Raw genomic sequence first — 72,089 nt, 5'->3', positions numbered from 1 at the left:
GGTCTGGCGGTTGTTTTCAATCAAAGGATCAATTTTGGCAAACTACTTTTTCCCATTCTCTTGAGACGTCTAACTTCTGCTTTACGTGATCATTCTACAAATCGTAGAGTATCATGTTACTATGCTCGTTTTCTCATGCTTATAGCAGATCATCTACTCACACCTGAACACAAAGCCCTTTTTGCTAACTCTGCAGTAACCGAACCCCCTCCAGTTAGCAAAAAGATTTACACTCGCCAAGACACAACCTTCAAATTCATGCAAGTTCCAGTACTTGTATCTGCTTTCATGGCCACTTATATTCCTTTACCTATTTTCAATCTTCCCGGCCATGAACAGCAACCTCAACCTCCAGTGGTTCAAGCCACCCAGGCTCTTCCATTACAGGTAGTAATTCCTCACTCTCACTCCCTTCCTACTTCTGTTGAAAGACCCCCAGTGGTTGATAGGGCTGACCATGAAGTTGTAGAACCACAGCTTCTATCCCAGGTCATAGAGCCAAACACAGAGTCACATTCTATCTCAACCTCTCCCCCACTGTCTAAAATGTTACCCAGGAGATTACTAGGAAGTAGTACATTGTTAAATATGAGTGAACCCTCAGCTCTGCCTCCTCTTAAGAAAAGAAAAACATATTCTGAGGCATCTGAAAGCCCATCCTTGTCCTCCCAACAGGACATGGACTTTGAAATGGTCAATGAACAGTTACTAGAGGCATTCTCTCAACAGGATGCATCTATTGAAATTCGCCATAGGGCCATGGCATCTTGTACTGAGTCAAGCACAATTCCATTACTCACAATGGAACCATACACTTCCCCAGATCATACTCAGGACACACAGCGAGGAGTGCACGTAGAGTCGGTTACAGTGCCTGCCATAGTTACGGCAGAAGAGCAGTCACATGCTTCAGAGGGAAAATCTGACTCTCCGCCATCTTTAATAGAGTCATTTTCTCCCCTCCCAGATCCAACACCTCTGGCTCCCTTATGGGATTCTCCACTCGCAGATTTATCTGGAGAAAGTGGAGGGCAACTCGGTCAATCTATCCCTGAAGCAATTCAGACATCTATTCCAAAAGATTTGATAGGTTTGACTGAGGATCGGGACTCGCGAATTCCCATTGCACCACCACTGACCTCTCTTGAAGAGGCTAGGGTGATTTTTAATGCAGGTACAGAAGAATAGCAACAGGAAGACTCCTCACGAGCAATTATATTGAGAGAAACACATGCACGTGAGGTGAGTGAGCCAAACACGAGTGAAATTCAGGTGAGAGCACACACAGACACTGATACTGTAAACCTGTTAGCTCAGATTGCTGCCCTAAAAGAAGAACTTGCTAAAAGCCAAGCTGAAGCTCAAGCATTCAAAGCACAAGTGGTTGAACGGTCTTCTTCTTCCACCTCTGTCAACAATCAGCTTGCAATCATAAGAAATGACATCTCAGATCTAAAGACCACTGTAATACCAAAGCTTAATTCTATTCAGGACACTCCAACTCTATCAGCTGATGACATATCCAACTTCTGCTCTCTACACACAAGAATGACTTCTCTTGAAGACCTCGTTGAGATGAATCATTCACTGGACTCCTCAAGATTTCTAAAGATAGAGACGGGCATGGAACATCTCAATGAAGGGATGAAGCACCTATATTACATGATCAAGAATTCTCATTGCCCTAATGAAGAACAAAGAGCTTATTTTGAAGGACCGTCTGGTGGAGGATCAGGCTCTGGAGGTGATGGAGGTTCCAAAGGCAGGTCAGTAGAGGATCCCTCAACTAAGGGGGAGAAGAAAGGGAGTAGTGCCAAAGGGAAGGAAAAAGATACCTCTGCTGGAGATAAAGGAAAGGCTGATGCTGTCTACTACAGTGGAGAACAGGATGACTTTGATATTTTTGACATTCCCACTGAACCAGTTCAGGAAGATAAAGATGGGTTATTTGAAGCTGAAGAGGAAAGTGATTTTGAAGATTGGGAAGAGGAAGATACAGTGGATCCTATGTTTGAGAAATAATTTCAGAAGGAGCAGTCAGAGATGAAAAGAAAAGAAGCTGAACTCAAGAAGGTCTCTCAGATCATTGACAGGAGGAAAGACATACAAAGAACAGAAACTCTTCAAAAGCAACGTCTTCATGACATTAAGGCTCAAGAAAGGAGAAGAGATGTCAGACTAAAGATTGGTGAAAAATGGGATGAAGCTAGGAGAGTACTCGATATGCCTCAGCTGAGCACTAACAATGATAGGCAGTTCTTACATCTTCTTGACAAGCTGGAAATCTCAAATCCTAACAATGACATGTACATGAATGCTATCAAGACTGAAGTCTCAAGGATCACAACTGCTTTTGATAGATCCCTAAATGAGATGAGCATTTTTGTATATTGTCAGAGTGAAGGATCATTCAAGGTGTCACTTCATCTATTTGAGAATCGTTCTTTGTCAGAGATTTGGGTTCTTTTAAACAAAGTCAAAAGAAGCTCAGAATTGAATGAAGTTCTTCGAGAAAGGCTTAAAGAGTTTGCCAGCAGAGCTAGTCCTCAAGTGGTCAACAATCCTCATCAGGTGAGATTCTTTAAGTCTGATTGTCTTCAAATCTGTCAGCTAGATGTACAATCTCTTAAAGACTACTCAGCTAAGCATCTGGTCTGGATGGAACATCATTTGAGAACTGCTGGATATTCATCCATGTTGAAGACTCAAGCTGCTGACTTGATTCAAGCTTATTGTGAAAAGAATGTTAAAAGGTACACTCAACTCAAGAATAAGCTGAAGTCAGTTGGAGTTCAACCAGTCAGACCAGCAAGCTTCACTTCAGAAAAGGATCGTGTCTTTGACAAGGAATTGCTTCAAGATTTAGAAGAAGGTGAAGTCAGAAGAGAAGACAACTGAAGTCAATTAGCTCAAAACTCAATGTAATATGATTAGAGCTTTATGAATCAAGATAGTCTAATGTAGTTATATGTTCAGGCTAGAGGAACATCTATCTTGTATTCACTTGTAAATTTCATTTGGAATCTGGAAAATGTTAAATATAATCCAGAACTTTTCTGCTATTTACTTTACATTACTGTTTATATCTTTTTCTTATTTGTTAGTTGAGTTATCATCTAGGTATTTGTTGTTATTATCTAACAAGCAAATAGGGGGAGATTGAAAGGCATATGTCATAGCCTACTCGTTTATTCGAGTATTTAACTCAACTCAAATAAGAATGTAATAAGTAAATAGTGGATCAATCATCAGAGAGATCTCACAATGTAACATCTGTCAAAGAATAAAGAAACATTGTTCATCTGCAGACTTGAAGATTCACTGGAAGAAGTTCAAGAATTTGATCATGCCTCAGTGATATAAATCAAGATCGTGGATTTAATCAAGTGACAGAGATCTCGTCAGGGTATCATTTTATTACAAGGATTCAATCAGAATATCAAAGTCAAGACATGAAGAAACGTCACCAAAGTTAGTCACTCATGAACCAGACAGTACATCGAGTGTCAGCATTGAAGTGGCGGAATTGATTCATAAGTCTCAGTGACTTTCAGAAGATTGTCAGAAGAATGGATGCTGCTAAGGGTTAGTATTAATTCTCTATTAATTAATTAAGTCATATAATTTAATTAAGAAAATAAATTATATCTGCAAAGATTAATTTATTGATTAATTGAATTAAATTGATTAATTAATTTAGAATTAATACTAAGGATTTACAAGATTTTAATTGGTTTAAAATCTGCTTAAATTCAGCAAGACAATTCATTTGAACTAGTATGACAATCGGTATGACAATTGATAGTCATACCGAAAGTCATGCCAATACATTTAATTGTCTTATTAGAATTTCTGTTTAGATTAAAATCTGTTATTAATTCAGCAAGACAATTTATTTGAACTAATATGACAATCGGTATGACAATCTATAGTCATACCGAAAGTCTTGCTAGCTCATTTTTAATTGTCTTGCTAGTTGTAAACATTGTCCTACCGAAAGTCTCACAAGCTTAAAGGATTGTCATTCCAATTCAATCTACTCGGCTGTGTTGTTTAAAAGAAGCAGAAGACCTTTTCATAAAAAAAGTGAAGGCAATAAAACAGAACACATACTCAAGAACAAAAAGAAAAAGGAGCAGAAAAATATTACATCTCATCTGCAACTTCAAGATCAATTTCTAGATTGTAAAGTTAAATCCAATCAACTAGAAATACTTATCTTGTTCTTGTGTATCAATCTAGCAGATTAAAATCCCTAGAACTTAATCTCAAATCGCATTTAGCATTTGATCTTTTAATTACAAAAATAGAAAAAGTTCATGTCGAATTTATTCTAGATTTGTAATAATTGATTTGAGATTAATCCCTTGTAACCGATACCGTAGTTGTAACACCTTTCAAGTTTAATAAAAGTTTTATTTAACTTGAATTTTGTTTCACAATTTTATTCCGCATTTTATTCGACTAAACGGTATTGTTTGCATTCAACCCCCCCTTCTACAAACAAATTGGGACCTAACAAGTTCACTGGACATGACTCACACAGCTGAACAACTGATGGAGTTCACTCACGTGTCAGCAGTTGTTCACATAGTGATAGTTGTACAAGTATCCTTAGACTTGAGGTCATCATAGTCATCTTGTGTACACTGAACTATGCTTTGGTTTAGTTCTTAGTCTCAAGGGACAATTATAAGGGCTATACTGGGTATAGGAATTTATACACGAAGATAGTGTATGATCAATAAAGGATCTACCCCTTCCAGTGTAGGAAGAGAATGTTCAATGCTGATCCACTTATGTTAGTTCAGGAATCTCTGGCCAGAGTGAATGAAATTAGAAAGGAGTTTCTAATTTACATTAAATAGAACTAAGCATAGTGAATGGGAAAGCAAGTGATTAAAATAAGATAGGCTTGACACAAGTTCCATGCCTTGTATTTAATCATGACATTGCAGGGTAGAAGGAATTAATTGTACAGTAACTACTCACTGAATAGGTTCTTGGTATTTTAAGCAGTGAATTCGTATTATCTGGATAGTCGCGATATGCTGAGAAGTATCCCTCATGATGTAGAATAAATATGATTAATTAATTAATCATATTTAATGAATTAGAGAATTTATATAAATAATGATAAAATAGTTTTATTATTATTTATTTCTACTACCGGCTTAATATTGAACCTACAGGGTCACACCATAAAAGAGAATAATTTAATGGTGGAGGAATTAATTAATAATGGCTGATAATTATTTATTTATGAAATAAATAATTAATTGGCAAATTTAATAATTGATTAAATTAGATTTAATTGATTATAAATTAATTAAGAAAATGTTCTTAATATTATTAATTAAGAATTTAATTTTTGGAAATTAAATCAAGTGAGAGAATTATTTCTAAAGAGTTTAGAAAAAGGATTAATAATTAAAAGGTGTTTTAATTATTAGTGAGAATAATAAAAGGTTAATAATAATAATATTTTATGGGAAAATTTTCAGATGAAAATTTTTCCTATAAATATACTATTATAGACCCTATTTTTGCCTCAACCAAAAAGATTTATAAAACCCTAATTCTCTCCATCTCCTCCTCCTTCATTACATCGTTTTCTTGGTGGATACTAGTGGAGTGCTTCACACTTGAAGAGCAGCTGCTAAGGATCTTCGTTCAACGTTTTATCGCCATTAAAGACCTCTATCTTTCCATTAACGTAAAGCTTCTTAAGGTAAACATACTGAACTACGAATTAAATATTATTTTTTGCATGGATCCTGCGGAGGGTTTCGGTTTTTTTTTAAGATTTAAATTTACGTTTTCGCTGCGTTTATGTGCTAAAAACCCTCCAGTATGTACATATGTTGGACATACCTCAAGTATGACAATTAATCTTATTGGTAAGGTTTTATCTATTTAAGAAATAAAAATAAATGAGCTGCATCACCGGGTCTTATTTTGTTTCTCTTCTCTCTTTTTTTTTGTAAAATTATCTTTGTTAATAGTTTATCTTTTGCATTTGTTTCTATGATAATAAATAAAGAAATATACGGTGTAAATGGCTTAGCAAAACCATGAGTTGGATCCTTATGATCTTGGCTCAAATTTCAGGATATTATTAAACATCTGCATATTTGATTAAAGGATGTAAATAATTAACTAATTCTTGCGGGTGAGATTATGCAGATAAAAGGACTCCCCAAGCTAACATAATTGTTAAGATGTCTAGTGGCCCGCCCTACTATTCTCTTTCTGTTTATGTGATCTGTGATTACAATGAAGTTCAGGTCGTACTGCAATCTCTAAGAAATTATATGATATATAATATGGAATTATTCTTGACTGTGATAAGTATATGATTATGCAGGGGCCTTACATGTTAAACAGAACTGGGAAATGTGATTTTACTACACGCTTTTTACAAACGCATGGGCCTTACATCTTCTGTTCAAATTTGAGTGGATCAGGGAAGGCTTTTTCTTTTGGTTGCTGTTGGGCCATATGGGTCAGGGATGTCTTTGGGCTCTCTTTTTTGGAGATGGTGGGATGGTGTTTGTTTTTAGATTGCTAGTGGGCTTTTTGGTTAAGTCTTATAGATTTGGCTTTCTTATTTTAAGTTAGGTTTGATTTTTGATGTAATTTATTTTTTTGTTTGTTCTTTTTTCTCTTTGTTTTTCTTAGAGCCTGTTCTAAGAGAAATTTTGAGAAGTAACTTGTGTAAATTCTTTCTTTTTTATATATTTTTCGAGGCTTAGACCTCATTTACCGAAAAAAATACCAGAGTGTTAAAAAAGAATGTTACAATAAGATATAAAAATATTACCAAAAGATTGAATTGAGTGTTACAATAGCAAATATGGTGTTACAAAAGAGTCTATTCCAGCATATTTTTGGTGTTACTAAAGGGTAAGATGTGTTGCAACACAACTGTGGTTACACCTTCAAATTGTTACCATAGAAATAGAAAATTTAACTATAGGTACTCTATTGTAACACATTGAGAGGTGTTACCAAAATTTCAAAAAGTGTAACCGTAGACACCTATTGTAGCAGGGGCAAATCCAACACCCCCATATTTTTTAAAAAATGTAACCATAGCCCGTTTTTTTGCTTTAGGTAACACTTTTTGGCCATTTTAACATTTTTTTGGTGTTGCTATAGGTCAAATATGGTGTAGTGTTGTATTTGATCATTTCCCTATATATATATTAGAATACAAACTACAAATTAAATAACAGCCACATGTTTAATCCCTTTCTCTCTCCTCCATGTGCATGTATATATTTTTTCCTTCATTTTTAATTTGACTTTTCCCGTTAGTCGGTTAGCTATTTTTTAAAAATAATTGCACCGTATTTTTCTCCATCTCCCACTCATCAATTTGCATAGCATATTTGCTATATTCTGACGACAAATCAGTATTTAATCTTACCCGAATCAGTAAGCCGAAATCAGTACTATTCTAGTAACTAGCATATATTAGTGATTCTCGTAGACATAATTAGTGATTTATCGTCGAAATATATCAAATATGGTATTCATACCGATTGTTGGAGGATGCAGAAAAATACAGTGAAGTTATATTTTAAAAAAAGTTCACCACTTGACGGGAAAAATTAAATTAAAAATGGAGGGAATTAGGTAGAGTTGTGTGTGGGAGAGTATATTTAAATTGGGTGGGGTAGAGTTTGTAGTTTGTATTTTAATTTAGTTTGTATTGGAGTAAGTCTTTATATATGTGTGTAATATAATATCATCATCTTCAACCGTCCTAAACCTTCGATCACCATTACCAACACCTTCCACGACTAATCACCGTTTATCACAGCAACTAAGCACCGCCGCTTACCACCATAACTTGCCGCTTATAAAGACTATTTGTCACCATAAAACCACATATAAAAGATTATTTGTCACCACAAAACACCCTCTCTCGTCACTTACTTCCATGAAAGACCTCGTATTACCAACAATCAAGCATCAATATATCAATATATATCTATATGAGTAAAATTCTATGAAGACTACTATTTCATAGGAGACCTTGTATTCCACCTATGTTCTACAATTAAAATACTATAAAATATATTATTTTTTGAAGTATGTTCTAAGAATATCACTAATTCATTAAAATTGTTGAAGATCCTTTAAGTTTAATACATAAAATGTGTATGCTCTGCAAACTGAATAAATGTTCTGTAAATTAAACATATTTCGTAAAATAAAATATTTTGTAATGTTATACATGCAGTACATATATGATATTCAAGATTTTGAATAAAATAATGATATTTGCAGAACATAATTCTCAAAATAATACGTATTAGAGGAATGGAGGGAAGCCAATAGTCATTTGGTAGATTTTGTTTGATATTAGAGAGACTAAAAGAAGGCGACAACCCTTGAACAATGGCAATTAACAAGTTGGATATTTAGGTTCAGTTACATAATATGAATGTTGGTTTCATGTCACAACGGGTGGTCACATATGTGGGTAATTATATCGGAAAATTCATTGAGAGTGACAACAAACAATTTTACAGGGGTTTGGAGAGAATATTCAAGAATACGAGCTCATTGCTTTTGGATGTTCCAGTTAAACCGAAGCTTAAGAAATAGGAAGAAAATTAGTGTTCGGTCAACTTTAAATATGAGGCCTGATAGGGTATGAGAGACCCGGGTAGGCGTCAACCTGGACTAAAGGGAGGCAGGCTCAACTGACCTGCTAAGACCCCCCTCTCCCAGGCTAATCAAGCATAAGAGCCCAGGCCCGGGTCTATCCTATTTCCCAGATCCAAATCCGCCTGCATACCGGATCCGGATCGGGGCCAAAACCGCAGTGAGGGATGTCCCAACAAACACATGCACATCCCACAACCCGCCAAGCGAAGGTACGTGGGCGCGTGACTATGACAGCTATCAACAACCAGCACACCAGACAAGTACGGCGCGTGTCAGAGGTCGTTAGGACACTCTGGAGGTGGTCCTCCCCTGGACACGTGTAAGCAATCCACCCAAGCCTTGCGCCCTCTGGTCCCAAGATCCAACGGCCCAGATTTAGAGGTAACTACCCCTAAACCCTACCTTGGGGCTATATATACCCCCAAGACTGAAGGGTTTAGGGGTTGGAAAATATTCACTCTTGCACACTAACACTCTCTCATACACTCAAAAACACACAGCAGCCATCACATATACACATCCATACACACACACACAACAGCCTTTACATTACTTACATAAACCTTCTTCTCCAAAGCCTGCTCTCATTCTCACACCGGAGGCGCCGTGGGAGCCGAACCCCCCTTCCGGTGTTGTTTTGCAGGCGCCCAACCAGCAGCTACACCTCACCCCCGCACAGAAGGTCCAGGGACGTCGTCGGATGGAGCCTCCCGCTCACCGGAGTTATCATTTGGCGCTAGAAGGAGGGGCGCTCCATCCTTGGGTCTCGGTGCCCCTGGATTCATCTTCATCAGCAAACTCTTGAGAGAGTCCACTTTCAAAACTGTAAGAACATAAACAACCAAACCATTTCTTGAATATGAATGTTCATTTTAGCCACATTTGTGTGAGCTTGTTGCTTTAGGCCACGTTTGTGTGAGCCCGCTCTTGTTTGTTAAGTTTTAGCTGTTTAGGGTTTGATAATCTTGATAATCTTGAAGCCTGGGGTTTGATAGTTTTGGTGATTTTAAAACCCAGAACTGTTTTAGCTTGCATATTTTCTTTTTGTTCAAGAGCCCGCTGTTCTTATTTGGTATTATTTTTAGCAAAACCCAAAGAGTTTGCTTGCTGTTATTCTGGAAATTTTTTGTAACATTCAAAAAAGCAACCTCAGATCCACATTTGTAGCCTCAAATCTTGGTTAGTTGTTTGTACAATTGTGGTAATGGCAAGAGCAGGAAAAAGTATAGCTGGTAGGCCCTCCGCCAGTACCCACATTCAGGATCAAGACCCCTCTCAAGCCCAAGAACCTGGAGGAGATAGAGAGATCTTCCAGGAGCAACCACTGACGCAGCATACCCCGGTAAGGGATGCCAGAAATGTCATAGAGCTCAATCAGTACAAGTATACCAATGTTCCAGTTGCAGAGGAGCATATGGCCAACTTAACAAGCCACAAACTTGCTGAAGCAATCAGGCTCTACAGAGATGAACAAGCCCGGGCTCAGATGGAATTTGAACAAGATGATGAGCAAGAAGAGTCCGGGGACTCTCAGCAATCCAGGAGATCTGTCTTCGACCGAATTGGGGCCAAGTCAAAGAAAAATCAAAAGGAGCCTAGCAAGAAGGAGACAGAAGCAACCAGAAAGAAAAAGTTAGAAGAAGTCAGAGAAAAGATAAGAAATGAAGAGGAAGAAAAGTTGGAGCAAAAAATTCAGAAAAGAATGCAACTGGAGGAGGAGAGGCTCCTAGCTAAAGCAAGAGGCAAAAGAACTCGGAGGGACCCTACCCCCGAACTTATTTCTGATGACGAAGAGGAGGGTCAGAAAGATCTCAAGGACATGATTTACGAGCTCCAGAGAAAAATGGAGAAAGAATCCGGGGTGGAAGTTGGGGAGACCCTCACGCCCTTCAGCCACTCCCTAGAAGCCATCCCTCGACAGAAAAATCTCAAACACTACAACTTCGACTCTTTCGATGGACTGGGGGATCCGGAAGAGCACCTCAACTACTTCGAACAGATAGCTCAGATATACTATTACAATGACTTGACGAAATCCAGATTCTTTGCCTCGACTCTCAAAGGGGGGCTCAAAGATGGTTCAGCAGAATCCCATCAAGAAGCATCCACTCCTGGAAAGAATTCAAAGGAGCCTTCTTTAGAAAATTCAGAGCCAATAAAACACATGAAATGCACATGTGCCGCCTGGAGACAATCCGCCAGTATGATAATGAAGCACTCTCAGCCTATATGCGGAGGTTCCAGGAAGCCATCAACAAAGTTTCGAATCTCGATGAAAGGGAAGCTCTAAGCATATTTCGAAGAAACCTGGATCCAGAACACAATGAGAGGTATATTGTGGAGTTGATAAACAAAGAGCCCCAAAGCTTGGCCGCAGCTTATTCTATGGCAGCTCGGTTCATAAAAGAAACAGATGTTCTTCAGGCAATGAGAATGACTCGGAATGGAGGAAACAGGAACAAATCTTCCGATGACCGACCGAAAGGGGGTTACCATCAGGAGAAAAAGTTCAAACAAAACAACCAAACCCAGCAAACAAATGTTGTACAAAACACCCCAATATTCCAAAGATTGGGTCCTAAAACAGAATCCAAAAGTGATCCCGGTCCCCCTAGGCAGCAAAGGGAGCCTAGGCAAGAGCCAGAATGGACACAACTAAACAGGACCCGGGAAGAGATACTGAAGGAATTCAAGGGAAAGCCATTCTACTATCCTCCAAAGCCAATGCAGACTCCCCCAGAGAGCAGGCCTTACAACAGGCAGTGCGACTATCATGAAACCCATGGGCACAAGACTGAAAATTGTCTCTCTTTAAAATACTTCATTGAAGATCAAGTCAAGAAAGGCAACCTGAATCAATACATCTCAAGGGAGAGAAATCAGAGAGAAGAAAGGCAAAGGAAAGGTAAGAATGTGGTGAATGTGATCCTAGGAGATTCGTACTCCCCCCCTAGGAGCCCGGGCTTAGGAGATGAAGTGTTCTCCATTCAATCCTACCCGGAGATGATGATCTCATTCAGCAGCAAGGATTATGAAGGAGTCAAACCGAATCACAATAAAGCCTTGGTTGTAACACTTGATATCTTTGACAACGAAGTAAGAAGGATGTTGATCGATAATGGATCCTCAGTAAACATACTCTTCAAGCATACTGTGGACAGGATGAAGCTTGGGAGCGTACGCTCCAATGAATGCCAAGAGGACCCTCTGTATGGGTTCGGGAATAACTTGGCCCCGATCCAGGGAACTTTATACTTGCCAGTCGTATTCGGATCGGGCTCAAACCAAGTTACCCATGTGATAAAGTTCTACGTGATCAATACTCCTTCATCCTACAATGGCATAATCGGGCGCTCGGCCTTGACCAGGATCCAAGCAATCACATCCATATCACATTTGAAAATCAAATTCCCAACTCCAACCGGGGTAGGAGAAATCAAGGGAGACTATGAGGTAACTGAAAGATGTTATAGCCAGGCTCTGGTAATGGCTGAAACCCACCAAGACAACAAGAGAAAGGCCGTGGTACTCTGGAAACAACAAAGTATTAAGAAACATCGCCCCCACTCAAGGGACGATGCGAGGAAAGAAGTTCAGGTCATAGAGTCCCTCTCAAATCCAAAAGCAACCAAACCAAGCTCAGAAGAGCAAAAAAGCAACCAAGTCACAGAAGGGATTGAATTGAGCCTAGGCCTTGGCCAAACCAACCCTACTGTGCAAGCAACCAACCCAGAAAAAATTGGAGAAAGAAACAATAAATAGATGACAGCCCAGGCTCAGATTTATATGAAAAAGAACACAGAGGCTCGGATCCAGAAGATGGTATCAAATACGGATCAATCCAAGATAGAGGTCGTTGTTGAAACAAAAACAATTCTGATCAGTACAAGCGATCCTTCCAAAAAGATAAAGATAGGATTCGGGCTCGAGGCTAATTTCAGAAAAGACCTAGTATCGCTACTCCAAGGGTACTCTGATATATTCGCTTGGACCCCGAAAGAAATGCCAGGGTTGGATGAATCCATAGCGATGCATAGTTTGGACGTCAACCCAGAGAGGAAGCCAGTCAAGCAAAAGAGAAGAAATTTTGCCCCAGAAAGGCAGAAAGCAATCGACGAAGAAATTGAGAAACTACTGAAAGCTGGAATAATATGCAAAGTCAAGTACCCGAAATGGCTGGCAAATGTAGTGATGGTGAAAAAAGCAAACGGAAAATGGAGAATGTGTATCGATTACACAGACCTGAACAGCGCATGCCCCAAAGACCCCTACCCCTTGCCAAACATTGATCAATTGATCGATGCCACTTCTGGGCACGTGATGCTAAGTTTCATGGACGCCTACTCAGGGTACAACCAGATCAAGATGAATCCCAGAGACATTCTAAAGACAGCCTTCATCACCCATAGGGCGGTCTATGCCTATGTAATGCTGTCGTTCGGATTGACTAATGCGGGAACAACATATCAAAGGACAATGAATAAAATCTTCAAGGACCAGATTGGAAGGAACCTGGAATCCTATGTGGACGATATGATTGCAAAATCCACAAGCGTCCCCGGGCACATAGGAGACCTGAGAGAATGCTTCGACAACTTGAGAAAATACTCACTCAGGCTCAATCCAGAAAAATGCACATTTGGAGTAGGGGCAGGAAAATTCCTTGGATTCATGATAAGCAACCGAGGAATTGAAGCCAACCCAGAAAAGATAAAGGCAATCCAAGAGATGAAGGCTCCCAGAACACAAAAAGATGTGCAGAAGCTAGCAGGATCACTAGCAGCACTCAGAAGATTCATCTCCAAGCTAGCTGAGAGATGCCTACCCTTCTTTGACCTGTTAAAAGGAGCAACCAACAAGAGAGAAGTTAATTGGAGCCCGGAATGCCAAAGCACATTTGAAGAAATCAAAAGGTACCTTTCTCAACCCCCTGTGTTAACAAAAGCTCAACCCGGGGAACCCCTATCCCTTTACCTGTCAGCAGGGGCCCTGGCTGTTGGAGCAGCCTTGATCAGGGAAGAGAATGGCAAACAGCAACCAGTTTATTATGTGAGCCAAGTGCTAAAAGATGCAGAGACCCGGTATCCGAGGCTAGAAAAGTTTGCTTTTGCCTTAGTCACAGCATCCAGGAAGCTCAGACACTACTTCCAGGGAAGGGAGATACGATTGTAACAAATCAACCATTAAAGAAGATAATACACAAGCCAGATGTCTCAGGGAGGTTGGTAAATTGGGCAGTTGAGCTAAGTCAGTTCAATCTAAGTTTCATTCCTAGAACAGCAATCAAAGCCCAGGTTCTAGCTGATTTCATCATAGAATGCAATTTCCCATAAGAAGAGCCTGTGCCCATGTGCATTGACCCTGAGAGAAACACAGATCAAGAAAAAGAAGCCTGGGCTCTCAAAGTTTATGGTTCTTCAACCAATGAAAGATCGGGAGCTGGGCTCATCCTAAAGAGCCCAGAAGGGTTCACAATCCAAACAGCAATCTCCTTTGCATTCTCAGCAACAAACAACCAAGCAGAGTACGAGGCCTTGATTGCAGGATTGAAGCTAGCAAGAACACTCAGGATCCAGAATCTCAAAATCTACAGCGACTCCCAGATCGTCGTAAAGCAAAAAAATGGCGAGTACATAGCCAAGGATCCAGTTCTAGCCAAGTACCAGGCTCTGGTCCAAAGCTACCTCGCCTTGATACCAAAAATACAAGTCATCCAAATGTAATAACCCCAAAAATTTGAATTTTTTTGTAACCCTTATGAATAGTGTTTTTGCTGATTATGCTGAATGAGAAAACTTTTCATGCCACACTATGTAGGGGTTCTTTTATTGATCTTCTGAGATTTTATTAGTACTTTATATGGGATATAAGTGTATGTAAAGATCGTCAGAATCCAAATCCGAACACTTTGATTTTTCCCGGAAATCCACTAGATACGGAAAGAATTGAGTATAAGGTAACAGGATAAAAAGGATTTAAAATAAAGGATTATAAGAGAGGATCTTAAAAGGATTATAATGTATTGAGAAAGGTTAAGGAAACCAAGGTAATAAGATCCCGGGTATGACCCCTCAAACGAGAAACGAGAACGAAAGTTAAGCGAACCGTATAACAGATCAGCGGTCATTAGGCAAATAATTAGGAAGTTAATCAAGGAGGTTAGGGATGATGAGGTCATCTAACCAATAAAAAGAGGGCAAGTAAGGGATGATGACATCACAAGCATGACATAAGCATGACATAAGGGGAAGGAGATGTGGTTGATTTAAAACCACACAAAGTTCAAGGTTAGAAAGGTAATTAACCAAAAACAAAACAAAAACAACCAAGCTAAGCTAAACAAATCAAAAACACAAAATCATTTCATTTCTCCCACATTTGCTCTCGACTTTTCTCCATTTCAAGAAGAAAAATTTTCAAAATTCAAGTTCCAAGCTTCCTTAATTGGTAAGTTAATTATCTAGTACTCCTTATGCATAGATATAGCTATCCTATGAGTTTAAGCCTCCAAATCATTCACAATCTTCTCCAAGAAATCAATGAAGAAGATAATGAATAGTGATTTCAAGGTTTTTAACTTGATTTTTCTTGTTTTTCCTTTAAGATCCAAGCATCCCTAAGACATCTCAAGGCTTCTTAAGGCTTCCTAGCTACTCCAATCACTTCAAGGAGGGTATAACATCTCCAAACCCTAGCTTTACTTGTATATTAGGATGATTTTGATTGTTATGGTAAAAGAGTAGCTTGATGCTTGTTGGTTTAGAGTTTGGGTTGGAATGGTAGTGAATTGAATATTGAAATCTTATTGATTGGTTAAAGGACTTAAGTATAGTTTAAATTCAAGTTTAAGAATAAGTATAAATTGTTAATATCGAGTTGATTGGGGCTGTTATGATGTAGTGTGGATGGATGTTGGTTGTATAAATGAATTGGGATTGATTGGTGGTTGAATTGGAATGGTATAAAATTGGGAAATCGCGTAAACATAGCCGTCGTAATGTCCGATTTACTTTAGACTACTTTTGTTCATAACATTAGGACCCGAGAACTCCCTGCTAGGTTTTGACCATTGCCATGTTTAGATAGTTCATGTTACGAGCTTCGTTTTGATATGTGGTTCGTTTGATTCCGATGTACGGTTTAGGAAAAACGGCCGTTTTAAGTAACGACGTTTTGCGAACGAATCATTACCCCTCGCCTTACTTTGAAACATAGGTTAAAGACCTAAAAAGGGCTAATTGGAGTATGAAACATTTATGTAAAGTGTGTTAGGCAGTTGTTAAGACACTCGCGAAAGAATCTCCTTAAAACTCGTAATGGTTAATTTATTAAAAATGGTGGAGCCGAGGGTACTCGAGCGACTTAAGAGAATCATTAAGCGCAAAGCGAGCGTTAGGGTCTAAATTGGTTAAAGTATAGATTTACAAGTGACTTTGGTTTAATTCCAACTTATATGTTGTTTATAGGTTACCAGACTCGTCCCAAGCCATTTATAACCCCCAGTCGCTCAGGCAAGTTTTCTACCCGTATAACTGTTGTTGTAATGTATATGTGTATATGCATGATCTTGCGATATATTGTAGCATGTGATATGGTATATATGCATGCCTATTTCATATTCTTGATTTATATATCTGTTGGTTCAAATGCTTATAGTTGCATAATGCCTATGCTAGAGATAAGCGGTATTTGAGTTTACCCTTAGTATAGGGGATCAAAAGGTGAACATATTTCTAAACCGGGAGTCGATGTTCCCGAGTATATTATATATATATATATATGAATAGTTTTCAAAACTATTGATCGAATAAGGTTTATTCGATAACTTTATTTTATTTAATGAATATTATTTGAATATTCATTCGAGGACTTATGACTCTGTTTATTCTATTTAATGATTATTAATTGGATATTCATTCGAGGACTTATGACTCCGCTTATTTTACTTAATGAATATTATTTTGAATATTCATTCGAGGACTTATCACTCCGCTTATTTTATTAAATAATATTCTTTATTTTATTAAAGAATAATGTTTCAATATTTCAAACTTATTTTCAATTATTCAAATAAAGATCGTACTTTCGTATAAGTATATCTTTGGTTATTTATTATTCATTTCAAGTATGAATTTTAAAACTTCTACTTCGAATATTTTTATAAGGATTATCTTTATGAGAATATTATTTAAGTAATAATATTCAGATATTTCTAATATATCAGGACTGATTTATTTTAATAAATCAGCAGTACTCCAAACATTCTTAAAAATGTTTTCGAGTCTTCAAAATGATTTTTAAAGTTAGAGTGGACCCCAAAACTCATTTTTATATTTAAGATCTTCCCTTCAAAGGGGATTTAAATACTCGCTCAAAACCTGGGGGATCCGGCTCTGTGGTGTATTTTACATTCGCAACGTGGTTGTTGTTTTGAGAAAACAATTTGATTACTTGCCCAACGTTCGGGAAGTAAGTCCATCTAATTGAGTCGGCATAAGCGACAGGCCGGGTACGGTCTATCAAAGTGTAAGTGGCTGGGTGGCAGTCCATCAACGCGTAAGAGGCCAGGTGGCGGTCCAGTACAAGGTCCTTATGTGGCCAGGGTGATGATCGGTGGGGGATTCATCCATCTACTAGTAGAAAAGGTTACTTATTGGTATCTTTTCCTGATCAGCAAGATATCGGGTTTATGCCAAAATTCTTTTCCTTCCAAAAATTTATTGGATGTTACAAATTCTGTTCATACTTTACCTGACAGAGGTTTTCCGGAAATGTATAAAGAAGATGTATATGTGGATATATATATATCGGGTCTTAATGAGGTATATCATAACTTCATTTCCTTCAATAATACTTCAAAGATTAATCTACTCAAATCTTGTCTTGTATTCTCATCTATGTGATGAATTGTTGAAAGCTCATTATAACTTGAACGGTGGTAGTTCAAGTAGTATTTGGAGAAGATATAAGTATATTGGAGTATCTTGTAACTTCATCTTTTAAACTTATATCTAGTAAATGATTATCTTATGCATGTCAAAGATTTTCAGAAAAACGTTGAGACAAGGTTAGATATATGAGATCACCTTGCAACGATAGTTTTATACAGTTATAAACTGGAACTCTGTGTATATTATGCATGGAAGAGGACTTCCAAGATTTTGAAAAGTATATATGTATATATACTGAATATTTTGCGACTTCATCGCATTAAGATATCAAACTTGGTTCATTTCTTTTGACCAAGACTTTCATGAGTACTATGAGAAGGCTCATATATTGTTAATCATTATATATATTATTTTGGTGGGCTTGCTGCTCACCCTTGCTTTCTTCTTTTATCACACAACAACAGATAGAAAAGATGAACAGGACCAAGCTCCCGATTCGCAAGCGGTTAGAAAACATTCCGCAGTCTTCTGGAAGCATTGATGCCGCCGTAGCTGAGGTAGGAGCTACCAATAGGCTATGTTTTCAACTATTGATGAACCAGACTTATGTATAATATGAATTGTAATAATGGCAAGGAATATGTAAATTTATTCAGGACCCTTTTAAGGTGTAACGGTTTATAATTGTGGAATATAAGAACTTGTGTTTTTTTTTAGTATTCATCTCTGAGACTATAACTTGTGGTGTGTGTGTTTATTGTGGGGTCACAGTACAGAGTAGTTAATTGTTTATTAAGATTAAGTATTGATAAGGGAAATAGAACTCGTGACAACCCGAATCCCCGACCCCGGATTTGGGGGTGTGACACAAATCTGCAGAGAGGAAAATTCAGAAGCTGATACACTATCTAAGCTTGTTCAAAATTCATCAGACCTTGATTGCTCCGTCTACTTCGAAGAATTGCAGAAACCAAGCACAGAGTCTGAGGAAGTTATGGAAATAGACAACAGTCCAAATTGGATGACTCCATTCATTAATTACTTGGAGAAAGGAGAGCTCCCGAAGGATAAAGGGAAAGCACAAAGGTTAAAGGCAAAAGCTTCAAAATTCTTCATTGAAGAGGGAATACTCTATCGCCGGACCTTCTCCTCCCCAATCCTCAAGTGCATAGGCCCAGGAGAGGCACAGTACTGCCTCATGGAAGTTCACGAAGGAATCTGCGGGGACCACATGTCCGCAAAAGCACTAGCTCACAAAATCATAAGGCAGGGGTACTACTGGCCTACTATCCACCAGGATTCAATAGACTTTGTGAAAAAATGCAAGGAATGCCAACTCTTCAGCAATATGACACGGATGAGCCCAGTCCTACCTTCTTCAGTCTTGTCACCAATCCCATTCGCTGTATGGGGCATTGATATCATGGGACCCTTTTCCAGGGCCAAAGGAGACCTCAGGTACTTACTAGTCTCAATTGATTATATGACAAAATGGGTAGAGGCAAAGGCAATGAGAACAATAAACCAACAAGACTGCATTAAGTTCATGGATAACATGCTGATGAGGTTAGGGATCCCGAGAGTACTGGTCTCAGATAATGGTCCGTAATTCGTTGGTTCAGAATTCGAATCCTACCTTCAAGAACGGGGTATCCGGCACAAGAAGTCATCTGTAGCCTACCCTCAAGGGAATGGCCAAGTTGAAGTAACAAATAGAATACTTCTCAGGGGGATAGAGAAGAGACTCGAGGAAAGCAAAACCAAATGGCCAGAAGAATTACCTAATGTACTTTGGGCATACAGAACAAGCACAGGAGAAACCCCCTTCAAGCTGGCTTATGGAACTGAAGCCATACTACCAATTGAGGTAGGATCCCCCTCCCATCGAGCAATGAACTTTGATGAGATAGCAAATGAGGAGGGGCTCAGAACGAATATTGAGCTAATTGATGAAGTCCGAGACCAGGCAGTGGCAAGAATGGAAAAGTATAAGCAGAAAACAAGAGAGCACTTCAGCAAGAAGTCCCGGGTCAAAAACTTTCAAGTTGGAGACCTGGTCCTTCGAGACACGGAAGCTTCAGACCCCACCAATACTGGAAAGCTAATGCCAAAGTGGGAAGGCCCATACAAAGTCAAGGAAGTTCTAAGGCCATGAACATACAAGTTCATGAACATGGATGAGTCTGAAATACCAAATACATGGTATGGACTCAGGCTCTGAAAGTTTTACCAGTAGAAAAAGCAACCAAAAGCAACCAGAACTTGTAGCCTATGGCAAGCAACCAATGTATGATCCTATATTTTATATGAAAAAATTTACAAATCAATGAAAAGCATTTTCCTTTCTTAGAAAGTTATTACTTTTAAATTACCAGTTATGGACGCAAAAAACAACCCGGGTACGTTCTCATACCCGGGTTAGAAGCAAAAAATAAAAGCAACCACTATTTGGTTAGAAAAATTCTAAGTAAATGGAGCAATCACCAATCCGGGTTAGACATACCCGGATTGCAAGCAAATTTAAAAGCAAAAAACAACCCGGATTAGCACTCAAATCCAGGTTGTAAACAACCATCATGTACTTACATTTTCTAAGTACATAAAGCAAAAAAGCAAACATCAACCCGGGTGGGTTTTATACCCGGATTGAAAGCAAATTTAAAAGCAAAAAACAACCCGGATTAGCATTCAAATCCAGGTTGCAAACAACCATTATGTACTTACATTTTCTAAGTACATAAAGCAAAAAAGTAAACATCAACCCGGACACGGTTCCATACCCGTACCAACCCTGATATGAACCCAATCCGGATTAGGGGCCATAACCAGGATCCGAATTGCTCAAAAAAAAACAGATCGAAGAAAAGCAAATATTTTCTACAACGGAAGAAAAGTTTAAAGCACAATCCGGATTGCCATCAACCCGGAACAAATCCAAATATTACATATAGTTCAAATCAAAGTACGATAATGGGAAATCCTAGAAAGGTAAAAAGGCTTCTGGCTTGACCTAGAAAGGTAAAATATCTGGTGGAACAACTTGAAGGTAGGCGTGAGCCCGGCCTTGTTACAGCAAGCTATGAACCAGGTCATAGACTTGATTCCGTTCGGGGTTATTTGCATGGGGGATATCCTGTAGACATACTTGCACAGGTGCTTAAGAAAAATATGGCAGCGGGGGTTCCACCCGGACCTAAGATGCTCCAGCCAGACCAGAACAAAACCATCAGCGGGACGATGGAAAATCCTCTCATGCGGCTCGGGCCACCTCCAAGCGATGTGAGGAGTCAACTGAAAAGCAGCCCGGATTGCCTTGTCCATATCACCCGGATCAGCTTGGGCATAAAAATCCTTCAGCTAGTAATGGTCCCTGCTGATCCCAAACGAAGCAAAAGCTGCCTCCAGGCCGCCTTGATCATAAACGCCCGGGTGGCCATCCTCGTGCTTCTCATATCTGACCCGGGTATAGTAAATGCTATCTTCAAACCCAGGCAGCTTCCTAACGAAGTGATATTTAATATCGGACCAACGGCCGTCCGGAGTGAAAATAACAGAGTTCTCTGGGAGCCTCTTGAACCGGAAGCTCGTAATCGTTCCCACAGACCCGGACCCCTTTTTCACCATCTCGCCCTGGATCTGTTCTCTACCAGACGAATCCGGATCACTCTCTTCGTCAGAAAAGTTGGGATAGCAATTATATACTTTCCTAGCTCGCTCCTTGGTCCGGACCATATACCTATTAAAATGAAGGTCAGTTAGCCTGGGCCCTATAAATTTTATTTGTCTTACTAAGTGGTCCGGATCAGGTACGTTATGTTAATTTTATCATAACCTAATGATCCGGACCACCAATGCAAGTCCAACCCGGAAAAACATCAACGATCCGGATCATGTTAACTACAATCCACAAAAGAAAACCACCATGAACCCGGATCTTGATGGCAAATACCCAGATCCGGATCCATAGCAACAAAAAACTTAAAACAAAACCCAAATACTCGGATCCCAACGGCAAATACCCATGCCCAGATCAAAAGCGACCAAAAACAGCTTAAAACCCCAATTTATACAATTCTACCCAAAACCCTCCCCCCGATCTGGATCCTATACCATCGACCCGGATCCAAACAAAAACCCTAACCCACAAACAGTTATTTTGAGAATCAAAAGGCAAAACATGCCACTTTTCATATATACATACACATATTTCCACCAAGAACACGAAGAACAGACCTAAAAACCCCAGAAAAATCAAACACACAAACCCAATTTTTCGTGCAAAAAACATAGCAAAGTGCCCAAAACCTACAGATCTAAAAATACAAAGCCACAAACAATCATATTCGCCACAAAAACAGGAACAAAAGGCACTATTTCCACCATTAATCCGCGGATAGAAAAGCGAACTCGAAGCATGCAAGAACTTAAAGGAAAAATGCAATAAATCGAAAAGAAAAACACAAGGAAGCTTACAAATTGCGGACGAACGGGACAACAGCGGATCAGCGGTGGAAGAAACAAGCCAACAACGCAAACTTTCGAAGAAAATTGAGAAAAGAGAAAGAAGAGACTGTTGGTTTCTTTTTGCTGTGAATAAGGAAGAAAAGAAAGGAGGCCAAGGGTTTTTATAGGGGGAGTAGGGGCACAACCTCCCACGCCACGTGGCACCCTGGGATTGGGCGAAAAGGGAGTTACAGAAAGAGAAATAAAAGCAAATATATACATTTACATATATACAAATACGCATCACATTTAAAACCAATAATCATTATGGGCCGAGTTTTTAGGAAATAACTGCCTAAAAATTCAAATTCGTGGGAGGGAAAAACTGAAAGGCGTTGCAAGTTAAAAACTCTTCAAATTCCACTGCCAACGATCCGGACCCAAGGCCATGATCCGGACCCTTGACAACCGGCTACAGATTCGGAGCAACTATTCTACCTTAATCCGGATTGGTATACATTACACCAGATCCGGATTGGGGGGCAACCAGGAGCAGAAATTTTTCTGAAGCAACCATTCTACCTTAATCCAGATTGGTATCCATTACACAAGATCCGGATTGGGGGGGCAACCAGGAGCAGAAATTTTTCTGAAGCAACTATTTTACCTTAATCCGGTTTGGCATCTACCACAACAGATCCGGATTGGGGGGCAACCAGGAGCAGAAATTTTTCTGAAGTAACCATTCTACCTTAATCCGGATTGGTATCCATTACAAAAGATCCGGATTGGGGGGCAACTAGAAGCAGAAATTTTTTTGAAGCAACTATTTTACCTTAATCCGGTTTGGCATCTACCACAACAGATCCGGATTGGGGGGCAACCAGGAGCAGAAATTTTTCTGAAGCAACTATTCTACCTTAATCCGGATTGGTATCCATTACACAAGATCTGGATTGGGGGGCAACCAGGAGCAGAAATTTTTCTGAAGCAACTATTTTACCTTAATCCGGTTTGGCATCTACCACAACAGATCCGGATTGGGGGGCAACCAGGAGCAGAAATTTTTCTGAAGCAACTATTCTACCTTAATCCGGATTGGTATCCATTACACCACATCCGGATTGGGGGACAACCAGGAGCAGAATTTTTTCTGAAGCAACTATTCTACCTTAATCCGGATTGGTATCCATTACACCAGATCCGGATTGGGGGGCAACCAGAAGCAGAAATTTTTTACTAAGCCAAATATGCAACCCTACTCTACTCCCTCATCCAGAAAATCTGCATAAGGGAGTGGGGGGGCAAATGATAGGGTATGAGAGACCCGGGTAGGCGTCAACCTGGACTAAAGGGAGGCAGGCTCAACTGACCTGCTAAGACCCCCCTCTCCCAGGCCAATCAAGCATAAGAGCTCAGGCCCGGGTCTATCCTATTTCCCGGATCCAAATCCGCCTGCATACCCGGATCCGGATCGGGGCCAAAACCGCAGTGAGGGACGTCCCAACAAACACATGCACATCCCACAACCCGCCAAGCGAAGGTACGTGGGCACGTGACTATGACAGCTATCAACAACCAGCACACCAGACAAGCACGGCGCGTGTCAGAGGCCGTTAGGACACTCTGGAGGTGGTCCTCCCCTGGACACGTGTAAGCAATCCACCCAAGCCTTGCGCCCTCTGGTCCCAAGATCCAACGGCCCAGATTTAGAGGTAACTACCCCTAAACCCTACCTTGGGGCTATATATACCCCCAAGACTGAAGGGTTTAGGGGTTGGAAAATATTCACTCTTGCACACTAACACTCTCTCATACACTCAAAAATACACAGAAGCCATCACATATACACATCCATACACACACAGCAGCCTTTACATTACTTACATAAACATTCTTCTTCTCCAAAGCCTGCTCTCATTCTCACACCGGAGGCGCCGTGGGAGCCGAACCCCCCTTCCGGTGTTGTTTTGCAGGCGCCCAACCAGCAGCTACACCTCACCCCCGCACAGAAGGTCCAGGGACGTCGTCGGACGGAGCCGCCCGCTCACCGGAGTTATCAAGGCCATTCCTACATTCTGTTTTATCTGTGTATTAATCGGGAATGGAGAGAAATTCCGTATAAGGCTGTTCGAGATGCCATTAGAAAATACTGAAAAACCCTACGGAGCATGATTACGAGCAGAGCCAAAGATATAAGTCTATACAACAGGTTCGAAATGGTTGAGGAACCCAACCTCAGTTCAGGCAACAAATTTCGGTGGTGAGATGGGTGCTAGCTTGGAGAAGGGAGGTCTCGAAATTAGTACAAAGACCCAACAAACCAGTGAGAAAAAATAAGTTGATTTGGATATGCATGAATTTGAAAATACGGAAATTAGGGGAGGAAATAAAGATGAAAGATTTCGAGGCAATAAAGGAGCAAGTTTAGGAGGTACAGGTATGCAAATCGCAACTAAACAGTGGGACCTAATTATATATTATAAATTGCGGGATAACCTTTCCTAAAATTTGGTATCCATATTTTGGTTTGAATATAATTTTTAACTTTAATTTAACCCATAGACTATCCATTTTTAGGTTTGGTATTCATATTAGGTTTATAAAAGATCCATATATTTATTATAACCCATTTTAATTATATAAACTTTGTAATACAATTTTAAATATGAATTATATTATTTATGGTAAGTTTTTAATACAAATTTGAAGTAAACTTTAAATTTTGACAGATCTATTTATTAAAATAATTTCATAAAATATATAATATAAAAATAACTTATGTAATGAAAATAGTTCTTAAATAAATTTATCATAATATGCAGATGCAATACACTTATTATATAGATAACTTAATCTTTAAGAATTATATTATTCAATTTTAATTATAAATTATTTATTTATTTTATTAAATAATTTTTAAAATACCCGTGTGCATAAACTAGTCAAGTTTTAAAAAATCAAGTGGAGAGAATAGACAATGAACCGTACTCAACTGAAATTGATTATAATGGACCCAAAGAGAGGTCGGTTGGGCCTGGACCAAGAAATTGAAAACAGAACGGAATCAGAAAGGACACAACCATGATTGTAGTAGTAGAAGAGAGTTGAGGTGTTTCAAAAAACGGAATTTTGGCAAATTCTGCAACGCAGACCCACCGCTCATTATGAATTCCTTAGCTTGGAGGTTTGGGTGCTCCTGCAAGAGTTCAGTTCCTTGAAGATGTTACCCGATGTAAAAAACCAAGATGTATTTTTTTGAGCGAAACAATTGGTAGCCGAAAAAAATAGAAGAGCTATGCACAGTGTTAGGAATTTTGACGGGCTGATAACAATGGAACCATAAGTATTCTATGCCAGGTAGAATAGTTGCAGCTACTAAAGATTATCTCTCACAATGGAAGAAAACCCAGAATAGATTCTATACAGTTCCTATTGAACCTTCAGTTCATGGAGATGGAACAATTTGTTGGGCGAAGTCTCAAAAGCAAACAGTGAAGATCACGGTGGATGCAGCTTTATTCGATGACAAGAATGGTACAGATGTTGGTTTGATAGAAAGAGATCACTCAGGGGCTCTACTTTTAGCAAAATCAAGACTGTTCAGAGAAATTATGCGGCCAAGCTTGGCAAAAGCAGTGGCGGGGAAAGAAGTTTTGAGTTGGCTAAAAGAAATGAGATGGGAAACTGCGATTATCGAGTCAGATTGCCTTGTAGTCCAAAGTATTCATACCACAATTTGCATGCAATCAAGATTAGGGTTGCTTATTGAGGAATGCAAAAGGCTAATGAAAAGCTTAAATAATATGTAATTGTATTTAATTAAACGATGTGTGAATAGGTGAGATTGTTCGTATATCACATATGTCGTGTTTTTGACTGAAACTATATTTCGGTTATAGTTAAAATATACATTTGGATGAATTCAATTGATCAATGAAACACCGCTTTTTGGTAAAAAAAATTATTTTACTTATTGTGCATACTTTATCTTATCACTTATAATAATATATATTTTACATTCCATCATCATTTCACTGGAAAATTTATTTTATTTTTATGAGACGTGGTTCTTAATTTTTTGAGACGACAGTGTTAGGGTCTGAGGATTGGTATCATAAAATTATCTGTTAAAACCAGTGTTCTAAAAATTCCCGATTAATCCCCGATTAATCCTTACAAAATATTTGACCGATCTATTTTCTGAAATCTGATTAATATTTATAAATTATTTTTGAATTATATAGTTCATAATAAATAAGGTAAATATATTAAATATTATTAAAATATTTAAATATATCCGATTTTTGTTCCGATTAATCCCTCCGATTAATCCCCGATTTACCGATTAATCAGTACCTAAACCGATTAGTACCGATTACCGATTTTTACGACCATGGTTAAAACCTACAATCAAAATTTTGAGACTACTCTGTGGGTGTAAATGGTAGAACCTGGTGTAAATATTAAGCCATTTCCATGAAAAAAAAAAAGGTACTCCCTGTCTTGTTTAATTTGAATGATCAAATTGATTAAATTTTGACTGTAAATAAAAATTTATTCTTTCATTATTTTGAAAAAATAAAAAATATATATTAAAGTACATTAAACATCCTTTCTAATAATATAATTTTTATAAATATTTTCAATAATCCACTATATGAAATTTTCAATCAAAATTTAGTCAATTTAACTGTAAAAAATCAAACAAAACAGATAAATTAAGACGAAAAAATAATAATTCTAATAAATTGCAATTAAGTCTAAAAAAAGTAACCCCCACTGAATCCCAAAACAATATTACATCAACCACGTCTAAACACACCAGTTTTGGTTGTGCAACCCGATCTGTATCTAGCTCCTGAACGATGCAATTCAATTATTTTAATTTTATCATAAATAACAGGTAAAGTAATAGTGATAGTCACGGACCAGATACAAAACCCAACCTCCCTTTTTCAAATTGTTTACATTTCTACTACCTCGTTTTTATACTTCTCTATAACGATAGAAACCCAATTTTCAAATGGGCAGAATGTAATACAATCACAACTATGTAAAACAATTTCACATTTGAAACAGATTGATGTGAAGGGGAGGTTCTGTTCCCCTTAAGTCTATACTTTGACACTGCTTTTCCTTCCCAAAAGAAAACGGGGGAGACATGTAGTGATAACCGTGTAGACGACCGCTCTTGATATTTTAAGTTCATATACAACTTTGGTGTTAGACTTGTAAAGGTTGAGATTAGTTCGCAAGCGTAAAGAATAATTCACATTGATCAATGCTATAAAATTACTTTCTTTTTTATGCCTGTTGGAACACCATAACATACTGGTGATGCTCCAATCAAAAATGGTAAAGTGCATGCTTCTCGAGCTTGACTCATAAAAGTTCCAAGCTTTGGTCTGTGTCTACAAGAAGGATTACACTTACCAACATCACAAGTTTCAGGTAAAAAATTTCTTGAACTCTTTTTCTTTTCCTTTCCTTTAGCTTCATGTATACTCAAAGATTTTAGTTCGTCTGTAATTGCATCACATTGAGCACAACTAGCTACTTCCGTCGATCTTTCTCTTAACCAAGCATCAAGCATGGCCTTACCAAAGCGATCGATATCTTTGTCAGTTACTTCCCATAAATTAGCAACAATAACAGGAGACCCAGCTAAAAGGTAGCACAATGGAGCTCCTTTTGGGCTGTAAGACCCACTCAATGATAAAGATCCACTACTGCATCCCATCAAGAGAGTAGCAGCACATGTTCTGAGCTTCTGAACTTCGTGATTGGGGATATATTGTGCTCCTGTATTACATTCAACTTCAATAAGTCTGTATTCTAGATTTTATATTGTTTTATTAGTGAAATAAACTGAGCAGCAAATAGTCAAAGATACAAGGCTTACCACTTCCATGACCGAAGTAGATAAAAAGTTCGTGGCTCTGCAAGGCAACAGTCAGTTCTTCGATTGTGGGTGTTATTCCAGTTTTCCCCTGAAGCCGTGAGCACCACATAATGGAAAGTAATATTAAATAATGCAGATCAACACGATGTTGCAATGTTCCATTTAAAAATAGATATAATAAATATAAACAACACATATTACTATAATAGTCCGTACTTTATAAGGTTGATCACACAGAAGAAACATAAAATATCTGGCACCACCAAATTACTGGTAGTGTTTCACAAGATTTCATGTAAAAGTTTTGAATATCTATTTCTCAAATATACAGTGTTCGAAAACACAATTACGGTGAACAGATGACACATTCAAAATTTGACAAAAAAGTAGCATCAGCATGTCAACAACAAAACTTTGTTGAAGGCACATTTTCAGAGGGTGCTATGCTATCACATGCACACCATTAAATAAAAGGTAAATAATACAAAATCTACACATTGAACCCTATATATATATAGTTGTACATGCGGTTCGACTTGGGTCAAGCTCCCAGTATTATGACCAAGTATTGAAATGAATATATAGGACTAAATTCTGGAAAGCCATAAAAATAGATAACTAGAAGAGATTTACCTCCAAATTTTGATCTTTAAACCACTTATCGAACTGAACTTCAGTACTAGGGAGGTCTCCACTGGGGTTTAACAAATAATAAGCATCTAGGGGATCTATCGATGGAAAGATTATGGAACCTGTTCCGAGTTTTTCGTGATCATGTCGATCAAGGGATGCAAAAATGCTGCAAACAGAAGGCATGCGGTAAACTTCCTGATTTCTTAAAATTGGTAAACTCTCCCAAGGAAGCATCTGTAAAAGACAACAATTAATTCAAATGCTTATAATGACAAATTATGTTACAAAAGAATCACATATTACTCACAAAAAGTATTGAAAAAAAAATTATTCAGGAAAGGACAAACTTGCAAATATCCTACTTCAGCATCTCTACCAAAGATAAAGTAAGACATACAGGCAATAAGCTAACCAAATTACATAAAGCACTGAAAGAAATTAAACTAAATCAGGGAAACCTCCATGAAACAACAAATGAAAAAAACTATACCTACCTGAATCTCATGATCCAGCACCAAGATGATCGGTTCTCTAGTTACACAAATGTCCTCAAGACCATGGATTGTTTCAAGAATAAGTTTCAACGCCATTGACATTTCATCAATATTACATTCCACACCATCGACGTGGCATCCCTTATTCAGAATTAACTCTGGAACACATCTTGTGCTTTCACAGGCATGTTGACCGCCCGCCAAGATAACTCTAAGAAGACTCTCATGTAGATCCACATTGCATTTCACTTTAAGATCCTCTGCCAGCTTGTTCGTTGCTAGTTTTAGGTGCTTGCAGTCTGACCAGTCACTACATAACAAGAATTTCCATGGTCCAAACCATTTTTCTTCTATATCCCTGGTGGATAAAAAAATACCCAACAGTAAATAAAATAAGAATATAAGGACCGCCACAAGAGGTTTAAGTAATGATGAAAACATTTTTCACAAGAAATGACAATTTTGAAAGAACATAAAACTGCATTGGAAGCATAGATTAAAGACCATCTAGATGCATTACACATATTGGTTTGGTTATACATATCATGACAACATTTACCTAAGAAAATATCTGAGGCGCTGATCTAGCTTTTTCCTTTGTGTCCACCACAGTGACCTTATCATTTTTGTATCTTCTAGGGGAAATGTTGACGAAGACAAGTAATTCTGTTCCAGTATCAATTTAAAAACTGGAGCTACATCATCAACTACAGTGGAGCCCCAAGGGCAACGCCATCTTTTGACACTATCCGTGTTTTCGTGGAGGAATCCCTGGCTGGAAGTTTCATCATCACCTAAAGCTTCTGATTAACAATTAACTAACAGTGTAAAGCAACTTCTACAATTCAGTGATTTGTTAAATTAATTAATAACATTCATTATCTGAGTATAAAACCAGATTTCGTTTGCATAGAGCCCAAAAAAGTAAATAAGATTACCTCCCAGAATCGAATCCGCTGGAAGAAGAAGGAAAACAGGTTGACTATCTGAATTCAAACGTGAAAGAAGTATCCATGCTTGAACAGAGGCATGGGAAGAAAATAATTCTCTTAGCAAACTGGCATAAGCAACTCCAAGCAAGCTAACGCAGATGATTGCAGCAGGGGGGAGGCTTTGATAGAAATTTGACACAAATTCTCTAAGAAGTAGATCTGGTGCATGTCTATTGCAAGGAAGAAGCAGAATCAGTAAGTATTAAAGTGTGAGCATAATGTGTTTCATAAAGTATAAATCAAACAAAACCTGAGTGAATTTTCTGTTTCTTGACCAAGTAAACTTAAGGTAGAAAGGCAACCCTGAAATACATGCAAACACTCTAATTAGTCGAGATGCCAATTACAAATTCTGTTACATTTGCCACAAAATTCGCATTGCCTGTCGAGGCAAAATTAGGCGCATGCATTCTCAATGAGGTCAGTGCCAAGTACACCATTACACTTTTCAGAATAATCAAAGTTTCTAATGTAATTCTAGCATATCTTAATCAGCCCTAAATGAATTGTCTTGAGCCTTTCATGTGGACAAAGATTCGTCAATTTGATATTTTTTTTATATTATCCTAGTGGCTTAATATAATCCATATTACATCAAAACAATTTGCTTTATTTGACATCCTAGGAACATATCAAAAAGGCAAAAGCACACAACATCAGTAGACGGGATTTAAGGAAACAAGGTAGGAAGAAAAATTCAAGGAAAAACCTCTACGGACCTAAGCACAAAAAGGAAACCAGTTAGTCAAAAATTATTTATGAAATATCACAAAATTCTAGTAACAGAAGATGATGAATGGGATAGAAACTGTTCTAAAGAGTTGCTCTAACATATTAAATTTCAAGCAGCTGAAAAAGAATTCCAATGTGCAGATATAGGAATAAGGTTTAAGGTGAACCTTAATTCCTGAAAAACTTTCGCCTTTCTGTTTCCTAGCCTTTTCTGAATACAACTGCTGATTGAAGTGGGTGCCAAGAGAAGCTTGATGAAAGTACGAACCCCACTGACTTGCAGTGACTGCGTCGGAATGAGATGAAGACAGAGACAATATTTCAACTGAGGAACATATATACAGAACAGCAAGCAACCTGGAAACCTGTATTTGGTGGTGCAATTTTATAAAAGAACACTTATTGCAACTTAACTGTATAATATATTATGTGTGACCACTAAGCATTTGCAAGATTTAACTAAAATAAGGAAGCAAATGTATCACTATGACAGACTTATTCTGTAATTATATCGATTTGTTGATTGCCCTATTACATTCAAAACAAGCTATGAAGACGAAAGGATAAAGGTATTCTATGACAATTAGCATCTTTAGAAAAAAGAAAATTGTCTTCGAGGATCCTTCTTTGCTCGAGCTCTAGGAAAAGACCGTACTAGGAACACAGTGTAAGTTCTAACCTTACGAAAAAGTACAGGAACCTCGCGGCAGATTAGAAATGCCAGCTTTAGCCAAGACATAACTCTTGCTATTGTAATTCCAGAAAAATCAGAACCAGCACTGAAACATTGAGAGAAACAAACTAAGGAGTAGCAAAAACAAGAAATGCATATTATAATTTTGTAAAGGACGAAATAAATTAGGGTATTAAAATTGCAAATGAACCAGCAGGTAATTACATTCCAACATGAGGTAAATCTCCGTTCCCCAAACACAAGCGAAGGATGCATGCATGTGCATGTGCGGTTTTATTTCACTGATGACCTATCAAATATAATTACATCCTAACAGTATAGATACACTAAGCTGAACTGCAACCTTATGCTATTGTTTTTTACTTTTTTGTCTCCTCATTGAGCATTTTGTTCTCGTGTGTGTAATCTTTCATTTGATACATCAGACATTCTGATAAACATGTGAAACACGCCACAATATGAATAAATAACGAAGTAGCAAATTAGCTATAATAAAAGGCTTTTGACCAATGGTTAGCTAATCAGATAAAACATGATATCAAACGACAAAGCACAGGTGCAAAACTATAAATCATCATCAATATATCAATATACTTCAAAATACCTATTAATATGCATATATCATTGTGAAGTACTATTATACCCTTTCTAGGTGAATACATAAAATAAATGTTGGTGCCTTTGAGCACTTAACACAAACAAAAATGATTCATAGATTGTGAGATAGTATAAGAAAATATTTCATAATATAGAGAGAAAAGTGATTATATGTTCATAGAACTTGAGCTTTTAAGGAAAGCTGATTCCAGATAATAATTACTTCACGTTTATTCCCTCAAACAAACCCGAAATCAGATATGAAGGCATAGAAGTGTAAAGATCAAGGAACGAGTCACTAAGAAAACGTCGGTCAGATAACATCGGCCCAACGCGCTGAAGGGCGCTAGTACGTGGGTCACCCTCTAGCCATCTTTTGATCTTCTTACATTAGGGAAATAGTTGCCCACATCAAGCCTAGTTTTGGGCTCGATTCTAGGAAGTCTTAAAGTGCAGCATTTTATTTGCATTATTTCTCGTAGAATACTAGAATAAGAAATGTCAAAAATGCATCTGCATGAATCATAATCAGATGCATTGGCAAACTAATGCAAATGTAAAGCTCGGAATACCTTGTACCCTTGCTACGATAATATTTTAGAATGAACCAGCAAAGGTTGTATAGAACTGTTGCACGTTCAACTGCCAGTACATCTCCAGGAATATCAGATCCAATTAAATCAAGCTTCAAACTGAAAGGAGCAGCATTGTAAGTTGGAGAGAACTGGTTCCTAGCGACTAGAACGGATATGCATTCGGAGAAAATTTCATGTCCTTTCTGTCGTTCATCCTGAATCACCAAGCATTTTCCTGCTCAAAAACAAGATTAAATTATATAATGGAACAAGTAGACATGGAAAGAAATATATAAATAAATATAGATATTTATATATATATATATGAATGTTATTTATTTGATGGAAGATTTAAAACAAGTACAAATTTCTTTAGTATGTATAGACAAACACAATGCTAATTCTAGCTAAATATATAGAAAACATCAATGCTATGTGGTTGACAGGTTCTGGACTATGAGGAGCAGTGTTCAAAAATTTTCTTCTTAATTCTATTGGACATAATATTTAGGAAATGCCAGTAACTTTATCTATTTATAAATATCAAGTACGAATTTTTAATGTGATATGTTGGAGAATGAAAGGAAAAGAGGAATTTAACTAAGATAATTTCTTCTACAAGTTCATAGTAGCAGTCAAAGTTACATGGATACTTTGTACAAAATTCCAAAATACTATACCTATACACAGGTAAGGGTGTCATAGATAACATAGGACATATCCAAAAAAATAAATATAATCCATCTTTTCAGCACTTCAAGAATAAATCCTATATACATGCATATCTATGCTATACGACAGGACTAAAGCTGAACTGGATTGCTAGCCAGGGGGCAACCTCAGGTATTTATCTGTGATGTGTTTCTCATTTAAATGCGTAGGGATTTTTCATAAATTAAAAATAAAACATTATGTGATTACAAAAGTGCCCTTATGTGATATTAACATGATGTTAATATCAATTTATATTTACTTATAAGTTAATATATATTTACTTATAAGTTAATATAAAGGGCCTATACTTGTACATATATATATAGGGGGCTACTCCAATAGAAACCAATTTAGAATAGAAACTAGAAACCAAATAATTTTTTTAAAATTAATTTGAAATATAACACATATGGTATGCAAATCGATCGTTGAGAGATGTAGAAAAATACAGTGAAATCGGATTTTTTAAAAAATTTATGGTTTGACGGGAAATATCAAATTAAAAACGGAGGGGAAAAGCTAAAATTGGGTGTGGGAGGGTGCAGGGTAGTTGGGTGGTGTGATTTAGGGAGACCATTAGATTAGGTAGATCTAATAGCTTAAATTAGTTCTAAGTTTTTATTTTAATTTTAATTTGTATTTGATCATTCCCATATATATATATATATATATACACACACACAACACACTCGGATACACACACACATATATATATATATGTGTATATATATATATATATATATATAGAGAGAGAGAGAGAGAGCAGGTTGCCTAGAAATTTGCATATTGTAACAAACATTCTTGCTACAAAGTAAAGAGGGTCGCCCATAAATTACAACATGGAGTTTTGCTTGACAGCTTCTCATCAGAATGAAATTAAACTTATAATTGATTAACACTCTTAAATAAAAACTCTTCTACCTGACAAAAAAAATAAAAAATAAGAATAAATAAAAACTCTTCTATTTTAGGTTAAAACTATACACTATAAGATGCAGTATCAACAACACGCTATAAAATGCAGTATCAACAACACGCTATAAAATGCAGTATCAACATACCTATGCTGGTGAGCACTCTAACCAAAAGCCGCCTGCGGACTAACTCCCATTTCATGTGAATATAATTGATCAAACACCTGGATTCTCTAACATCATGTGGCAGACAGTACCAACACTTGATTTCTTTACAAATAATAGAGTCATTGTTCCCAAAATTCGCAATTTTTGTGTTATTGTCAACAGCATCAGAGGAAGGAAATATAATCTTGTTTTCTGATGCAACCTCCTGATCACATTCAATATTCTTTCTACGAGACCTAGTCATCATACGATTTTGTTGCCGTGTCAAACATTTACCCTGTGGTAATATCTTGGCAACTTTCCTCGACTTACTAGTAATTCCTTGAACACCTTTAGTTTCTTCCATACTACAGCACTCGAAGGCTATCTTTGTTTCCGAGTAATCAGACTGTGATGAAGAGCTAGAACTGGTTCCACTAATTGTTGCTTCCTCGGGATTACTAACAGAATTCTTCCATTCTGAATTTTTCAGCTTCTTAAGTGCTACTCTATACCTTTTCTCTGCATATAATAACCTATTAACAGATAAGTCGTCTATATTAGAATCACAGCGGCTTCTAGACAAATCTCCAAGTTGCTGGTCAATTGTAACTTCCAAGACTAATTTACACTTGCAGCAGTAAAAGGGGCTCCGGCTGTCCAATTTTTCCAGCAAGTGCTGGGCCTTCTGTAGTTCCAATTCAGCCAAATCCCACATCTGTTCCTTGCAATATAGTTTTCCTGATAAAATGTTAAAACGGAAATAAAAATCAACTCTGAGAACATTATTTCTAGCCAACGACGAAAAGGCTGGCCTGCATAATAAACAAATCGAACAGTACCCCTCACCTAAAACAGAAGAGAATGAAATAATAAATATTGGCAAATCCTGAAAAATGGATATTTCTTTGCCCCACAGTAAAAGCGTTTTCGCATCTGATCCATTTCCAACAATTTCGTGGATGTATCCAACCTATGTTACATAGATAAACCCAACAAATTACTAATTAACCCACACAACTATTCAACAACTTCAGAAATGAGTTTGAAATGTCCAACCTGCAAAATGCTTTCAAGATAACATTGCAGTACATTCCACGGAGTAACAACATGGCTTTCAAAGTCTCGTGAAACACATTCAGAAAACCAAGCTGCCGTAGCTGCAGAAGAAAATATGACTAAATTCTTGAGACTGTAATAATGCTCTTGCATCGTTTGTCCGTTTTGCTGATCTATGTTGTACATAAATGTTTCTCGGAAAAGTTTACTGCGTATCTGGTATGCTTCTTTGGCATATGAAAGAGCCTATACAAACAATTAAAAGCCATTACAGATTAGCAACATTTGTCTTTATGAAAGGCAGCATCAAATATTTGTTCAGGACACAGCTGCTCCGTATAAGTATGTGTTTCTCAGACAGATATAATAAAATTTAATCAATAATAATTGTTGCAACGTTCAAAATGAGTTACCAGAACAAACAAGGACGTGAATAATAATTTATGACATCAATAATCTAAGTCTTTCTAGTTTTTTCACACAACTTTTAGTTCTATTTTCAACCCTTGACCATAACACTGTGAATCACTGTGATTAACTCACTATTGAATATAAACCAAGTAACTTAAACACATTTCAGTATTTCATGTATCTTACTATTCTACTAAACCCAACCTAGAGATACTCCTTTGGAAAGTCTGTCGGTACTATGGGCCTAATGGGCTTTAAATAGTACTCCCTCTGTCTCATTGAATTCTATATATTACTTTTTGGCACGCTTTTCAATGCTTCTTTAAAACATGACTCCTTAATATTTTTTTTAATTTATTTTTCTAAATAAAAATTTTATGTTTAAACTTTTATTCAAAAAAAAAACATTACCAAACTATACTTTATAGAAGCCTCGAAATGCGTGCAAACAGTACACGTATATAACCGAGTGGGACGGAGGTAGTATAGATTATTACAATAGTATTCGAAGCGGGATTATATACTCAAAGATATATACTTAAAAATCAACATTCAATAGACAGAACTGTGTTATATGTACCATATAATTACACTAAATATGTGCTCCTTCCATCCCACCCCAATTGTTAACATTTGGATTGGGAACAGAGATTAAGAAAGGTGAAGAAGTGTGCAGAGAAGTAAAGAAGTCGGGACTTACTAAAGTTAATTAAGAAAAATATGTGATTTTAGGAATGTAAAAAATCGATGAGACATCATAACAAAGAAAGTGTTTAGAACTGGATGGGACAGGAGTAATATTTATCAATATTTTATTAATAATTTTTTTGTTATTGTTATACAGGCCCCTTCCTTGCACGGGCTTTTGTGATGCTTGTACATATTAAAGAGTGAATATAGAATCAATGTGCAATGGAAGAATTTATACTCTTTTTTCCTTTATATTCCAAAGCTCCTATAGTCCTATGTTATTAAACAGTTAAAAGGTGGTCAATGATGTACCATCTTGGTGCTACTGCTACTACAATCAAGATATCACTCAAATATATGACATCTGCCTTTCTAACTATAACAAACCAGTGAGCGTATATTTACTTCAAAAGATAGAGCAGCCAGTCCAGGTGCTTAACATCTGCCACCAAGAACATATTTAAGCAACAAATTTAGAACTTGTCAATGTTGGACGGCAAGCAGGAAAAGAGAGATGGCCAATACTGAATATTTGATTTCAAATGTCATAGAGAGCTGCTCCTTAGTTCTATGGCAACGTGTTGCATACATTGACAAGCATGTACTGCTGTCATTAGCAACTTTCAGTACCGGCTACACCTGGTAGTTCTCACATGCAGAACAACAAATGTAGCATGTTATCATCTCATCACAGTATCGTCTCAAATTCATTAATTCATTTTGTTACCCTTAAATCTTAACCCTAATATTTGATAAGATTCCTTACGAACTGTCAATTCGAAAATCCAGTTCATTACAAATTAAAATGGTAGTGTAATATTTGACAAGATTCCTTACAAATTGTCATTCACAAATTCGTAAATTTATCGGGTTATTACAATGCACAGTGAGATGATAGATACCTCAATGAATTGCCCATTAGATATCAACCTCTCCCCCAAATCATAGTACATAAATGCAGCAACAGAAGCTGAACCACTGGGAAGAGGAACCTAAAAAAGTGTAGAAAATAAAATATAAATCATAAGTGTAACACATCTACTTCCACATGAACGCTCTAACAATGTTAAGAGAGCCTTACACTTGAAAGGAGATTAGACACGGCCTGCTTGATTCCACCGATGGTGATTTCTGATTGAGAACTTCCATGATGATGTGAACCCAGTGAGAAATCAGCAAACATATAAAAGAAGTTCTGCTTAAAACCAACTTCTAATGACTGTGATTCTTTTAGGCAACTCAGCCAGAATTCCATGGTGTTTGCGGCATCACAATAGTTTAACAAGGTCGTAATGAATGTTTCATTTACAGGTGAAGCACAAAGAGCATGGCCTAGCCTTCTGCATTCCCATAGTATAGCTAGAAGCTTCTTTATAGGCACACTCCTCCATTTGAATAATCTAATCATTATCTCATATATATTGGAATGAAATTTAATGTAGCCCTGGAATTGAAAAAAAAAAAGAAAAAGAAGATAGCACTTAAAATAAAAGCTAGAGTATGTAAGCAGTTGAGATTTGAGAACTCCATACTGAATTACTGATAACACTGTTAATGGGTATGCATCAAATTAAAGGCTGACCTTCAGTGATAACAAGTCATATACATGGTACAACAAGAACAGTAACTTCTCAAAAACCATATCTATCTGCCCAGACAGACGGGGGAAATCTATGTTCATCCACAGCTTAATTGCAGCATCTATGTCTTCTAAAGATCTGTGCCACGAGAATGAAGTATAGGTCATACAAAAAAAAGAAGGATCGTATACCTACAAACATTTCTTCATGTTATTTGAAGTTTAAAGGATCTAAAGCTTGTTAATTGCTAGGCAATCTATTAAGTAAATTAGAGACTAGCCTTTTCAGCAATAACACTTTTCTGTCAGGTTCAGCCTCTTGAGTACACAGTGCACGCAAGCAATAAGCATTCGCCAAGTAGAAGGAGCAAATACTGTCGCAATCAGCGTTACAATTTGTTTTACTCTGCTTCAATAAACGCAAAGATTATAGTGCATATCTTTCCTTAAAGAGTGGTATAATTAAAGAGATTATCTTTGATGTGGGTGTATGTCTGTGTGCACTTGTCATGTGTTTAAATTGACAACAAAAGCAACACTATTATCCTCACCATTACAGAAATAGATTCCGACAAACATTCTATACAGTCATCAAGTCTTTCAACTCCACATGCTCTTATCTCCCTTCCTTTTGCAATGAGAACTCGGGATCTCTGTATTGTGTTTGTAACATACACCTCTTTTAGAAGAATATCAGTAATATCCAACCGCATTCTGTGGCAAAATGTTGGGTTCAACGGATTCAATTCTTCATACAAAAGAAGTTCCTGAGAATAAGAGAGGAAGAGTTGCTACTAAGACACCATATAGTAATAATAAATGTAAAATACCTTGTTAGAGCAAGAAACTTAGGAGGATCAGACCTGCTCCAGTAAGATACCAAGCGCCCTTTTCGACATTTGGACGGAACATGACAGGAGAGAATATAATGTTTTAGCATTGTTCTCTCCATCACCAACTTTAGAAATTTTGCATTGTATCTGCAAACCCAGAAATAATCAGACAAAAAAATCAAAAATAAACTCAGGAAGAAACTTTCAAATGATACCTTTACCCACTGCTTTAGCAAAGTTGTAGGATTCGCTAGTCTGTCAAAAATGTTTTGAGCAGCAGCCCATTTTTCGAGACTGTAGGTAATGAGCTTATTCACTTTATTATAGTCGCTTCGATAAAGTACATCTAAAACAAATGCACTCCTTGTACACGCCTCAGCAAGAAGATCAACAATTGAATCCTCTGACAGATCGCCACAGAACTCAATCGATTTGTCTACAAACATCTTGCAATGGGTTAAAAGTCGCGTCCATGAAGCTCTATAACACAGCTTCAATGATAATAAAGCCTGGAAAATGGTGGAATACATTGATGAAATCCCCAATACATACACATAGTTAAGAGAACACGGCATTCGAACAGCTTAAGGTTATACATGCAATAAGGGTATCAAAAAGTATGTGCATAGAACAAAATGAAGGACGAATCAAAAATATGAATACATAATCTCCCAAGTCATATGATATGTTCCTTTCTAGTTAAAAAACCAGAGCAATACAACCTTTCACGTTCTATAGGGGTAGTAATATTGCTCATAATGATAAAGGTTCAACAATTAGTATAAAGTTCTTGTTTTTATCTCTAATCTCGTAAAATGAGCATAGTTAGAGACGGTTGATAAATTCTACTGTTGTATTGCTTGCTATCCACTATCTCTGACATTACAAAAATTATCATTTTGCTGGGAACCTTTCAGGAAATCGATCGGAAACCATCATTCCTATTAAATGACTAGCTTACTACTAAAACATTTTTCTAGAGCATTAGCTTCCCATCTTGGATGTGCTGCTTTCCCTAATCTATTTCAACAACTTTAGATTTTGGTTGCGTTAATCGCATAATTTTTCGGGAGCACAATAGATTCTGAAAAAAGGGTCAGCTCCAAACAATACCTCTTTCATTTCATTATTTTTGTAGAGAACAACACCAACATTATAAAGAGAAGCAAAAAGGAACTTCAGCCCATGGGACTGGATCCAATCAGATGAAATTGCATTCTTGATAAAAGTCGCACTCTCCTGCAATCAGAAAAAGATATTAAAGAAAACAACTACAGCAATCTTAACATACAATAGTATTTAACAAGACAACATTAGAAAAAAAAACTGTTGATCGTAGTAGATCTTTAATTTCAAATAAATACCGACCTTGATCCTTTGCTTTGTCCTAATTGAGAGGACAATAGTAGCCACAGCTGCACTAAGAGTTGTTTTATTGTTGTCATCATGTGCCCCTCTTTTCTTTTCTGACACCCTGCAATTTGAAATTAAGTGGGGAACCAACTCATTTTATGTACTGAATGAATTACTACGAAAAATAATTCAGACAAGTAAATCGTACTAATGTAGGACCAGACATAATGAGGCTGCAAGCAGACTTTATAAAAAAAAAGTAACAAGTTATAAACCCCTAGTAAATTTGAATTTCTACTCAACACGGACTAATATACATAAGAAACTTACCTCTCAAGGATACAATAAGCTGAAAATAATACTAAAAGAGATGTCAGTAGTCATCTATAATCACACTTCCAAAAAAGGCACAGCATAGCATTCTTATATTCTTTGTTTTATCTATTCTATCAATCAACATGCACGCTAACACTAAAAACATCTTACTACGGGTCTTCAAGAGAATAAGATAAATTAAAGCAAAAATGAAAAAACTAAACCGAAACCAAACAAGAGATGGAATCCCCGAAAAATATCATTTAGAGGAAGAAGTATAGCACATGAACACAAACCTTTGACAAAGAATAAAAATATCAAGATATTGATGGAGTGCATCTTGAATAAAATTCAGCCTTGCAGCAGATGTTGCATCTTCTATGTCTGAAAGTATAGTTTCCCTTTCAAAATTTACAAACTCAGCAAGAGGCTTGCACAAGAACTTCAGGGCACTAAAGTAGGAAATCAAATCTGTGTTTTCATGTTCCGTAAGTGAATGCATTTGATGCAAGCTGATTCTTTTAGTACTACTGTAGTGACTTTTCAGTGATTGAAAAAAAACGGTTAGATTCTGGAGTCTATGCTCATTATAAAGCAAAAATCCATATATAGATGAATTTTTGTCCGTTCTAGTGCTTGTGGATCCCTTTGCCATTGTTTGACCACAAAAGTTGCTTATAAACAACCCTGTAGCATATAGACTCGGCAGCAAATCGATTGGTGATGAAGAAGCCTACAATAAGAAAATAAATGTACTGTATGATAAAACAAAAACATACTTTTGGATAAACATTACAGCTGTATTCTATGTTCAAAGGGGAGACACGGAGCAAATTACATTAATTTAAGTATTTACATTGCAAAATGTTAATAAGAAGACTATTTGTCACAGATGGCATCTGTCAGATGCTGTACATAAAATGCATACATCAATAGATCATACAAGTAAATAACATGAGAGTGAAAGTAGCATACCAAACAAATGCCATCAGCTATATTCTGTAATTTCTCTGCAACAGTAGAATTTATATTTGAACTGGCATGTAGAGATTTGTTAGCGCAGTAACTGACGAGTTCCAGGAGTTCCATACTAGTAGTGTGGGTCCCAGCCTGATAAAAGCAACCGTGTCATAGGTAATCACCCTGCTTCATGATTTTGACAAAAGTATAACAAACAATAAAATAATAAAAATGAATAATTATTATAAAAGTGTAATCCCTAGTCCCTCAATCCATTTTTTGTGATCCCCTTGAAAACCCACGAATATTAAGCACAACAAAACTTATCTGTAGAATTCTTATGCCCAAATTAGGGACAATTCAAGGTTAACATCATTACCTTGCACGCACTGGCCGCAGAATCCAGCACACATGCTAAAATGGCAACTACAGAGGACTGGTTGTTTTGCTGTGAAAACAGGGAGTAACATATCCTGAGTGCAAACTGCAAATGAAACTGTTTAGTGACAAAATACAATGAACAACCTACGAGATATAAATTGTAAATAGAGAGAAAAAAGTTAACCTTCAGAAACTGATCCTTGGGTGATGACTTTTCAAGCTCACCAAAAGTTGCCAAGCAAAAAGTGTGCGCCAATTTATCATCAAAATTGTTTAGGTCGTCAACCAAAAGAGAAGCACATTTACTCATATATGACACGTGCACCCTATGCAATTTCTCATATGCATTTGCATCTAGAACCCTAGCAAATATATGAAGTATAACAGTAAGGTATCCAACTGACATATAGGTAGAATAAAAACAATTGGAGTGAAATTACTACAAACAAAGCACACTAATCACTTCCATAAATTAGGCAGTGTGCTTCCAAATTTTAAAAAACCCTTCCTTGAGACTCTGTTTTTATTTAAGCAAGTATAAAGGTGCAGGGATATGTAAACTCAACATATATAAATTTATGGGGTTTCTGGTGTTCCCACTGCATAGATAAAGATATTATTAATATGGGTTTGATGTTTATATATAGTCCCATGCTTCAGATTTGAACATAAGTAATTCTCGTCTTAGATGATAATATTTTGCCACTGTCTTCATGATTTCTAAGGCTTATTTTGGGTTTATAAAGTTGTCAAAAAATAATCGAACAAATACTACTTCAACCTAAATTCTAAGCTTTTTAAATTATATATACAATATTATACATACATGACTGAGATGCATGAACAAATACTTAATCCAAGGTGTAATCTCATTAATCATGACAAGAAGCCTCCGATAATCACTTTCAATTTTACTAAAGTTAGTTATCCAACTGACCTTAAGGTAGAACAAAAGACAATCAAAGTTACATTACTACAAACAAAGCATCAAGGCACTCTAATCACTTCCATTTTAGGCAGTGTAGTTCCGAATTATAAATAACCCTTCCTTGGGACTCTGTTTTCATCTAAGAAGCAAGAATAAGTGCAAGGATACGCAAATTCTACATATGAGGAAACATGGGGATTTAGGTTTCCCTCCGGCATACATAAATAAGTTCCAAATATGCACGAGATATTATATAAAATTCCAGGCTTCAGTTTTAATTCTAAAAACTTCTCATCTTAGACGCTGGCATTATGTCAAAGCATCAAGTTATTCATATTTCTTAGGGTTCCTATAGGGTTTTGAACAAGTTGTTAAAACATAATTGAAGAATTACTACTTCAACCAAGATGCTAAGCATTTCAAAATAAATAAAAACATACTACCGAGATGCATAAACAAATACCTAAACCAAGGCATAACCTCATTAATCATGACAAGAAGCCTCTGAAACTCACTTTCAACTTTACTTCGACTCATCGCCACACATTTCACAAGTGACACAACAATTTCCACAACCAACCACGCAAACTCATGATCCTCTCCATACTCTCCCTTTAAATCCGGAACATACTCATTCCTACTACCATCACCGCCAAGCTTCCAAAGCGACCGTAGCAACGAAACTCCTTCACTGTCCGCATCCCTATACCTCTCCCAAAACAAATAACAATGCACCAACCTAACTCTCTGTAAATGCACAGAATACGGCTTCCCTGACAACTGACTCGACAACGAGTCAAGGCAATTAAGACAGAGAATGTAACTATCAAACAATTTATCCGCAAATTTTAAATTAAGCTTCGGAGATTGGGAGAGCAGGCGTTTAGGGATTAACGAGAGAGCGCGGTTCAGGAAAGGCAGGAATTGTTTCGCGAGAGCACGAGTATTGTCAGTTAGGGTTTTAGTTGAATTTGGGGGTTTTTTAGTTAGAGTAGAGGTAAATGGGAGGAGATAATTGGAGATGAGAGTATGGATGTTTTCGAGATCAGGAGACGATTCGAGCTTCGAGAGTAGACTAGAAGCTTCCATTATCCTAACATTCAATTGACACAATTTCTGCAATATGTAGAATATCAATTCAAAGTCGCATTTCGAAAGCAATTAAGCAGAAAAGTACCAAAAATGAATAATTAGGGTTTAGAAATTGAATTAGGGGTTTGTTTACCTGGCGTAACTTGAGAGAGAGTGCACGATGATTTTGATTTCGAAGCCTTATAAAAAATGCATCGCCGGAGGGATTGTATACAAAGTGTGAGTCTGGAAGCGTAGACTATACGAGTAAGTAAAGTAGGTTTTGGTTTGGAGCCAATGTAGCCGATTTCAAATATTTTATGAAAATGTTTCGCGCTTTATACAAAACAAAACGTTGATGATTAAAATTTCTTTGGTTTTTAAAATTTATCCAAAACACTATAAAAAACAAAAGGAAAAATTAAAAGAAAAAACATGCTCATTTTATGCAGAGATTATGATAAACATAAGTTTTTCCTGGCAATTTGATAAAATGAATTTATTTATAATTATAATCAACTTAACTATTGAAATGGTTTATTGATTTTTGTAATACCCATGAAACTGTAGATATAACTATTTTGGGGATTATCAAGATTTATATATTTTGAAATTATATAATTGGATGAAAAATATAAATTGAGAGTTTAATTATTATTTTGAAAGAAAAAATAATAATTTTAGAAACAAGGAAATTACAAAATGTCAACATACAATTTTTTATATATTATCAAATAAAAACTTCTTAGGGAAACTTATATTTATTATTAATTACGAAACTTCTAAAAGTTTGTATTTGTAATTGAACAAGAAGCTTCTCAAGAAAACTAATTCTTATCAATAAGAATTAATTTTAGTTTTCCTCTCGGCAGTTTCAGTTTGGGCAGGTGAAATGTGCGGATTTGGAACTCATAACCATTCAAATCAAACTGAGCGGTTTTACATTTTATTTAACCATTATCATAATCATAACATTTACTTATATAACCAAACATCCCAAATTATAAGGGTTTGGGTTAGACGGTTTTCATTTAAACAAGTTCATTATATAATAATTTGGATCTTTTAACTTTAATATTTAACATCCAAGTGTACTTAACGTAACATGAATTCAACTACTTATAATTATCAATAATTCATGTAATATATGTATCCTCAAAATATATAATTAAAATATTTTAATATATTCGGATGGTTTAGATATAACGGGCGATATAAAAGACAAATTCAAACCAACCCGTTATTTTTCGGGTTTTGGAAAAACAAAACCATAACTGATCCAAACCGTTACAAAACCATAAAATTTCGGTTTGGGCGGTTTGAAACGGTTGGTTTAGACAGTTATGAAATTTTTTGCTCACCCCTAGTTTCAGTATAATACTGATTATGTTCAAAATTTTGAACATATATAATATATACCCTTCAAATATTAAACCTCCGACATAATATAATATGTGTGCTCATTCTCGTCATGTTTGACTGTATAATAACCCTACAATACTGAAAGAAAAATAGACTTTTGTAAGACATAAAACTTGTCAGCAATTTGGTCTAAACTCTTAGACATGCAAAACAATGTAATATTTAATTTTACCATGTATGTTGCTTTATGATTGTATTATCCTTAAATGCCTTATATATTTAGTTTTACTAGAAATTGGACCTGTAAGGGAGTTTAAAGAAAGCTTCTAAGTCCGGATAAGTTAAAAATGTTAAGAAGATTGGCAAGTGTTTCTACTCAAAGAAGATGGTCACAATACTAAGACCTACGAAACAAAGAATTGTAATTTAAGTAGTAACTATTATACTACTTCCATTACAAATTTCTTAAAATTGTTATTGTAATTTTATAAAGTCGATATGATAATGAAGAGAGGGGATGCACTCCTGAAACAGCAACAACAAGAGGAAGAGGATGAGATCATGAAAATTGACCTTAAAGAATCTCCGAAGAAGAAGACAGCAGTAGGGCAAAAATTGAATGAAAAGTACAAGGAAGAAAATAAAGGCTCGAAGACTAAGAATAAGACCATTTCACATGGTGGTACTACGAAATCATTGTTGTGCAAGACATGCCTTTACATAACAATCTAGGTCATTTTGACAATCGTGAGATTTAGTTGACTTGTAATCTTATATAATCTGTAATGATATTTCTTGAGTCTGTAAAAATTTCTAAGTAGACTAGACTGAAATATTTTTCAGTAAACAGCCGACAAGTTAGGAATAAGTTTTTGGAATAAGATCAAGCATGAGCATGCCTCGGGATGAAGATAAACTGATTGGTGAATAATAATTCTGTAGATTGAAAAATGTTCTAAGTCAAGTGTCAAGAAGTAATAGGTCAAGTAATGTCGAGAAGTCTATCAATAAGCCATATAAGCTTATAGAGAAGTCACTCTACTTGCAGAGAAGTCAATTTACTTGTAGAGATATCACTCTACTTGTAAAGAAGTCAAAAGTATATATAGAGAAGTGGAGATATCGATAAGTCAAACTGCATATAGAGAATTGGAAATGTCGACAAGTCAAGCTACATATAGAGAAGTGGAGATATCGACAAGTCAAAAATATATGTAGAGAAATGGAGATATCGACAAGTCAAAAGTATATGTAGAGAAGTGGAGATATCGACAAGTCAAACGGTATATAGAGAAATGGAAACATCGGCAAGTCATAACACTTGTAGAGAAGTGGAGATATTGATAAGTCATTCTACATGTCGATATAAGACATCTCTATACAATAATGCAGATCTCGATAACATCTTCAACTACATAATGCAACCAACTTGAAGATCTAAGATTATCAGTCAACAAACCGTTTTATCACTGAAATAAAAAGTCTACAATACAGCTTGGGGAGTGCAAGATCAACGCCCGAGGGTCAAGATGAACTGGATAAAGGATGATCACGGACCTAGTAGATAGTATGCAGATTTGCTGCACTTAAAATAGAAATAGACAAAAGGACTTTAGAAAATGTGTTAGTCTATTTTAGTGCAAGTTTTGTAAACTATGTATGTTGATCTATAAAATATATCACGGGCCCCGAGTTTAGAAGTGCCAAAAAAATCTAGAAAATTTTGTATTCTCTCAAGAGAAGTAGTTGAATTCTTATTATTCAAGAACACGGATTTGTAGCACAACTAATTTGATTTTTAGTAAAAGATCAAGTAAGTTTTGATAATTGCTTCTGTGTCTCTTATATTAAGTCAATTATTACTATAAACGATATCTAGCTGTTAAGTTCCATAGCTTAAACATCGAACTTGATTTTTAAACAAGAAAAGGCAAGAAACACACATTGCTCCCCCGGTGTGCATTTCATAATTAACAGCCATTTAAACATCCTTCAAAGTTAGGACCACTAAATTAGAATGTGAACCAATTAAGGGGCATGGAATATCAATCACTATATTAAGAAAATTGGAAGTTGCTTCCATTAAAAGGAGAAAATTAATTGAGTAGAAGACGTATTTGATAAGCACTCTTATTTCATTATTTTTCAACCTCATTTAAACCATTTTTTATTTTTCAATCCGCTATCACATCTTTTAGCTATGATTGGATTATTTCCAAGATTCCATATGTAGACAGATCTATCTAAATCATTTTTGCTATGATGTCTTTTGCACATTTTATTTCAGTCATCAGTTTTGTTTAGTTAATATTAGGTACTTCGTACAATAATGAACAAAATCAAAAATCACATAAATACATAACAAATAATAAGATGTTTTTATCATTGTTCTTAGATGGAGTTACATCACAAATCTCAACACATACATGAAGATTACATCTCTTCATTTTCATCTTTCTTACACATAGGTAAAAGTTACAACCCATGTTAAACTGAGCAGGGTCATAGCCCATGACAATTAAAAGAACCAATTAAGGGGCATGGAATATCGGTCACTACATTAAGAAAATTGGAAGTTGCTTTCATTAAAAGGAAAAATTAATTGAGTAGAAGAAGTACCTGATAAGCACTCTTATTTCATTATTTTTCAACCTCATTTAAACCATATTTTATTTTTCAATCCGCTATAACATCTTTTAGCTACGATTGGATGTTTTCCAAGATTCCATACATAGACAGATCTATCTAAATCATTTTTGCTATGAAGTTTTTTGTACATTTTATTTCAGTCATCAGTTTTGTTTAGTTAATATTAGGTACTTCTTACAATAATGAACAAAATCAAAAATCACATCAATACATAACAAATAAGAAGATTGTAACGCCCCCAAATCCGGGGTCAGGAATCTGGGTCGTCACGCAATCCTTCAATCATGTATAACCTGTATTAACTCAATAATCCAATAACTCAATATCACAGACCCCCAATCTCATACGCTCACAAGTTTTAACCTTAGAAATGACGTATAACAAGTATCATCTATTATTTAATCTCAAATGTACTTTACAGGATCTCAAACAATTATTCATAACCTCTACATGAAGTTACAATAATTATGACTGATATCTTATACCTATCTGATACTCTGGCCAACCCGAGACAAAGCTGTCAGGGATTCTCCCCATGACTGTAAGCGACTAAGTCCCGCACCGGCATACTGGTTATCTGTTGTATTGTGACATTTAAAAGAAAACAAGAGTGAGCAATAATGCTCAGCCATAATAATGTACAGTATGAAAAGACTATATGAGAAATTCAAGTATAATTCCATATACGATAAATATGTTTATTCAAAAATAGTTTTCCTCGGTGATACACACCTTCTTTCGAAAACAATTCTTTTGAGGACTTACTATCCCGCGAATACCTTAATTGTAAACTCATCATGTAGGCTTGGGTTACGGTATTGCATCACAATTTCAATTGCAAGAATAGGACATTAACTGAAGACACCGCATACGATGATCAGTCATAATACGGAAATCAGTAACCTTTTCTACTAGTAGAAGGACGACACCTTCATATTCCAGTTATCACCTTTGCCGCATACGGGCTATGTGTCCCATTTCGGGTATACACACACTTCGCGGGTCCTTAGGTACATATAGTACCGTCTCCCACGGTACTGGCAGTCTCCCCAATACACGAAGTACTGGATCTCTACCCCTCCTTGTCCTTTAAGAAATCCTATCATATCCCAAGAACTCGTACTCCTCGAGTTCCCAAAGCATTTAGTTTATTGATAGGCACAACTCATGTTGCTAGTGTGTGTGTATATATATATATATATACTTTCGAGAATTTTGGGAGGAAGTACTAGGATAATATGAGTTGACTGTTGTCAACAGATAAATAAATGAGGGGGAGTTTCTTTTAAAACTATATTCAAAATATTTAGAATATGTCGAGATAATACTCGTCGGCGGTCTGAAATTATTTGAATGATTTTTTAAAATTCAGAAAGTATTTTAAATCAGGTTTTATGATTTTTAAATCATATAATAAATAATTAACAATTATTAAATAATTAAACCTCGAATAATTATATTTTAAAAGAGTATTTGAAATAATTTTGCCTCAACTATTTTATGTTTAGATAAGTAAAGTAATCTTTAATAATATACTTAATTGAGTTTGAAATAATAATCGCTGGAGAATATTCATCTTATATAAAATGAATAGCTAAAATAATATTCATTATTCGAATAATAAACTATAGTTGAGGGAATACGATCATTGAAAATCGTTTCAATTCAAATTCGAGGTATTTTAATATTTCGCAAGTGAACATCAAGTCCCTTGGAATAAAACAAGTACAGACTTTAATCATCCAAATCATCTCCATAATATGTTACGACCGGTATTTCTAAAACTTATCTATATATAATTGTGTGTTTATAATTGAGATTTAAATTGTGTTGAATTATAAATGTGGGTGATCTATATGTTGAGTGCCTATAAATTAAGTGCTTAATGTATTAGTTTATACAAAATTTTTGAAAGGGAAATCTTATTATTTAGTATTTTTTTAATGAAAATTAAAAGTATTTCATTTTATATGAAAAAATCGATTTTTAAAAATCTTTTAACAAAAAATTTTAAATCTTATATTATTAAATTTCTAAAATCATAAGCTATTTTATAATATGTATTTTGTGATTTATGGAAGTGTATTTATATTTATAGAAATTGTTTTATATAGATTAGTTAATTTTTAATTTGTAATTTACTTAGTTGCCCATGCATGCATTTTACTCCCAACACAAGATAAGAGCAAACTTGGAAATTCCAACCCAACTAACTGCTACTTCACTAGCCAAAGTTACTTCTTTATCCTTGCATGCAAATTGACACAAGCTTGCTAGAGGGTTACTTTTATTAATTCTCAATTCCACTCACATTTTAGTCAAATCAAAACCAAAAACCAAAGACAAGTTGTCATAATTCTCACCACCACATCACACTCACTCTCCCTCCTCTCCTCCCTTCTCCCTCTCTCGGCCCTCTCTCGGCCGAAGCCCCCACCCCCCATTCTCCTTCATTTTTCATTCAAACATCCACCCTCCATTAAGTAATATCACTTCCCATAGATTGTTCATGTATAATATAGAGAGTTTATGATGAAAAATATATGTTTTAATCTTGCATGGTAGTGTTTTGTTAAACTCAAAGTGAACACCTTTGATTCTTGTGAATCTAAGGCTTTCACCATGAGATATATTATCATGGGGTTGAGAATGGCTAGACATGAGTATGTCACACTTGTGCAAATGTTGTTTTCACCCTAATCCATTCGGCCATGACTTGTTAGGAGCCGAATTGATGGTGTTCTTGTTGCTTTGTTTAATTTTTGTATGTTTATGTGATAATAGCATGTATTTGGAAATAAAAAACTTGATAAAACTCTCTACATGCTAAGTGATCATATTAGTTATGATTAATTCTAGGCTTGCATGTTGATTCTATGATGAAATTTATATGGAAACCATATTATTTTTGGCTTGTAAGTTCGGAAGCATGCATGTATAGGTTCAACTTATGATTTTCGAAAGTTCTTGATCGTTTGGATTGATTTTTGTTAATAAACTCTAATTTCAGTTGAGTTAAGATATTAATTATTATTTGTGCTCCTTGTTATGTGATTTTGATTCGTATATATATGAGGATTTGAGTTGTTGTTTTCAAAATTATGATGACTTGTAATTAGTGTATTATTTTGACTCTTATTTTGTTATATTGCACTTTAGGTAAGGATGATCTCCACTAAGACAATATTGTATATGGGAGTGTTAGTTCAGTAGGTTTCCTTGGTTGAGTTTTAGTTTGGGTTTTGGTAGATGTTTGGTTTGGTTTGTCAAGTGGGAAACATGGTGAAAAGGGGTACATTAGATTCTGCAGATTTTCAGTTTGGTATCATGAGGTTTAGGGTGAGATATGACCTTGTCATTGTAATGCACTTTGAGGCGCAAGTCACCATAAGCTAGTACTAGGGGTATACTTCATATTTTAGATGTTTGTTAGAGGTTTATAGGTTGTTTGGTTAGGTGCACGAGTGAAAACACTAAATTTGTCCAGCAGGGGACAATTTTACAGCAACCTAGAAATGAGAAGTTTTGACCATGTCATGGGTAGGCCCTCACTAGGCCTTGGTTGGCCCTAGTTAGAGGGAGTGTCTGAGGTGTTTTTCCAGCCATAATTAATAGGAATTGAGTTAGAATCATATGTCACAAGTTAGTGCAAAACATGACACTTTTCTGTCTAGAAAACCGGGGAACCCTGGACTTTAAGCTTAGGCCTAGGGAGGCCCAAGCTAGGCCTTTGAGTCACAACAAGTTTGGGAGTTACCCTAGGATCAGAATAGTCTAGTGTAGAAGTTTGGGAGGTAAACTTGAGGTGTAAGAGTGTCAACTGTACTCAAGAAACCATTGTTGTCATCCTGAAATCACTATAATGAGCACATTCACTTAACATGTAGTTTTAGAGCACTTATGAGTGAGGCCTAGGTTGACCATCATAGTTGTAAGATAGTATAAGGTCATTAGAGTGTAGGTCCTAGGTCAGGGTCAATAGGAACTTGATGGTTTAGAAAAGACACTTCGAGTTATGTGGTCAATATTAGGAGTTTTGACTAGTTTAGCATAACTAAGTGACTTAAGTAAGTGGTGTGAGATCATCCAAGCTTAATGATGCAATATAGTGTTTTGATATATCATTATGTACTTAAATATGTTATATGAGCATATGTGGTTGTGTGAACTATTATGCTTATAAGGTAATTGTAAGCATGTATGTGTATATAGGCCTAAGTGCCAATGTGCTTAATTTTGGTTTATAATTAGGTTGAGTTGGTGAGAATATATTATAATGAGGTTATTATTATTTTGTGTAGGCTCACGAAACGAGGGTAATCTTGCCATTAAAGTCGAGTAAAGCTCCCAGTTGCTCCTACCTTCCAGTCAAGTCAAGCCTTTCTCAAGGCAAGTATTTCAACCTACCTTTTTGTTTACACTGCAAGTGTGTGTTAACCCAGATTTTATATATGATGCGAGTATTCTAATTCACCTTGATATACATGTATACATGATCCAAGTGGTTTCAAATCTATCTTTCATATTATATGCAAGTACCGTGAACCCTCAAGTATCTATTGCAAGTAGTTTAACTTTACTTGAAGATTGCTATGCAAGTAATTTAAAAGTCATACCATGCTAGTATACCAAAGTAATTCTATATTACATGCGAACGCGTATACTTGCATGTATTATTAGCGCGTGTTTTTGCCCTAACAAGTTTTTGGCGCCGCTGCCGGGGACTCGGCTTATTTGTTTAGTTTATGTACTTACCATCATTGGTCGTTAGGACTCAGTGATTAAGATGTGTTACTTATTGTTCCGGTTGTGTTTCAGGTACTTTAGCGAGCGTTTATGCAAACTCGTTCTCGTACTCGCACGAGGACTCTAGATACAGCTGAGGTGACAGACGAAGTTCTTGATATTTCGGAGCAGATAGATTTTGTAGATTCGGATTCGGGAAGTGAGCAGAAAGAACCAGTAATCATGGGTGATCATATTATTCCGGCCGATCCAGCTCTTATGGATTTTTCTCGGCCTAAAATTGATGACATTCAGTCAAGCATTCTTCATCCGGCTATTCAAGCTAACACCTTTGAAATCAAGTCGGGCACTATTCAGATGGTGCAGAATTCTGTTTCTTTTGGAGGTGCTGCGACTGAAGACCCCAACATGCACATAAGGAATTTTGTCGAGATCTGCAGTACTTTCAAATATAATGGCCTGACTGATGAGGCTATCAAGCTGATGCTTTTCCCATTCTCACTGAGGGATAAAGCTAAGGACTGGTTACATTCTGAACCAGCTGGGTCCATCACTACTTGGCAAGATCTTGCGTAAAAGTTTCTGGTGAAGTTTTATCCAATGGCAAAGACTGCTGCTATGAGGGGTGCTCTTACTCAGTTCGCGCAGCAACCTACAGAATCTATGTGCGAAGCTTGGGAACGCTACAAGGAAATGTTGAGAAAGTGTCCACATCATGGTATGCCTGATTGGATGGTGATCACTGGTTTCTATAATGGTTTGGGGGCCCAGTCTCGGCCCATACTCGATGCAGCAGCTAGAGGCGCCTTGTGGGCCAAAAGCTATACTGAGGCTTATAATCTTATTGAGACTATGGCTGCAAATGAGCATCAAAACCCAACTCAGAGGATGATGCCTGGGAAGGTAGCAGGTATTCTGGAAGTCGATGTAGCCATCGCTATTGCAGCGCAGCTCCAAGCGCTGTCTATGAAGGTAGATTCTCTAGCTACCTATGGAGTCAATCAAATAGCTATGGTCTGTGAGCTTTGTGCAGGTTCTCATGCTACGGATCAGTGTTCTCTTGTCAATGAATTTGTTCAATATGTGAACAATTATCAGCGACAACAGCAGCCTGTGCCAACTACTTATCATCCTAACAACAGAAATTATCCAAATTTTAGCTGGGGTAATAATCAGAATGCTATTCAGCCACCATATCAGCAAGGTGTGAGTAAACAGTTCAACCCACCTGGATTCCAGCAACCGCAGCAGTATGCTCAAAGGCAATTATATCCTCAACAGGGAAGTGCAGCTACACCCACTAGTGCTAATTTTGAGGAACTTAAGTTGTTGTGCAAGAGTCAGGCGGTTTCTATTAAGACCTTGGAAAATCAAATCGGTCAAATAGCCAATGCAATGCTCAATCGTCAACCTGGAACACTTCCCAGTGACACGGAAGTACCAGGCAGGAAGGAAGCTAAAGAGCAAGTCAAGGCTATTACCTTAAGATCTGGGAAAGTTGCTGATGCTGAAAAGGTAAAAGAAGGAGAAGCAGAAGTTAGAGATGAAGCAGCTAAGCAAAAGGTGAAAGCGGCGGAACCAAGGAAGACTACTGTTGAACACACTCTGCCTGAGGGTAATACAGGGGAGAAACAGCTCTATCCTCCACTACCTTTCCCTAAGAGATTGCAACAACAAAAGCTGGATAAGCAGTTTGGTAAGTTTCTGGAGGTGTTCAAGAAACTTCACATCAATATACCTTTCGCTGAGGCTCTGGAGCAAATGCCTAGTTATGCGAAGTTTATGAAGAGTATTCTTTCAAGGAAGGTGAGACTGGATGACCTTGAGACCGTTGCTCTAATGGAAGAATGCAGCGCTGTGCTGCAGCAAAAGTTACCTCCAAAGCTTAAAGATCCAGGTAGCTTTACCATTCCTTGCACCATTGGCAAGTTATCATTTGACAAGTGCCTTTGTGATTTGGGAGCAAGCATCAATCTGATGCCGTTGTCGATCTTTAAAAAGTTGGATTTGCCTGATCCAAAACCCACCTACATGTCTCTACAATTGGCCGATCATTCTATTACTTACCCAAGGGGCATAGTGGAGGATGTGCTAGCCAAGGTGGATAAGCTCTTCTTTCCTGCAGACTTTGTTATTCTGGATTTCAAGGAAGATAAGAAGATTCCCATAATCTTGGGAAGACCTTTCTTGGCTACTGGCCGTACCTTGATAGATGTGCAGAAAGGTGAACTTACTATGCGGGTGCAGGATCAGGATGTGACCTTCAATGTATTCAAAGCAATGAAATTTTCTACAGAAGATGAGGAGTGCTTAAAAGTGGATGTGATTGATTTTGCGGTTACTTCAGAACTCGATCATATGCTAATGTCTGATGCATTAGAAAAGGCCTTAGTGGGGGATTTTGACAGTGATGATGAAGATGGCAACGAGCAATTACAATATCTTAATGCATCTCCCTGGAGGCGAAATCTGGACATGCCGTTTGAATCTCTTGGTACTTCTGACCTCAAGAATGCTGAAGGAAAGCTCAAACCATCAATTGAGGAAGTACCTACCTTGGAGCTCAAGCCATTGTCTGAACACTTGAGGTATGTTTTTTTAGGAGATGCATCTACATTACCTGTTATTATTGCATCTGACCTTTCAGATAGTGAGGAGGACAAGCTTTTAAGGATTTTGAGAGAATTCAAATCGGCTATTGGATGGACCATAGCAGACATCAAGGAGATCAGCCCTTCATATTGCATGCATAAGATTCTGCTAGAGGAGGGTAGTAAGCCAACTGTTGAACAACAGCGCAGACTTAATCCTATCATGAAGGAGGTGGTAAAGAAAGAAATTCTGAAATGGCCGGATGCAGGCATCATTTATCCTATTTCTGACAGTTCTTGGGTGAGCCCCGTGCAATGTGTGCCTAAGAAAGGAGGTATCACTGTGGTAGCAAATGAGAAGAATGAGCTCATCCCCACTCAAACAGTTACATGATGGAGAGTATGCATGGACTACCGAAAGTTGAACAAGGCCACGAGGAAGGATCACTTCCCTCTTCTATTTATTGATCAGATGCTTGACAGGTTGGCTGGTCATGAGTATTATTGTCTTCTGGATGGCTACTCGGGGTATAATCAGATTTATATTGCACCAGAGGATCAAGAAAATACTACCTTCACTTGTCCATTTGGCACGTTTGCTTTTCGCAGAGTTTCGTTTGGGTTATATGGCGCACCGACCACTTTTCAGAGATGTATGATGGCTATATTCTCTGACATGATTGGGAATAATGTCGAGTTGTTCATGGACGACTTCTCCGTCTTTGGACATTCGTATGATGAATGTTTGAATAATCTTCGTGTCGTGCTCAAAAGGTGTGTGGAAACTAATTTGGTGCTCAATTGGGAAAAAATGTCATTTTATGGTGCGTGAAGGCATTATTCTTGGGCATAAGGTCTCTAGCAAGGGTCTTGAGGTGGATAAAACCAAGGTGGGAGTCATTGAAAATCTCCCACCACCTATTTCTGTGAAAAGAATCCGTAGTTTTCTTGGTCATGCGGGTTTTTATCGGCGTTTCATCAAGGACTTTTCGAAGATATCTAAGCCGTTGTACAAATTGCTTGAGAAAGATGTGTCTTTCAAATTTGATGATGAATGTTTGATGACATTCGAGACTCTTAAGAAGAGTTTAATCACTGCACCAGTTATTACAGCACCGGATTGGACAGAGCCTTTTGAGATGATGTGTGATGCGAGTGATTATGCGGTGGGCGCAGTTCTTGGGCAGCGCAAGAATAATCTCTTTCATGTGGTCTACTAAGTTAGCAAGACCTTAAATGGGGCCCAAATGAACTACACCACTACTGAGAAGGAGCTCTTAGCTATAATCTTTGGTTTCGAGAAATTTCGATCTTATCTGCTTGGGACAAAAGTGACAGTATTCACTGATCATGCGGCCATTCGCTATTTGGTTTCCAAGAAGGATTCGAAGCCGAGACTCATTCATTGGGTGCTCTTACTACATGAATTTGAGAGATCAAGGATCAAAAAGGTACTGAGAATCAAGTAGCTAACCATCTCTCTAGATTGGAGAATCCCGAGTCTACTTCACAGGATAAGACATTGATCAACGAATCTTTTCCGGATGAGCAGTTGTTCACAGTTTAGGAGGAAGAGCCATGGTTTGCAGATATTGTAAACTATCTTGTCAGTAATATTTTGCCTCCTAATTTGACCTCAGCTCAAAAGAAGAAGTTTCTGCATGAGGTGAAGTGGTATATGTGGGATGAACCATATTTGTTTAGACAGGGAGCTGACCAGATCATCAGGAGATATATTCCATTCTGTGAGACGGAGGGGATATTACGAGACTGCCACTCCACAGTTTATGATGGACACTATGGTGGTGAGAAGACGACAGCTCGTATTCTACAAGCAGGTTTTTTCTGGCCTACTTTGTTTAAGGATGCTCATTAGTTTATTTTAAGGTATGATCGTTGCCAAAGAGTGGGAAATTTGATGAGAAAGGATGAGATACTGTTAAATGTGATGCTTGAAGTCGAGGTCTTTGATGTTTGGGGAATCGATTTTATGGGGCCTTTTGTCTCATCCTGCAACAATCAGTACATCTTGCTGGCAGTCGATTATGTCTCAAAATGGGTAGAAGTCAAAGCTCTACCGAAAAATGATGCAAAGGCAGTGTTGAATTTTCTTCATAAGCAGATTTCCACAAGGTTTAGAATGCCCCGGGTAATCATAAGTGATGAAGGGTCGCATTTCTGCAACCGTAAGTTCACTTCTATGATGCAGCGTTATAATATGAATCATCGAGTTGCTACTGCCTATCATCCGCAAACAAATGGTCAAGCGGAAGTGTCTAACAGAGAGATCAAGTGAATTCTAGAGAAGGTTATTTGTCCGTCAAGGAAGGATTGGTCTTTAAAGCTCGATGAAGCTGTCTGGGCTTTCAGAACAGCATACAAAACTCCACTGGGTATGTCCCCGTTTCAACTTGTGTATGGTAAGGGATGTCATTTACCTGCGGAGCTTGAGCATAAGGCCTATTGAGCGTTGAAAAAGTTGAACCTGGATCTAGATACAGCTGGAAAGAAGCGAATGCTTCAGCTTAATGAACTTGATGAATTTCGACTCCAAGCGTACGAGAACAACAAAATGTACAAGGAAAAGGTGAAGAGGTGGCACGATAGGAAGCTACATCCTCAGTTATTCATGTCGGGGCAACAAGTTCTCTTATTCAACTCTCGTCTCCGACTTTTTCCTGGGAAGTTGAAATCAAGGTGGTCTGGACCTTTTATTGTCAAAACTGTGTTTCCACACGGAGCGGTGGAGATTTTTGAGAATGATCCGGACCAAGCATTCAAGGTTAATGGTCAACGTTTGAAGCACTACTATAGGGACATGGCAAACCGAGAAGTGGTTAGTGCCGTTTTATTGTCAACTTGAGGAAGGTACGCAATGTCAAGCTAATGACGAAAAAGAAGTGCTGCGTGGGAGGCAACCCATGATTTGTTGTTACAGGAACCCTTAGAAGTTAATAACCTATCCAAAACCACAAAAAAATCAGAAAAACCGGGCTGAATTTTTTTTTCCGGTGACCCCCTGAGCGCCCGCTCAGCTCTGCTGAGCGCCCGCTCAGGGGTCGGTTGAAAGAATTTTTTTTTTAGTTCAATAAAAATTCAAAAAAAAAAATCAGAAAAATAAAACACAAATTACAGCCCATAAACCCACGACCTATTCCCCATTATCCCATGATTTTTACCCTTAAACACACTCCTAATCAAACTCTACCCTAATCCATACCCTATATATACATACACCTATCCCATATATCTCCCACACAACTTCTACACTTCAACTCTCTCCCAAACACAAAAACACAATTCTCAAGCACTTTTATTCAGATTCAATGGCACCCAAGAGAGCAAGGACCATTGATAGCAGCAGCACTGTACCTACGGCTGATTCTTCGAGGGGTACTGCTGCGAGGCCTCGGTTGAATGATAGGGCTACAGAAGAGGAGTACACTAGGCTTTTGGGGAAGCCGATTCTGAAGGAGAGGGGATTTTTACCGTCGGGGAGGGATGGTGAGTTATTACCTATGATTGCTGAGAAGGGGTGGATAGCTTTTTGTGAGTCGCCTGAAGCAGTGCCGATGAGCGTGGTTCGCGAGTTCTATGCGAACGCGAAGGCCGAGAAGAATGGGTTTTCTGTGGTCCGGGGGATGACGGTTGATTATCACCCAGCGGCGATTCGCCGTGTGATTGGGCAGCGAGAGAGGAAGCCCACGGAGAAGAACTGGAATGAGAAGACTGCTGAGGATTTTGACTTGGATTTGATTTGTGCTACTCTCTGTAGACCGGGAACAGTTTGGACTTTCAAGAGTGGAACTAATGAGTGTTGTCACTTTCCGGCAATCGCGATGAACAGGTATGCCCGTGCATGGAATGCGTTTATTTGTGCTAATATTCTGCCTTCTTCGCTTGCACATGAGGTCACAGTTGAAAGAGCAGAGTTGTTGTGGGGAATTTTGAGTGAGGAGTACTATGTGGACCTTGGTGAGTTCATCTACCAAGGAATTCTGAAGTTTTTGAGGGGAGCTAAGCACGTGAACATCCCTTATGCATCCACGGTTACTAAGCTTTGCCGAGCGGTGGGAGTTCATGAAAGGAATATGTCCTAAGTCCAATCATGTATTAGGATTTAGGAATAACTTTTATGTAATCTGTTTTGATTTCATTGATATTAATAAAGACTTGTTTTGTTTTTATTACGGGCTTTATCTATTTAAGTGTTTAAATAAGATATACCATAGTTTAGAATAAAGCTTTTTATGGATTATGATGAGATCATAATAGTGAGACCTAAAAAGATGATAACTCTAAACTTAAATAGTTCCTGGTCATAGGATTACTAACTGGTAATTAATAATCCGCAAAGATCGGTACATACTATGCTTGCTTCATTATGAAGGATGTCTGTTCTCATAGATATTTGTGTGGTGACACTATAGCTAGTATGTAGGTGCTTATTATAGAATAAGTTCACTGAACATGACTCGCACAGCTGAACAACTGATGGAGTTCACTCACGTGTCAGCATTTGTTCACATAGTGATAGTTGTACAAGTATCCTTAGACTTGAGGTCATCATAGTCATCTTGTGTACACTAAACTATGCTTTGGTTTAGTTCTTAGTCTCCAGGGACAATTATTAGGGCTCTTCTGGGTATAGGAATTTGTACACGAAGATAGTGTATGATCAATAAAAGATCTACCCCTTCCAGTGAAGGAAGCGAATGTTCAAGGCTGATCCACTTATGCTAGTTCAGAAATCTCTGGCCAGAGTGAATAAAATTAGAAAGGAGTTTCTAATTTGCATAGAACTACGCATAATAAATGGTAAGCAAGTGATTGAATTAGATAGGCTTGACACGAGATCCATGCCTTGTATTTAATCGGGACATTGTAGGGTAGAAGGAGTTTATTGTACGGTAACTATTCACTGAATAGGTTCTTGGTATTCTAAGCAGTGAATTCATATTATCCGGATAGTCGCGATATGTTGAGAAGTATCCCTCACGATGTAGAATAAATGTGATTAATTAATTAATCATATTTAATAAATTAGAGAATTTATATAAATAATGATAAAATAGTTTTATTATTATTTATTTCTACTACCGGCTTAATATTGAACCTACAGGGTCACACCGTAAAAAGAGAATGATTTAATGGTGGAGGAATTAATTAATAATGGCTGATAATTATTTATTTATGAAATAAATAATTAATTGGCAAATTTAATAATTGATTAAATGAGATTTAATTGATTATAAATTAATTAAGAAAAGTTCTTAATATTATTAATTAAGGATTTAATTTTTGGAAATTAAATCAAGAGAGAGAATTATTTCTAAAGTGTTTAGAAAAAGGATTAATAATTAAAAGGTGTTTTAATTATTAATGAGAATAATAAATGAGATAATAATAATATTATTTATGGGAAAATTTCAGCTGAAAATTTTGCCTATAAATACACTATATAGACCCTAATTTTATTCCAACCTCGAAACACAAAACCCAAAAAGTTTGGAAAACCCAATTCTCTCCACCTCCTTCCTCCTCCTTAACATCGTTTTCTTGGTGGATACCGGTGGAGTGCTTCACACTTGAGGAGAAACTGCTAAGGATCTCTGATCGTTGTCTCCGAATTATTTTTAAAGGTTAGATTCGATCCCTCGAATTTTTATTCATGCTCTGATACCATTGTTGGATTTTTAATCTAAACCAAAACATAGTTCAGTGTACACAAGATGACTATGATGACCTCAAGTCTAAGGATACTTGTACAACTATCACTATGTGAACAACTGCTGACACGTGAGTGAACTCCATCAGTTGTTCAACTGTGCGAGTCATGTTCAGTGAACTTATTCTATAATAAGCACCTACATACTAGCTATAGTGTCACCACACAAATGTCTATGAGAACAGACATCCTTCATAATGAAGCAAGCATAGTATGTACCGATCTTTGTGGATTATTAATTACCAGTTAGTAATCCTATGACCAGGAACTATTTAAGTTTAGAGTTATCATCTTTTTAGGTCTCACTATTATGATCTCATCATAATCCATAAAAAGCTTTACTCTAAACTATGGTATATCTTATTTAAACACTTAAATAGATAAAGCCCGTAATAAAAACAAAACAAGTCTTTTACTAATATCAATGAAATCAAAACAGATTACATAAAAGTTATTCCTAAATCCTAATACATGATTGGACACATTCACGGAATGCGTTACACCCTTGTAACGCATCACCGGACGGCGTTACAGGGCTTGTAACGCGTTCCTGTAATGCGTTACAGCCCGTCTGTTGATTTTAAAATTGATTTTCTGGGAGTTTCGTAACTCCGTTTTGGGCGTGCAATATACCGTTGGATTCGTTTTTCCGAGACAGATCTAATGGAGTGATCAATTTTAGTTTATATATAAGTTTTGAACTGTTTATATTCCATGAAGTGTTTTAAAGCTATTTTTGATCGTTTGAATTGATTTTAAATGCTTCTTGTGATACATAGAGATGTATATTGCTTGTTCTAATGTGCTAGATGATGTAACATGCCTACCTTGATGTTTATTCATGTTGATATATGTGATATATGCTTAGTTTATCATGCGATGATAGATTTAGGTGAACTTAAATAAACATAAGGCGTTTGTTAGACAACCTAGTATAGTGAAATTGTTTCATAACCTTAATAATAATATTATGAATACAATCATGAGATTCTTGTGTTTATGAAACACGTAATTGAATATGAATTTTCGATATGAGAGAAAGGATGATTCTATCAACAACAGATTTCTATCTGTAAGAAAGGGTTATTAAGTGACGCCTCTTGACAATGCTCCACCCGATCTGGGAATCATCTGATTATTGATTATTGATTTGAAATATTTAATTTAAAAGGAAGAATCTCTTTATAATATGATTATGATTGTAACGTAATATAATCCCTCTAAAATTAAATAATATCAAGTAGTAATTGGCCAATGACACAACGGGCTTGTGTCGGTCATAGCCTTCCAATATGGTAGAAAGTAGTTCTTATTTTTGAATCATTATCGTTTCGTGCCACAACCGAGGGCTTTGATTTCGAAATAAGAAATACTTGTCTATTACATAGAGATGTGTACATTGAATAAGAATCTAAAGGTCGTTACGTGCCACAGCCGTGGGCCTTTGGGGACTGATTCAATTGTACGGAATGTTGGGTTAGACTTGACTTAGAATATTGAGTTTGTCGTGCCACAACCGTGACTCAATTATTCAAGAGGCTAAAGTTTGATTAGGGAATAACATTAGATGTAATTGACAAGAGTTGTCTGCCTATTGAACATTACATGGCGTTTCGTGCCACAGCCGGGGTTGTGTAATGGAATGTAGGATCCCTATTCCCACTAGCATTATGAATGCTTAATTTTTCATGTAGAGGGTTGAATAAATTAGGAAAATTAGTGGGAGCCACTTATGAATAAAGACCCGATTCATATAGTGTTTTGAAATGAAATCGAATATTTGCTAAGTGTTGTTATGTGTTTATCATTTACAGATTTACTTTGTACGTTATGTCTTCTGCACTATCACTCAGGAGCATACTAGATGCTCACAAATTGACTGGTCCTAATTATGCTGACTAGCTTCGAAACTTGAGAATTGTTCTCAGGATTGAGAAGCTGGAATACGTGATTGACTCACCTAAGCCTACTGAACCTGCTAGTGATGCACATAATGATGAACATGTTGTGTATCGTAAGTAGATAGATGATGCAAATGTTGTTCAATGCATCATGCTAGCTTCCATGAACATTGAGCTACAGAAGCAACATGAGCATATGGATGCTCACACTATCCTAATGCATCTATAAGAGTTGTATGATGTGGCGGGGAGGACAGCTCGATATGAGATATCGAAGGAGTTGTTCGGTTGTAGGATGTCTGAGGGATCATCTGTGAATGACCATGTACTTAAGATGATCAATTTGATTTAACGTCTTGGACAACTTGGTTTTGCCATGGATGGGGAGCTGAGCCAAGACTTGGTCTTGCAATCGCTTCTGAGTTTGTTCTCGCAGTTTGTTGTGAACTTTCACATGAATAAGTTGGATGTCAGCCTGCCTGAACTCCACAACATGTTGAAGACTGCGGAATCGAATTTACCCCCTAAGAAGAGTTCTGTTCTTCTAATTGGTAAAAGTTCCAATCCTAAGAAAAGGAAGAGGAACTCTTCCAAGAAGAAGAAAGTAGGTGAAGAAAAGCCGGTTCCACCAAAAGCTGAAGACCCCAAGAGCAAAGTTGTTTGATTTCACTGTAACAAGGTGGGGCACTGGAAGAGTAACTGCAAGGTTTACCTTGCAGAATTGAAGAAGAAGAAGGGTAATGAGACTACCGCTTCTGATTCAGGTATGTTCATGATAGAAGTGAATATGTCATTAAATCAAATTTCTACTTGGGTATTAGATACCGCCTGTGGTTCTCAAATCTGCAATTTGTTGCAGGGACCAAGGAGAAGTAGGACTCTTGAGGAAGAAGAGGTGATTTTACTGATGGAAATGGAGCAAGAGTTGCTGCTGAAGATGTAGAATCATTTCATTTACATATGCCTACGGGCAAGACTATTGTTTGAAATAATTGTTATTTTGTTCCCTCTATTGTGAGGAATATTATTCCCATGTTAGACTTGGCTGGATTTTCATTTATTATTGAGAATAATGAATGTTCTATTCTTATGGATAATATTCTTTATGGACGTGGTACTTTAAATAATGGTCTGTATATATGTGACATGATTTACTTCAGATTGAACAAACTAATAAAAGAAAAGGGATGATGAAAATCTCACTTCATTGTGGCACTGCAGTCTCCATTTAGTAGACATGGAGAGTGGACTGCAAATTTGCTAGGAATGGTACACACAGATGTATGTGGACCAATGTCTAAGCAAGCCATGGGTGGATTTTCATACTTCATTACTTTCATAGATGATAGATCTAGATTCGGATATGTGTTTGATGAAACATAAGTCTGAGGCCTTTGAAAAGTTCAAAGAATATAAGTATGAAGTGGAGAAACAACCAAACATAGTATTATAACTCTTCGATCAGATCGAGGTGGTGAATACTTTAATGGAGTGTTTCTAGATTATCTCAAAGTAAATGGTATAGTCTCCCACTGGACTCCTCCAGATTGGTATCTGAAAGGAGAAATCGAACTTTGTTAGACATAGTTCGGTCCATGATGAGCTATGCAAATCTTCCAGTATTCCTATGGGGTTATGCATTGGAAACCTCAGTATATTTACTGAATAAGGTGCTTTCCAAATCTGTTCCTCAAACTCCGTATGAGATATGGAAAGAAAGGAAACCGAGTCTTAAACACGTTAAGATTTGGGGATGTCCAACTTATGTCAAGTAAGTTGACCCAAATAAGCTGGAATATCGATCCGTAAAATGTAGTTTTGTGGGATATCCTAAAGAGACTTTAGGGTATTACTTTTACACAGATCATCGGGTGTTTGTATCCAGACATGCTACCTTCTTGGAAAAGGAGTTTATCCTTGAAGGAAACAGTGGGAGCAAAATTGAACTTGATGAAGTTCAAGAAGCACAAACTACTACGGATCAAGTGGAAACACCTGTTCTGACTGAACAACCTTTTGTGGAACAGCCCATTCATAGATCAGGGAGAGTGTCTCGCCAACCTGAGAGGTATTATGGCCTTGTCATTGAGAATGACAATGAGTTGTCGATCATTGATGATGACGACCCTGTGACCTATAATGAGGCTATGAGTAGTGTTGACTCAGAGAAATGGCATAGTGCCATGAAATCCGGAATGAAATCTATGTATACGGGATACAAAAGAATGATTAGAGCAGATGGCCAGGTGGAGACCTTTAAGGCCGGGCTTGTGGCAAAATAATTCAAACAAAGGCAATGGATTGACTTTGATGAAACCTTTTACCTATAGCCCTGTTAAAATCAGTTCGGATTTTGCTTGCGAATGCTGCTTACTACGACTATGAGATCTGACAATTAGCCAGATGGTTTTCTTTCCAAGAGAAATGAAAACCTAGTGTGTAAGCTGCTGCGAACCATATGTGATTTAAAGCAAGCTTCTCGAAAGATGGAACATTCGTTTTGATGAGACAATCAAAAAGTTTGATTTTATCAAAAACGAAGATGAACCATGCGTCTACAAAAGAGTTAGTGGGAGCGCGGTAACATTTCTTATATTGTATTGAAATAGAGTTGACACACATAACAACATAGCAGACCCACTCACAAAGCTACTTTATGAAAGTCACTTTGATCGTCATAAAGACAAGATGGGTATTAGATACCAGAGTGATTGGCTTTAGTACAAGTGGGAGATTGAAAGGAATATGTCCTAAGTCCAATCATGTATTAGGATTTAGGAATAACTTTTATGTAATCTGTTTTGATTTCATTGATATTAATAAAGACTTGTTTTGTTTTTATTACGGGCTTTATCTATTTAAGTGTTTAAATAAGATATACCATAGTTTAGAGTAAAGCTTTTTATGGATTATGATGAGATCATAATAGTGAGACCTAAAAAGATGATAACTCTAAACTTAAATAATTCCTGGTCATAGGATTACTAAAGGGTAATTAATAATCCGTAAAGATCGGTACATACTATGCTTGCTTCATTATGAAGGATGTCTGTTCTCATAGACATTTGTGTGGTGACACTATAGCTAGTATGTAGGTGCTTATTATAGAATAAGTTCACTGAACATGACTCGCACAGCTGAACAACTGATGGAGTTCACTCACGTGTCAGCAGTTGTTCACACAGTGATAGTTGTACAAGTATCCTTAGACTTGAGGTCATCATAGTCATCTTTTGTACACTGAACTATGCTTTGGTTTAGTTCTTAGTCTCCAGGGACAATTATTAGGGCTCTTCTGGGTATAGGAATTTGTACACGAAGATAATATATGATCAATAAAGGATCTACCCCTTTCAGTGAAGGAAGCGAATGTTCAAGGCTGATCCACTTATGCTAGTTCAGAAATCTCTGGCCAGCGTGTGAAATTAGAAAGAAGTTTCTAATTTGCATAGAACTACGCATAATAAATGGTAAGCAAGTGATTGAATTAGATAGGCTTGACACGAGATCCATGCCTTGTATTTAATCGGGACATTGTAGGGTAGAAGGAGTTTATTGTACGGTAACTATTCACTGAATAGGTTCTTGGTATTCTAAGCAGTGAATTCATATTATCCGAATAGTCGCGATATGCTGAGAAGTATCCCTCACGATGTAGACTAAATGTGATTAATTAATTAATCATATTTAATAAATTAGAGAATTTATATAAATAATGATAAAATAGTTTTATTATTATTTATTTCTACTACCGGCTTAATATTGAACCTACAGGGTCACACCGTAAAAAGAGAATGATTTAATGGTGGAGGAATTAATTAATAATGGCTGATAATTATTTATTTATGAAATAAATAATTAATTGGCAAATTTAATAATTGATTAAATGAGATTTAATTGATTATAAATTAATTAAGAAAAGTTCTTAATATTATTAATTAAGGATTTAATTTTTGGAAATTAAATCAAGAGAGAGAATTATTTCTAAAGTGTTTAGAAAAATGATTAATAATTAAAAGGTGTTTTAATTATTAATGAGAATAATCAATGGGATAATAATAATATTATTTATGGGAAAATTTCAGCTAAAAATTTTGCCTATAAATACACTATTATAGACCCTAATTTTATTCCAACCTCGAAACACAAAACCCAAAAAGTTTGGAAAACCCAATTCTCTCCACCTCCTTCCTCCTCCTTAACATCGTTTTCTTGGTGGATACCGGTGGAGTGCTTCACACTTGAGGAGCAACTGCTAAGGATCTCTGATCGTTGTCTCCGAATTATTTTTAAAGGTTAGATTCGATCCCTCGAATTTTTATTCATGATCTGTATGCTTTTATTTGGATTTTGTATGTGTAAAAGTATTTTGCCATGCCCCGCTGCGTTAAAAATCCAACAGTTCAGTGGCCGTCTCATGAGCAGTTGCAGTTATCGGCCACTCCTATTGATTCCGGGACTCTGAATGCGATGTAGGAGTGGACCGATGGTGAGCCCGAGGAGCATGGGCTGGGTTATCGTCTTCCAGGAGGGCGTCCAGCACGAGGTGCTACCATGGCGAGGCCAAGGCATGATGAGGCTGGTTCTTCAAGAGCTCAGGAGGGTGCTGGGATGGCTGATGCCCATTATAGGAGGCTGTCATGGAGGATGGATGCTATGTATGAAACGCAAAGCAGGTTTGCTCAGGAGCTCACCCTTGTGCTAGGGACTGCTTTTCGAGGCCTTGGAGCTGACATCCAGTGGCCAGTTTTTGGTGAGGACTCTGCATATCTGCCTCCTGATACACCACCCACTGAGGGTGATGATGATGACTCCGAGTAGGTATACCCTGTATTCCTTTCTACTACCTTCACTGGGGATAGTGAAGATTTTAAGTTTGGGGGTGGTAGTTAAGGAATATTTTGTGTGTGTGTCATATAGCTGCATATTCATGATATTTAGTTCATATAGTTGTATAATTTTTGCCATATAGTTTTTTTTATATAGCTTTATTTGTTTATCATATCATGTAACTCATGCATATACCATGATCCCTTTTGCGATGATTTACCGACTGATTTGTGATGTTGATGCGAGTGTAGTGATAACATTAAAGTGATGTTGAGTCGTGTAGGTTGATATGCATGCTAGAAACACTTGTATTTTCACTAAGTCTTAGAGAATGCTTAAGGACTAGATTGTTGTAATGATCTGATTGTTTTCGAGGTTAATCTATTTATTATGCTTAGAATTTTATAATAGGTTCTTAGTGATAAAGGCATGAAAAAGGAAAAATATGGAGTAAAAAATGGAATTTGTGCTAATTGTGGCTAGGCGTCAAATGGCTAGTAGTCGGCTCGTATGTTTATGCGAGTAGTCTAGGGTTGAGCAAGATGGAGCGAACGCACTTGCTAAGAAATTTTGAAAAAAAAAGAAAAAAAAGGAAAAAGAAAGGAAAAAAAAGAGTATGTGTTTATGCATAATTGATCACGAGCGGGCTCTTTGGTATTCGAGTTATTAAGTTCTTAGGGGACTTTGTGCCTAGTGACCTAAGGCTTTTAGAGTCTGGGATCCGCTAACCTAACGCTCGCTACATGGATACCATTGTATAAGTCTTTTGTGGACCTCACTCATTGCACGGTCAAATAAGCATTACTGTTAGGAATAAAAAGCATGATTCCGTGATAAGCTCCAGAATTCTTGTAGTGTTATAAGTCACTTTGTGCCTAGAATTTTTATTCTTTGTATAATCATGTGATTGCCTTGATGATAGTTGAGTCATAATAATTGATTTAGTTCCGGAGAATATCTGTTAAGCATCTGCACACACCACGTTTTTGGCTGTATGTTATTTGGCATGATTTGATTGATCTTTAGTCGCCTAATTGCATTTGTTGAGATGTTGTAAGTTGGTTGGTTTGGTCGAAGTAAGGGGGATCGCTGCATTTCTTATAGTTGCATTCATGCACGTTTTTATTTCTTTTTGAGTCTGTGAGGCTTGAGGACAAGCATCGATTTAAGTTTGGGGGTGTGATAAGTGGCATTTTATACCACTTAGAATGTCTTAAAATAGCTTAAATTGGTGTCTTGAAATCAAGTATTTTGTGTATTTGATGCGTTTTTTAGTGTTTGTGCGTTTCAGGATAATAGTTGCATTTCGGGGGAGTAATCATCAATAATAAGCCTTGGCATGTGTCTAGCATTGCGAGAGGGAAGAGAGGAGCAGATTACAGCGAAGAAATGGAGCAAAAATCAGACATTTTCCAGTAGGGGTCTGAGCGCCCGCTCAGCTATGCTGAGCGGCCGCGCAGGAAGCTGAGCGCCCGCTCAGCTGAGCGGCCGCACAGGGTCGAGAAATCAGAATATTTATTTTAGACTCCTATTTCTGTTTGGCTTCCAACTTCTGAGTAATCTGAGTTTTATGGGACTTTTATATAAGTAGATTTCAGAGACGTTTCACGTGTGTTGAATCATTGTATTAATCGAGGAGCAAAGGAGATAAGGAAGAAGACCGTTTTAGCACACCGCAACGAAGAGGAAGCATATTTTCTTGTGATTCTTTATTTCGTTGTAACGTTGGATGCTAGTTTTCTTTGCTTTGAACCTATTTACTCTTGTGATGTACTCTGGTTTAATATAATTAGTTTGGTTATTATTCTTTTGTGTTTATTTATCATGTTTTCATATGAACCCATGATGACGATGAGTGCTATCATGGGCTAATCGTGATCATGGGGTCGTAACAGATTTACTATGGAATTCTTTAGTTAGTTGTTAATTCCTTTATTGTGTGATGATTGTATGATATCTAGTATTGGTTGTGCGTATTCGTCTTATGTGTGTCGCGAACATATAAGATAGGGTGTTAATCTCTTGTGAAGCGACGGTGGATCTCGAGATTTAGAACTTGCCATGCTAGCATAGGTTCATGTCTGATGTTGCATGATTAGTGGGTAACACTAACCGTTTTATTCGCCCTGTGTAATCAAAAGGAATAACTTGTGCTTAAATCATTATGTTGTCAATTTCTGTAGACATATAGGGACTCAACATAATTGATGCCTATTCAACTTCTATCTTAATTGTGGATGTTTGGTAGAATGGTATTAGTACAATGAAAGTTGGCTTTTATCAGTATCGTGTTATTTGATTAATATCATCGTTGTTGCATGCTAAGGGTAATAACAATGACTATTGAAGGAAGTAGTAATGAAGTTGTGATCTCATGAGTGTTTTAATATTGTTAATTCGAAGTGTTAATTAAGTGGTTAATTTTAGTAGTTAATTGTAGTTAATAATTAGTTAAACAAATCTAAGTGTTATTGTCTTAACATTGAGAAATAATCATACATTAGTGAGTGAGTTTAATTGAGCATAATTAATCTGAGTCTCTGTGGGAACGAACTAGAAAGTATTCTATATTACTTGCGAACGCGTATACTTGCGTGTATTATTAGCGCGTGTTTTCGCCCTAACAAGTTTTTGGCGCCGCTGCTGGGGACTCGGCTTATTTGTTTAGTTTATGTACTTACCATCATTGGTCGTTAGGACTCAGTGATTAAGACGTGTTACTTATTGTTCCGGTTGTGTTTCAGTTACTTTAGCGAGCGTTTATGCAAACTCGTTCTCGTACTCTCACGAGGACTCTAGATACAGCTGAGGTGATAGACGAAGTTCTTGATATTCCGGAGCAAATAGATTTTGAAGATTCGGATTCAGGAAGTGAGCAGAAAGAACCAGTAATCATGGGTGATCATATTATTCCGGCCGATCCAGCTCTTATGGATTTTTCTCGGCCTAAAATTGATGACATTCAGTCAAGCATTCTTCATCCGGCTATTCAAGCTAACACCTTTGAAATCAAGTCGGGCACTATTCAGATAGTGCAGAATTCTGTTTCTTTTGGAGGTGCTGCGACTGAAGATCCCAACATGCACATAAGGAATTTTGTCGAGATCTGCAGTACTTTCAAATATAATGGCGTGACTGATGAGGCTATCAAGCTGAGGCTTTTCCCATTCTCACTGAGGGATAAAGCTAAGGACTGGTTACATTCTGAACCAGCTGGGTCCATCACTACTTGGCAAGATCTTGCGCAAAAGTTTCTGGTGAAGTTTTATCCAATGGCAAAGACTGCTGCTATGAGGAGTGCTCTTACTCAGTTCGCGCAGCAACCTACAGAATCTATGTGCGAAGCTTGAGAACACTACAAGGAAATGTTGAGAAAGTGTCCACATCATGGTATGCTCGTATTATTTGCTTTCAATTGTTTTTACGCCTTTATATGCATTACCCTTATTGTTTAATTTGAAACCCGATCGTATATATGAATATAATGACTTGTGACACCCTAACCTTTAGTTATCCATATTGTTCATACCTATTTTGATATAACTTTTATTTCAGGATCATGCCACATAAAAATAAGAACCCGACAATAACTTCTACCACAGATCCTAATATTCTTTGATTGTTGGAAACCTTACAACAGCAAACAAATGTTATAGCTCAACAACAAAGAACTCTTCAACAATAATTTGAAAACCAAGATAATCGTGAACCACACCAACCACCCGATCCACCAGTACTACCTCGACAAGTTGTCACTTTCAAAGCTGTTCAGAATGTGAATCCACCTGCATTTCATGATACCACTGATCCATTAATAGCTAACACATGGATTAAGGAAATGAAAAGAGCTTTTGAATTGGTTTAGCTAGGAGAAGATCAGAAGATGCCATATGCTACTTACTTTCTGAAAGGTGAAGTCATCTATTGGTGGGATTCAGTGAAAGCTATGGAGGCAAATCAGCCGGTTTCTTGGGAAAGGTTTAAGAAGTTATTCCTAGAAAAGTATTACCCTAAGTACATGCAGAATCAAATGGAGCTTAAATTTCTTGAATTGAAGCAAGGAAGTATGTATGTATTGGAGTACGAGAAGAAGTTTACGGAGCTATCAAGGTTTGTGACAAAGTATGCAAACACTGAGGAGGAGAAAGCAAAGAGATTACAACAAGGATTAGAGCCTTGGATCAGAGATAGAGTGGCTATGTTTGAGCTTAATACTTATGCTTGAGTAGTACAGAAAGCTGCTCTGATTGAGAGTAATGGGATACAGTCAAGGAAAGAAAAGGATAACA

General features: G+C 37.0%; 2 protein-coding genes across 5 annotated transcripts; one reads left to right on the top strand and one right to left on the bottom strand.

The window, feature by feature from the left end:
• The first annotated feature begins 25,369 nt into the window (after window positions 1-25,369).
• Window positions 25,370-25,828, top strand: LOC141695705 (uncharacterized). Its single transcript, XM_074499932.1, has one exon. It carries the CDS (start codon window positions 25,370-25,372, stop codon window positions 25,826-25,828), a length of 459 nt encoding a protein of 152 aa, XP_074356033.1.
• Window positions 25,829-27,301: 1,473 nt separating this feature from the next.
• On the bottom strand, window positions 27,302-44,269 carry LOC141697956 (separase). Of its 4 annotated transcripts, none has more exons than XM_074502532.1 (28): window positions 44,148-44,269; window positions 43,386-44,038; window positions 42,179-42,356; window positions 41,993-42,097; window positions 41,629-41,763; window positions 40,950-41,386; window positions 40,354-40,459; window positions 40,099-40,224; window positions 39,201-39,494; window positions 39,016-39,132; window positions 38,704-38,919; window positions 38,434-38,558; window positions 38,156-38,291; window positions 37,655-38,017; window positions 37,476-37,565; window positions 35,473-35,718; window positions 35,263-35,386; window positions 34,414-35,154; window positions 32,636-32,873; window positions 31,452-31,551; window positions 30,940-31,137; window positions 30,291-30,343; window positions 29,987-30,210; window positions 29,608-29,851; window positions 29,049-29,406; window positions 28,555-28,788; window positions 27,922-28,009; window positions 27,302-27,821 (listed from the first exon to the last, which is right to left on the bottom strand). In XM_074502532.1, exons 2-28 carry the CDS (start codon window positions 44,009-44,011, stop codon window positions 27,304-27,306), a joined length of 6,420 nt encoding a protein of 2,139 aa, XP_074358633.1. In that variant the 5' UTR covers window positions 44,012-44,038; window positions 44,148-44,269; the 3' UTR covers window positions 27,302-27,303. The 4 variants fall into 4 exon arrangements, with proteins under 4 accessions (XP_074358633.1, XP_074358634.1, XP_074358635.1 ...); XM_074502533.1 differs by having other exon boundaries at window positions 29,608-29,848; XM_074502534.1 differs by having other exon boundaries at window positions 29,608-29,842.
• Window positions 44,270-72,089: the final 27,820 nt, after the last annotated feature.

Source organism: Apium graveolens, chromosome 11 (assembly GCF_009905375.1).
Source record: "Apium graveolens cultivar Ventura chromosome 11, ASM990537v1, whole genome shotgun sequence".
Classification (NCBI taxonomy): Eukaryota; Viridiplantae; Streptophyta; class Magnoliopsida; order Apiales; family Apiaceae; genus Apium; species Apium graveolens.
The sequence above is the reverse complement of the archived record's forward strand: the minus strand, read 5'-3'. Positions and strand labels throughout refer to the sequence as shown.

Coding starts and splice junctions, on each gene's coding strand:
- LOC141695705 (XM_074499932.1), top strand. CDS start 25,370: ATGCCAGGTAGAATAGTTGCAGCTACTAAAGATTATCTCTCACAATGG.
- LOC141697956 (XM_074502532.1), bottom strand. CDS start 44,011: ATGGAAGCTTCTAGTCTACTCTCGAAGCTCGAATCGTCTCCTGATCTC. Junction 38,920..39,015: donor TTGGTATCTTACTGGAGCAG/GTCTGATCCTCC, acceptor TCTTATTCTCAG/GAACTTCTTTTGTATGAAGA. Junction 38,559..38,703: donor CGGAATCTATTTCTGTAATG/GTGAGGATAATA, acceptor TTATTGAAGCAG/AGTAAAACAAATTGTAACGC.